At 50.3% G+C, this 72,089-nt stretch overlaps 2 protein-coding genes across 2 annotated transcripts; one reads left to right on the top strand and one right to left on the bottom strand.

Annotated features, from left to right (window-relative positions):
• Positions 1-3,211: 3,211 nt before the first annotated feature.
• On the bottom strand, positions 3,212-28,293 carry LOC133358348 (putative mediator of RNA polymerase II transcription subunit 26). Its single transcript, XM_061576628.1, has 2 exons — positions 26,673-28,293; positions 3,212-5,038 (listed from the first exon to the last, which is right to left on the bottom strand). Exon 2 carries the CDS (start codon positions 4,948-4,950, stop codon positions 3,214-3,216), a length of 1,737 nt encoding a protein of 578 aa, XP_061432612.1. The 5' UTR covers positions 4,951-5,038; positions 26,673-28,293; the 3' UTR covers positions 3,212-3,213.
• Positions 28,294-46,835: 18,542 nt separating this feature from the next.
• LOC133358385 (basic helix-loop-helix transcription factor scleraxis-like) lies at positions 46,836-60,894 on the top strand. Its single transcript, XM_061576700.1, has 2 exons — positions 46,836-47,667; positions 60,845-60,894. Exons 1-2 carry the CDS (start codon positions 46,924-46,926, stop codon positions 60,881-60,883), a joined length of 783 nt encoding a protein of 260 aa, XP_061432684.1. The 5' UTR covers positions 46,836-46,923; the 3' UTR covers positions 60,884-60,894.
• Positions 60,895-72,089: the final 11,195 nt, after the last annotated feature.

Genomic DNA, 72,089 nt, shown 5'->3' on the forward strand with positions numbered 1-72,089 from the left:
ACACTCACTCACTCACCCACTCACCCACCCACTCACTCACCCACTCACTCACTCACTCACCCATTCACTCATTCACTCACCCACTCACTCACACATTCACTCACACATTCACTCACTCACCCACTCACCCACCCACCCACCCACTCACTCACCCACTCACTCACCCACTCACTCACTCACTCACCCACTCACTCACTCACCCACTCACCCACTCACTTATTCACTCTCTCACTCACTCACCCACTCACTCACCCACTCACTCACTCATTCACTCACCCACTCACTCATAAAATCACTCACCCACTCACCCACTCACTCACTCACCCACTCACTTATTCACTCTCTCACTCACCCACTCACTCACCCACTCACTCATTCACTCACCCACTCACCCACTCACTCACTCATCCAATCACTCACCCACTCACCCAGTCACTCACTCATCCACTCACTCACTCACTCACCCACCCACTCACCCACCCACTCACTCACGCACTCACCCACTCACTCACACACTAACCCACCCACTCACACACTAACCCACCCACTCATTCATCCACTCACTTACTCATTCACTCACTCACCAACCCACTCACCCACACACTAACCCACTCACTCACTCACCCACCCACTCACCCACCCACCCACTCACCCATCCACTCACTCACACACTAACCCACCCACTCACACACTAACCCACTCACTCACTCATTCCCTCACTCACTCACCCACTCACTCACCCACCCACCCACCCACTCACCCACTCATTCACCCACTCACTCACTCACACACTAACCCACCCACTCACACACTAACCCACCCACTCATTCACCCACCCACTCACTCATCCACTCACGCACCCACTCACCCACCCACCCACTCACCCACCCACCCACTCACCCACCTACTCACCCACTCACTCTCCTTAACACTCGGTGCGATGTCACGAATCCGAGTCCGTGTAACGTCTTCTCTCTCTCTCGAGTCTACAAGGTGGAGGAGCTCCTCCGCCTCCATTGCTGTTGTTCATCAAACCGCGTGTCCTCTGATCCACGTGCTCTTCGCTCGCAACGTTGAACTTCTTTCGCACCGTGCGTAGCCAACCGCGCTCATCGGCGATGGTTGTTGTTGTTGGTTGTTGTTGTTGTTGTTGCGTGTGGACAGTTTGAACGGTGCCGGCATGAACGCTGCGTGCACGCTCTCTCATCCACGTGTCCCCAACTCCCCGACGCGTCTCTCTCGGTCTCTCTCCACCCACACACACACAGAGACGTGCTGCTCATGGTAGGGACAAAGACAAAGATCCCCCGTATAGCCTTTGACGGTCTGTTAGGGCAAGTGCCGTTAGCGAGCAGCACCTACGAAGGCCGGCACGGCACACGAAGGTATAGGTTGGTCAGCACCACGCCCGGCCGCCTTTGTCTCCCCCAGTGGCGATGTTTACACCACGCCGCAGCAGGTATTCATTTGAGGCTGAGTCGACCTCGGCGAGGCCCAGGACAGGGTGTTGGGGCGTTGGTCGCGAGCGGGAATCGAATTCGGGGTCGAAGCTGAGTTCGTCGCGTGCCGCGCTAACCGCTGCGCCACCGCTCCCCTGATGGGAGGGACGCACAACAACAACAACGACAGCAACAACGACAACAACAGCAACAACGACAACAACAGCAACAACGACGGCGGCACGGAGCCACGCGGCTGCCCATGGGGGTCGACTGCTGCTCAAGGCGCCGCTGCTGCCGCTGCGCCGATTTTGGTTCGCGTTGTCGAGACGTGGTGGAGGGGTGTGTCTGTGTGTGCGGTGTGTGGTGTGTGTGTGTGCGGTGTGTGTCTGCGGTGTGTGGGGTGTGTGTGTGGTGTGTGTGCGGTGTGTGTGGTGTGTGTGGTGTGTTTCTGTGGTGTGTGTGTGTGGTGTGCGGTGTGTGTGTGTCTGTGGTGTGTGTGTGGTGTGTGTGTGTGTGTGGTGTGTGTGGTGTGTGTGGTGTGTGTGTGTCTGTGTGTGCGGTGTGCGGTTTGTGTGTGCAGTGTGTGTGTGTGGTGTGTGTGGTGTGTGTGTGTGGTGTGTGTGTGCGGTGTGTCTGCGGTGTGTGTGTGTCTGTGGTGTGTGTGTGGTGTGTGTGTGGTGTGTGTGTGGTGTTTGTGTGCGGTGTGTGTCTGCGGTGTGCGGTGTGTGTGTGTCTGTGGTGTGTGTGTGGTGTGTGTGTGGTGTGTGTGGTGTGTGTGGTGTGTGTGTGTCTGTGTGTGCGGTGTGTGTGTACGGTGTGTGTGCAGTGTGTGTGGTGTGTGTGTGTCTGTGTGTGTCTGTGTGTGTCTGTGGTGTGCGTCTGTGTGTGAGTGCGGTGTGTGTGTGTGTGTCTGCGGTGTGTGTGCGGTGTTTGTGCGGTGTGTGTGTGGGGTGTGTGTGGGCGGTGTGTGTCTGTGGTGTGCGTCTGCGTGGGAGTGCGGTGTGTGTGTGTGTCTGCGGTGTGTGTGCGGTGTTTGTGCGGTGTGTGTGTGGTGTGTGTGTGGTGTGTGTGTGTGTGTCTGTGTGTGCGGTTAGAATGCCCCCTGCCATAGAGACCGGGGGCTGGGGGGGGGCTACTAAAATGACAACAAGAAGAGACATTTGTTGTTGTTCGAATTGGCTCCAAGTAAAACACCACCCCACCCGCGGCAATGTTGCAAGAGCCCGCGCCATGCACCGCTGCTGCACGTGGTGGTGGTGATGGTGGTGGTGATGGTGGTAGTGGTGGTAGTGATGATGGTGGTGGTAGTGGTGGTGGTAGTGGTGGTGGTGATGGTGGTAGTGGTGGTAGTGATGATGGTGGTGGTGATGGTAGTGGTGGTGGTAGTGGTAGTGATGATGGTGATGGTGGTGGATACGAGACGGTGACGTCTGTGGAGGTTCCTTCACCAGTGAATGAATGAATGACGGTCACGTCGGGACCTTGAAGAGCCACCGCGCATTACCACCACGACCACCACCACCACGACCACGACCACCACCACGACCACCACCACCACGACCACCACCACCACAACCACCACCACGACCACGACCCTGCAGCACGTCATCTCGTCCAAGCGTCCCTCTCCGACTGCCTCTCTCCCCCTTCCCTTTGTGACGCCACCGCGAGACTCACATACCGAGACTGACCTACCCAGCGACCCACCACCACCACCACGTTCCTTCTCTCTCTCTCTCGAGACAATCATCGAGAGAGTCACTCGCAGGCGTTAGCCGGTGGGGTAGTAAGGCGAGTCGCTGTGGTAGTTGTAGTCGGGGCACACCTTCTGCACGAGCCGGTAGTCCGTGCTGAAGAAGGCGACGTAGATGCAGATGACGCTGAACGGCTTCGAGCAGAGCCACGACACGTGGCTCTGCGTCTGCTCCTGGTAGCAGTTCCTCGTCGGGTCGAAGTTGCAGAGCGACGTCCTCTTGGCGCGGTCCACCTTCTCGTACTCCACGCGGCAATTGAACGTCTTGGATGCCTTGGGGTCGACCAGTGTCGCTTGCTGCGTCGCGGCGCCGAAGCCCAGCGCCTTGGCAGGAGGCACCAGGCTGACCGAAACGTTGCCGTGGCCCGTGGAGTTGTGGCGAAAGTAGACGCTGAAGGTGCCGTTGCCGTGGTCGACGATCTTGCCCGTGATGAGCAGGTTCAGCTTGAGCGTCTTGATGTTCGAGTTGAAGTCGCCCCAGCCGAACATCTTCTTGAAGCGGCCCGTCTTCACCATGGGGCGACGCCGCGGACGCGAACGCGCCTGGCCTGGCTGCTGATGATAATGCTGATGATGGTGAGGCTGTAGCTGCTGTAGCTGCTGCTGCTGTTGTAGCTGCTGCTGATGATGATGCTGCTGCTGATGGTGATGCTGTAGCTGTTGTAGCTGCTGCTGCTGCTGCTGATGCTGCTGCTGATGCTGTAGCTGCTGTAGCTGCTGCTGTAACTGCTGTAGCTGATGTGGCTGTAGCTGCAGCTGCTGCTGCGGCTGTAGATGCTGCTGTAGCTGTGGCTGTAGCTGCTGCTGTGGCTGCAGCTGCTCTTGTAGCTGCTGCTGTTGCTGATACTGATTCTGCTGCTGCTGATGATGATCATACTGAGTCAACTGCTGCCGCTGCTGCTGATACTGACTCTGCTGTTGCTGCTGCTGTTGCTGCTGCTGTTGCTGCTGATGATCATACTGAGTCAACTGCTGCCGCTGCTGCTGATACTGATTCTGCTGTTGCTGTTGCTGCTGCTGCTGTTGCTGCTGTTGCTGCTGCTGCTGCTGTTGCTGCTGTTGCTGCTGCTGATGATGATGAGTGGAGGAGGAGAGCCACCCCCAGAGAGGCCCCGTGGTGCGTGCGAGGCCCTGCACGGCGAGACGCCGCGACCCAGACAGAAAGTTCGTCAGCTCGGGGCCTTGCGGACGGCGCAGAAGAAGAAGATGATGATGATGATGCAGGAGATGCTGATCGTGATGCTGCTGCTGCTGCTGACTACCACCACCACCACCACCGTCATAATCATTATACTCATCTTGATCTTGCTGGAGAAGATATCCCTGCTGCGGATAAGAGTGATGCTGCTGCTGCTGCTGATGATGATGATCACGTTCAGTCTGTTCATGCTCATGTTGATCTCCCCGCTCATTCTGATTGAGCTGCTGCTGTAGCTGCTGTAAACGTTGATCGTGACCATCAACATCGCCATCATCATGTTGCTGCTGCTGCTGTTGCTGTAAACGTTGATCGGTGACCATCAACATCGCCATCATCATGTTGCTGCTGCTGCTGTTGCTGTAAACGTTGATCGTGACCATCAACATCGCCATCATCATGTTGCTGCTGCTGTTGCTGTAAACGTTGATCGTGACCATCAACATCGCCATCATCCTCCTGCTGCTGCTGTTGCTGCTGCTGCTGATGATGATTCTGCTGCTGATGGGTATCGAGGAGGAGAGGACCGTAGGGACCGGCGCTGGCGACTTGATCATCCGGCCCGGCACTCGAAGCGGACTCGGCTGGCGAAGCGACGTCACCCCAGGCCGGTGGCGAGCTCAGTCCACCACCACCACCACCCACCTGGCGCAGACACAGCGCACACAACATTAGTGTTTAGATTTAAAGCTTCTTTCGTGACTGCAGGGATTCATCTTCTTGGTTCTTTCGGTAAAGTTACGTAGAAGGGAAATAATAAAATAATAAAACATAGTAAAATAATTTCGATTTAAAGCTTCTTTCGTGACTGCAGGGATTCATCTTCTTGGTTCTTTCGGTAAAGTTACGTAGAAGGGAAATAATAAAATAATAAAAATAAAGCATAATAAAACAATTCTCACAACGTTTCGGCTACAACGCAAGCAGTCCGTCCTCAGGTGAAGACCAGGTCTGCTTGCGTTGTGGCCGAAACGTCGTGAGAATTGTTTTATTATGTTTTATTTTAATTATTTTATAACTTCCTTTCTACGTGACTTTACCGAAAGAACCAAGAAGATGAACATTCGTGTTGTTCACGCAGAATTAGCGTCGTCGTCATCGTGGTGTGATGTGTAGAAACAGCCAGACAATATGGCAAATCGACAACCTTAAACACCCATTCTAGATTTGAAGCTTTCGTGAGTGCAAAGATTCATACTCTTTGTTTTTTTCGGCAAAGTCACGTAGGCAAAAATTAAAATAAAATAAATGAAAACAACTATATTAAAAAAACTGATTGTTTTCATTTATTTTATAAATCACTGATTAAATTTAGTTTTAATTTATTTTATTTTTTACCTAAGTGACTTCAACGCCCAGTCGTTCATAACAGTTGAAGGCGGTATAGTACTATAGTAATAGAGCAAGTGCAGAATCACTGAACTGGAATTGATAGCTTGAAAGCGTTTAGCGCGGGGCCCTTGAAAGTGCGGGACCCGTAGCATTTGTATCTACTTGTGTGTTACTACGATCATCGGGCACTGGGGGGGGGGGGGGGTAATTCACGGCTCCGTCTCCTTCCGTGGAGGTGCTCCCGGACGAGTTTTCAACCCCCACCAAGACCCCCCCCCCCCGACATTACTACAGACCAACTCACACCCTCGTGGTCACCCCGTGGCCCTGATACAGCTCCTACAAAGTCCCATCATCACAAGAGATGAACACAAGCAAATAGACAATCACCACTAGTACACTCACCACTAGCACACTCACCATTAGTACACTCACCACTAGTACACTCACCACTAGTACACTCACCACTACACTCACCACTAGTACACTCACCACTAGTACACTCAACACTAGCACACTCACTACCACTACACTCACCACTACACTCACCACTACTACACTCACTACTAGTACACTCACCACTAGTACACTCACCACTAGTACACTCACCACTAGCACACTCACCACTAGTACACTCACCACGAGCACACTCACCACTACTACACTCACCACTAGTACACTCACCACTAGTACACTCACCACTACACTCACCACTAGTACACTCACCACTAGTACACTCACCATTCGTACACTCACCACTAGTACACTCACCACTACACTCACCACTAGTACACTCACCACTACACTCACCACTAGTACACTCACCACTAGTACACTCACCATTCGTACACTCACCACTAGTACACTCACCACTACACTCACCACTAGTACACTCACCACTACACTCACCACTACACTCACCACTAGTACACTCACCACTAGTACACTCACCACTAGTACACTCACCACTACACTTACCACTAGTACACTCACCATTAGTACACTCACCACTAGTACACTCACCACTACACTCACCACTAGTACACTAGTACACTCACCACTAGTACACTCACCACTAGTACACTCACCACTAGTACACTCACCACTACACTTACCACTAGTACACTCACCATTAGTACACTCACCACTAGTACACTCACCACTACACTCACCACTAGTACACTAGTACACTCACCACTAGTACACTCACCACTAGCACACTCACCACTAGTACACTCACCACTAGTACACTCACCACTACACTCACCACTAGTACACTCACCACTACACTCACCACCACTACACTCACCACTAGCACACTCACCACTAGTACACTCACCACTAGTACACTCACCACCACTACACTCACCACTACTACACTCACCACGAGTACACTCACCACTACACTCACCACTAGCACACTCACCACCACTACACTCACCACTACAGTCACCGCTAGTACACTCACCATTAGTACACTTACCACTAGTACACTAGTACACTCACCACTAGTACACTCACCACCACTACACTCACCACTACACTCACCACTACTACACTCACCACTACACACACTCACCACTACTACACTCACCACTAGCACACTCACCACCACTACACTCACCACTACACTCACCGCTAGTACACTCACCATTAGTACACTTACCACTAGTACACTAGTACACTCACCACTAGTACACTCACCACTAGCACACTCACCACCACTACACTCACCACTACACTCACCGCTAGTACACTCACCATTAGTACACTTACCACTAGTACACTAGTACACTCACCACTAGTACACTCACCACCACTACACTCACCACTACACTCACCACTACTACACTCACCACTACACACACTCACCACTACTACACTCACCACTAGTACACTCATCACTAGTACACTCACCACTACACTCACCACTAGTACACTCACCACTAGTACACTCACCACTAGTACACTCACCACTAGTACACTCACCACTACTACACTCACCACTACACACACTCACCACTACACTCACCACTAGTACACTCACCACTAGTACACTCACCACTACTACACTCACCACTACACACACTGACCACTAGTACACTCACCACTAGTACACTCACCACTAGTACACTCACCACTAGTACACTCACCACTACACTCACCACTAGTACACTAGTACACTCACCACTAGTACACTCACTACTAGTACACTCACCACTACACTCACCACTACACTCACCACTAGTACACTCACCACTACACTCACCACTACACTCACCACTAGTACACTCACCACTACACTCACCACTACACTCACCACTAGTACACTCACCACTAGTACACTCAACACTAGTACACTCACCACTACATAGCTGTTAACCCCTTATCAGTGCCCTACCTTATTACAGACCAATTCAGACCTTAGTGGTCACCCCGTGCCCTTATACATCTCAACGCTCATCCTACAAAGTCCCATCACCACAAGGGGAGAAACACAAAGAAATAGACAAACACATTTGTGTGGCTCGTATTGAAACGGGTGTACGCCGTGTAGACCCCAGAACTTGATTCCCCTATAGAAGAATACGGGGTGAACCGTGTGGGTTGACACGTTTGTCAACGTCGCCCCAGGTTCCTCTTACTATACTTGAACAATTTGATTGTTACTTGTGATTTTAATAATAACAAAATATCCATAAATATAGATGCAAAACACAAATTGGAGTTATATCGCGTAAATAAGAATGTGCCGTACACCCTCCTCCACCCGACGCAGACAAGTGGTAAGGTTTGCCACGATGTGAATAGAATGTGACAAGGTGTGTGTGTGGGACTTCTTTCGCACCGTACGTAGCCAACTGCGCTAAGTGGAGGTGCGGGGGAAGAACAACAAACTATGAGTCTCTGTGTGAGTCTGTGGGTCTCTGTGTGAGTTTATGGGTCTCTGTGTGAGTTTATGGGTCTCTGTGTGAGTCTATGGGTCTCTGTGTGAGTCTATGGGTCTCTGTGTGAGTCTATGGGTCTCTGTGTGAGTCTGTGGGTCTCTGTGTGAGTTTATGGGTCTCTGTGTGAGTCTATGGGTCTCTGTGTGAGTCTGTGGGTCTCTGTGTGAGTCTGTGGGTCTCTGTGTGAGTCTATGGGTCTCTGTGTGAGTCTATGGGTCTCTGTGTGAGTCTGTGGGTCTCTGTGTGAGTTTATGGGTCTCTGTGTGAGTCTATGGGTCTCTGTGTGAGTCTGTGGGTCTCTGTGTGAGTCTGTGGGTCTCTGTGTGAGTTTATGGGTCTCTGTGTGAGTCTATGGGTCTCTGTGTGAGTCTGTGGGTCTCTGTGTGAGTCTGTGGGTCTTTGTGTGAGTCTGTGGGTCTCTGTGTGAGTCTATGGGTCTCTGTGTGAGTCTGTGGGTCTCTGTGTGAGTTTATGGGTCTCTGTGTGAGTCTATGGGTCTCTGTGTGAGTCTGTGGGTCTCTGTGTGAGTCTGTGGGTCTCTGTGTGAGTTTATGGGTCTCTGTGTGAGTCTATGGGTCTCTGTGTGAGTCTATGGGTCTCTGTGTGAGTCTGTGGGTCTCTGTGTGAGTCTGTGGGTCTATGTGTGAGTCTATGAGTCTATGTGTGAGTCTATGAGTCTCTGTGTGAGTCTGTGGGTCTCTGTGTGAGTCTATGTGTCTCTGTGTGAGTCTATGTGTCTCTGTTAGAGTCTATGGGTCTCTGTGTAAGTCTATGTGTCTCTGTGTGAGTCTATGTGTCTCTGTGTGAGTCTGTGGGTCTCTGTGTGAGTTTATGGGTCTCTGTGTGAGTCTATGGGTCTCTGTGTGAGTCTATGAGTCTATGTGTGAGTCTATGAGTCTCTGTGTGAGTCTGTGGGTCTCTGTGTGAGTCTGTGGGTCTCTGTGTGAGTCTATGGGTCTCTGTGTGAGTCTATGGGTCTCTGTGTGAGTCTATGGGTCTCTGTGTGAGTCTGTGGGTCTCTGTGTAAGTCTATGGGTCTCTGTGTGAGTCGATGGGTCTCTGTGTGAGTCTGTGGGTCTCTGTGTGAGTCTATGGGTCTCTGTGTGAGTCTATGGGTTTCTGTGTGAGTCTATGAGTTTCTGTGTGAGTCTATGGGTCTCTGTGTGAGTCTATGGGTCTCTGTGTGAGTCTATGGGTCTCTGTGTGAGTCTATGGGTCTCTGTGTGAGTCTATGGGTCTCTGTGTGAGTCTATGTGTCTCTGTGTGAGTCTGTGGGTCTATGTGTGAGTCTATGGGTCTCTGTGTGAGTTTGTGTGTCTCTGTGTGAGTCTATGAGTCTCTGTGTGAGTCTATGGGTCTCTGTGTGAGTCTATGGGTGTCTGTGTGAATCTATGGGTCTCTGTGTGAGTCTATGGATCTCTGTGTGAGTCGATGGGTCTCTGTGTGAGTCTGTGGGTCTCTGTGTGAGTCTATGGGTCTCTGTGTGAGTCGATGGGTCTCTGTGTGAGTCTGTGGGTCTCTGTGTAAGTCTATGGGTCTCTGTGTGAGTCGATGGGTCTCTGTGTGAGTCTGTGGGTCTCTGTGTGAGTCTATGGGTCTCTGTGTGAGTCTATGGGTTTCTGTGTGAGTCTATGAGTTTCTGTGTGAGTCTATGGGTCTCTGTGTGAGTCTATGGGTCTCTGTGTGAGTCTATGGGTCTCTGTGTGAGTCTATGGGTCTCTGTGTGAGTCTATGAGTCTCTGTGTGAGTCTGTGGGTCTATGTGTGAGTCTATGGGTCTCTGTGTGAGTTTGTGTGTCTCTGTGTGAGTCTATGAGTCTCTGTGTGAGTCTATGGGTCTCTGTGTGAGTCTATGGGTGTCTGTGTGAATCTATGGGTCTCTGTGTGAGTCTATGGGTGTCTGTGTGAGTCTGTGGGTTTTTGTGTGAGTCTATGGGTCTCTGTGTGAGTCTATGGGTCTCTGTGTGAGTCTATGGGTGTCTGTGTGAGTCTGCGGGTCTTTGTGTGAGTCTATGGATCATCCGTGTGAGTCTATGGGTCTATGTGTGAGTCTGTTGGTCTCTGTGTGAGTCTATGAGTCTATGTGTGAGTCTGTGGGTCTCTGTGTGAGTCTGTGGGTCTCTGTGTGAGTATATGGGTCTCTGTGTGAGTCTATGGGTCTCCGTGTGAGTCTATGGGTCTCCGTGATAGTCTATGTGTCTCTGTGTGAGTCTGTGGGTCTCTGTGTGAGTCTATGGGTCTATGTGTGAGTTTATGGGTCTCTGTGTGAGTACATGGGTCTATGTGTGAGTCTATGGGTCTCTGTGCGAGTTTATGGGTCTCTGTGTGAGTCTATGGGTCTCTGTGTGAGTCTATGAGTCTCTGTGTGAGTCTATGGGTCTCTGTGTGAGTTTATGAGTATCTGTGTGAGTCTCTGAGTCTCTGTGTGAGTCTATGGGTCTCTGTATGAGTCTATGGGTCTCTGTGTGAGTCTATGGGTTTCTGTGTGAGTCTATGGGTTTCTGTGTGAGACTATGGGTCTCTGTGTGAGTCTATGGGTCTCTGTGTGAGTCTATGGGTCTCTGTGTGAGTCTATGAGTCTCTGTGTGAGTCTATGGGTCTCTGTGTGAGTCTATGGGTCTCTGTGTGAGTCTATGGGTCTCTGTGTGAGTCTATGGGTCTCTGTGTGAGTCTATGGGTCTCTGTGTGAGTCTATGAGTCTCTGTGTGAGTCTATGGGTCTCTGTGTGAGTCTATGAGTATCTGTGTGAGTCTCTGAGTCTCTGTGTGAGTCTATGGGTCTCTGTGTGAGTTTATGAGTATCTGTGTGAGTCTCTGAGTCTCTGTGTGAGTCTATGGGTCTCTGTATGAGTCTATGGGTCTCTGTGTGAGTCTATGGGTTTCTGTGTGAGTCTATGGGTTTCTGTGTGAGACTATGGGTCTCTGTGTGAGTCTATGGGTCTCTGTGTGAGTCTATGGGTCTCTGTGTGAGTCTATGAGTCTCTGTGTGAGTCTATGGGTCTCTGTGTGAGTCTATGGGTCTCTGTGTGAGTCTATGGGTCTCTGTGTGAGTCTATGGGTCTCTGTGTGAGTCTATGGGTCTCTGTGTGAGTCTATGGGTCTCTGTGTGAGTCTATGAGTATCTGTGTGAGTCTCTGAGTCTTTGTGTGAGTCTATGGGTCTCTGTGTGAGTTTATGAGTATCTGTGTGAGTCTCTGAGTCTCTGTGTGAGTCTATGGGTCTCTGTATGAGTCTATGGGTCTCTGTGTGAGTCTATGGGTTTCTGTGTGAGTCTATGGGTTTCTGTGTGAGACTATGGGTCTCTGTGTGAGTCTATGGGTCTCTGTGTGAGTCTATGAGTCTCTGTGTGAGTCTATGAGTCTCTGTGTGAGTCTATGGGTCTCTGTGTGAGTCTATGGGTCTCTGTGTGAGTCTATGGGTCTCTGTGTGAGTCTATGGGTCTTTGTGTGAGTCTATGGGTCTCTGTGTGAGTCTATGAGTCTCTGTGTGAGTCTATGAGTCTCTGTGTGAGTCTATGAGTCTCTGTGTGAGTCTATGAGTCTCTGTGTGAGTCTATGGGTCTATGTGTGAGTATATGGGTCTCTGTGTAAGTCTATGGGTCTCTGTGTGAGTATATGGGTCTATGTATGAGTCTATGAGTCTCTGTGTGAGTCTATAAGTCTCTGTGTGAGTCTGTGGGTTTCTGTGTGAGTCTGTGGGTCTCTGTGTGAGTATATGGGTCTCTGTGTGAGTTTGTGGGTCTCCGTGTGAGTATGTGGGTCTCTGAGTCTATGGGTTTCTGTGTGAGTCTATGGGTCTCCGTGTGAGTCTATGGGTCTCTGTGATAGTCTATGTGTCTCTGTGTGAGTCTATGGGTCTCTGTGTGAGTCTATGGGTCTCTGTGTGAGGCTATGAGTCACTGTGTGAGTATATGGGTCTCTGTGTGAGTCTATGGGTCTCTGTGTGAGTCTATGTGTCTCTGTGTGAGTCTATGAGTCACTGTGTGAGTATATTGGTCTTTGTGTGAGTCTATGGGTCTCTGTGTGAGTCTATGGGTCTCTGTGTGAGTCTATGGGTCTCTGTGTGAGTCTATGAGTCTCTGTGTGAGTCTATGAGTCTCTGTGTGAGTCTATGGGTCTCTGTGTGAGTCTATGGGTCTCTGTGTGAGTCTATGGGTCTCTGTGTGAGTCTATGGGTCTCTGTGTGAGTCTATGGGTCTCTGTGTGAGTCTATGAGTCTCTGTGTGAGTCTATGAGTCTCTGTGTGAGTCTATGAGTCTCTGTGTGAGTCTATGAGTCTCTGTGTGAGTCTATGGGTCTATGTGTGAGTCTATGGGTCTCTGTGTAAGTCTATGGGTATCTGTGTGAGTATATGGGTCTATGTATGAGTCTATGAGTCTCTGTGTGAGTCTATAAGTCTCTGTGTGAGTCTGTGGGTTTCTGTGTGAGTCTGTGGGTCTCTGTGTGAGTATATGGGTCTCTGTGTGAGTTTGTGGGTCTCCGTGTGAGTCTGTGGGTCTCTGTGATAGTCTATGTGTCTCTGTGTGAGTCTATGGGTCTCTGTGTGAGTCTATGGGTCTCTGTGTGAGGCTATGAGTCACTGTGTGAGTATATGGGTCTCTGTGTGAGTCTATGAGTCTCTGTGTGAGTCTATGTGTCTCTGTGTGAGTCTATGAGTCACTGTGTGAGTATATGGGTCTTTGTGTGAGTCTATGGGTCTCTGTGTGAGTCTATGGGTCTCTGTGTGAGTCTATGGGTCTCTGTGTGAGTCTATGAGTCTCTGTGTGAGTCTATGAGTCTCTGTGTGAGTCTATGGGTCTCTGTGTGAGCTTATGAGTATCTGTGTGAGTCTATGAGTCTCTGTGTGAGTCTATGGGTCTCTGTGTGAGTCTATGTGTCTCTGTGTGAGTCTATGAGTCTCTGTGTGAGTATATGGGTCTTTGTGTGAGTCTATGGGTCTCTGTGTGAGTCTATGGGTCTCTGTGTGAGTCTATGAGTCTATGTATAAGTCTATGAGTCTCTGTGTGAGTCTATAAGTCTCTGTGTGAGTCTGTGGGTTTCTGTGTGAGTCTGTGGGTCTCTGTGTGAGTATATGGGTCTCTGTGTGAGTTTGTGGGTCTCCGTGTGAGTCTGTGGGTCTCTGAGTCTATGGGTTTCTGTGTGAGTCTATGGGTCTCCGTGTGAGTCTATGGGTCTCTGTGTGAGTCTATGAGTCTCTGTGTGAGTCTATGAGTCTCTGTGTGAGTCTATGAGTCACTGTGTGAGTATATGGGTCTTTGTGTGAGTCTATGGGTCTCTGTGTGAGTCTATGAGTCTCTGTGTGAGTCTATGAGTCACTGTGTGAGTATATGGGTCTTTGTGTGAGTCTATGGGTCTCTGTGTGAGTCTATGTGTCTCTGTGTGAGTCTATGAGTCTGTGTGTGAGTCTATGGGTCTCTGTGTGAGTCTATGAGTCTCTGTGTGAGTCTATGGGTCTCTGTGTGAGTCTATGAGTCTCTGTGTGAGTCTATGAGTCTCTGTGTGAGTCTATGGGTCTCTGTGTGAGTCTATGTGTCTCTGTGTGAGTCTATGGGTCTCTGTGTGAGTCTATGTGTCTCTGTGTGAGTCTATGGGTCTCTGTGTGAGTCTATGGGTCTCCGTATGAGTCTATGGGTCTCCGTGATAGTCTATGTGTCTCTGTGTGAGTCTGTGGGTCTCTGTGTGAGTCTATGGGTCTATGCGTGAGTTTATGGGTCTCTGTGTGAGTACATGGGTCTATGTGTGAGTCTATGGGTCTCTGTGCGAGTCTATGGGTCTCTGTGTGAGTCTATGGGTCTCTGTGTGAGTCTATGTGTCTCTGTGTGAGTCTATGAGTCACTGTGTGAGTATATGGGTCTTTGTGTGAGTCTATGGGTCTCTGTGTGAGTCTATGAGTCTCTGTGTGAGTCTATAAGTCTCTGTGTGAGTCTATGGGTCTCTGTGTGAGTCTATGGGTCTCTGTGTGAGTCTATGAGTCTCTGTGTGTGCCTATATATGCGTGTATATTGAACTTCAGCAAACGGAACACTAAAATAAGTTATAAATAAATTAGTTCATAATCTAGATGATTTAAAAGTGCGTAGGTCCCAGTGACTTCCTTACTACGTAAGCACCACCGATTGTATGTGTGTGTCAGTGTGTGTGTGTCAGGTGCTCGCTAACAGCACTTGCCCCTACAGTCTGTTAAGGCTATAGGGGGATCTTTGTCTTTATCTTTGTGTCAGTGTGTGTGTGTCAGGTGCTCGCTAACAGCACTTGCCCCTACAGTCTGTTAAGGCTATACAGGGGATATGTGGCTTTATCTTTGTGTCAGTGCGTGTGTGTCAGTGTGTGTGTGTGTGTCAGTGTGTGTGTGTGTGTCAGTGCGTGTGTGTGTCAGTGTGTCTGTGTGTCAGTGTGTGTGTCTGTGTGTGTGTGTGTCAGTGTGTGTGTGTCAGTGTGTGTGTGTGTCAGTGTGTGTGTCTCTGTGTGTGTGTGTCAGTGTGTGTATGTGTCAGTGTGTGTGTCTGTGTGTAGGGAGCGGTAGTGTAGCGGTCTGCGCGCTGCGCTACGAACCTGGCGACCCGAGTTCGTTTCCCGCTCACTGCCCACATCAGTTACGATTATCTGAAACGGTCCTGGGCCTCCCTAGGTCGACTCAGCCTCAAACGAGTACCTGGTGCGGTGTGTAAACATCGTCACTGGGGAGACAAAGGCGGCCGGGCGTGGTGCTGGCCACCTCTACATCCTTGCGGTGGCGCTGAAGTGGTAACTAATTGGCGTGTTCTGTTCACAGCGTGACGAATCTTACTAAATTATATAAACCACATCTTGATTTGAAGCTTTCGTGACTGCAGGAATCCATACTCTGTGCTCTTTCGGTAAAGTCACGTGGGTAGAAAATCAAACAAATCACGACGTTTCGGGCACAACACCAGCGTCCGTCATCAGGTGGGTAAGTCTTCTTCTTGGTTCTTTCGGTAAAGTCACGTAGAAGGGAAGTAATAAAATAATAAAAATAAAACATAATAAAATCAAATATTTTATTGGTTCTTTCGGTAAAGTCACGTAGAAGGGAAGTAATAAAATAATAAAAATAAAACACAATAAAATCAAATATTTTATTACGTAATAAAATAATAAAAATAAAACATAACAAAATCAAATATTTTATTATGTTTTATTTTTGTTATTTTATTATTTCCCTTCTACGTGACTTTACCGAAAGAACCAAGAAGACGAATCCCTGCAGTCACGAAAGAAGTTTTAAATCGAAATTTAAATCAGGTGGGAACGCTTTCCTGCTGACAGACGCTTGTGTTGCGCCCGAAACGTCGTGATTTATTTTCTACATACGTGACTTTACCGAAAGAAGCAACGAGTATGAACTAGATATATATTTTTATTTTACCAGCTAAGGCTCACTGAGCTACGCAACTCTTTGTCGGAAGCGACCTGCCCACAGATGACACCTCATTCAAGTGGCTCATCATCACGTGGACATTCGTAGCAGACAAATACTCCTCGATGCGTGTTCTTTTCAAATGTGGAGCGAAACACCGAAGGACCCGCAGAAAAATCCACGCGACCACTGTGAGAGAGAGAGAGAAACGCAGACTCCAAATATACAGCAGCAGGCGTCAGGTTCGGGATCGAGCCCACGACCTCTTGCATACCAGGCGAGGTAGTCAACATCTCCTAGCCACCGTGATGATGATGAGAGAGACACGCAGACTCCAAATATACAGCAGGCATCAGGGTCGGGATCGAACCCACGACCTCCTGTAGACCAGGCGAGGTGGTTAACATCTCCTAGTTACCGCGATGATGATGATGATGATGAGAGAGAGACACTCAGACTCCAAATATACATCAGACGTCAGGTTCGGGATCGAACCCACGACCTCCTGTATACCAGGGGAGGTAGTGAACATCTCCTAGCCACCGTGATGATGATGGGAGAGACACGCAGACTCCAAATATACAGCAGGCATCAGGGTCGGGATCGAACCCACGACCTCCTGCATACCAGGCGAGGTAGTTAACATCTCCTAGCTACCTTGATGATGGTAATGATGGTGAGAGAGAGACGCAAACTCCAAATATATAGCAGCAGGCGTCAGGTTCGGGATCGAGCCCACGACCTCTTGCATACCAGGCGAGGTAGTTAACATCTCCTAGCCATTGTGATAATGATGATGAGAGAGAGAGACACGCAGACTCCAAATATACAGCAGCAGGCGTCAGTTTCGGGATCGAGCCCACGACCTCTTTCATACCAGGCGAGGTAGTCAACATCTCCTAGCCACCGTGATGATGATGATGAGAAAGAGAGACACGCAGACTCCAAATACACAGCAGCAGGCGTCAGGGTCGGGATCGAACCCACGACCTCCTGTAAACCAGGCGAGGTGGTTAACATCTCCTAGTTACCGCGATGATGATGATGATGATGAGAGAGAGACACTCAGACTCTAAATATACATCAGGCGTCAGGTTCGGGATCGAACCCACGACCTCCTGCATACCAGGCGAGGTAGTTAACATCTCCTAGCCACCGTGGTGATGAGAGAGAGAGACACGCAGACACCAAATACACAGCAGCAGGCGTCAGGGTCGGGATCGAACCCACGACCTCATGTAGACCAGGCGAGGTAGTTAACATCTCTTAGCTACCGTGATGATGGTAATGATGATGGGAGAGAGAGAGACGCAAACTCCAAATATACAGCAGCAGGCGTCAGGTTCGGGATCGAGCCCACGACCTCCTGCATACCAGGCGAGGTGGTTAACATCTCCTAGCCACCGTGATGATGATGATGAGAGAGAGAGACGCAAACTCCAAATACACAGCAGCAGGCGTCAGGTTCGGGATCGAACCCACGACAACCTGCACACCAGGCGAGGTGGTTAACATCTCCTCGCCAACCGTGGTGCCCCGACACAGCCAACCACTCATTGTCTGTGTTGTGTTGAGGAGGGTTGCACGACATATTTACATTAACGCGATCTAACCCAACCACAGAAACAAAACATTTTTCTCACGAATAATATTGTGAGCGTACGCCAATGTGTTTGGCTGCTATACATCTGCACGCGATAAACCGCTTTGTTGAATTATTGTATTTGGCCGAAATGTCTACACAACTCAGTGGCCCTTACCTGGTAAAATAACAAATTACAATGTATACTTTAGTTTGTATATATACACACGCGCGCGCGTGTTACGTTCGATTCGTGTTAACGTCTCTCCTGCCCAAAGCCTTTTCTCATCCACGTGTTCGCTTATCCTGCGTCGGAGGCATTTCAGGCAGAAAACTTCACCTCCATCCTTCTGCTTGTAGATGGAAGACTACATCTCTGTAGTTTATCTTCTTGGTTCTTTCGGTAAAGTCACGTAGAAGGAAAATAATAAAATAATAAAACTAAAACATAATAACATAATTCTCACGACGTTTCGGCCACAACGCAAGCAGCCGTCTTCAGGTGGAGAAAAGGTCGAGAAAAGGTCGTAAGGTCCTAAGACGAGAAAAGGTCGTAAGGTCGTAAGACCTTTTCTCCACCTGAAGACGGCTGCTTGCGTTGTGGCCGAAACGTCGTGAGAATTATTTTATTAAATTTTGATTTAAAGCTTTCGTGACTGCAGGGATTCATCTTCTTGGTTCTTTCGGTAAAGTCACGTAGAAGGGAAGTAATAAAATACTAAAAATAAAACATAATACAATTATTCTCACAATTTTATTATGTTTTATTTTTATTATTTTATTGCTTCCCTTCTACGTGACTTTACCGAAAGAACCAAGAAGAATTATTTTATTATGTTTTATTTTTTATTATTTTATTACTTCCATTCTACGCGACTTTACCGAAAGAACCAATAAGATGAATCCCTGCAGTCACGAACGCTTTAAATCTCTGTAGTTTATTCATCATTTGTGCGTTCGATCCACACGTCACGGTGGCAGGCACGTAGCACCCCACTGATTGGAACCTCGCAAGTACATACGTCGCTCTTAATAACCAAGTTCAGCTTTTGTATCAAATATAACAACAACATCATTATCATCATCATCATCATGCAGATATGATCGATTGAGTTCCAGCACACGAGGGGGTGGGTGACCAGCATCACGCCCGGGCACCTTTGTCTTCCGCCAGTGGCGATGTTTACACATCGCACCAGCTACTCATTTGAGGCTGAGTCGACTTAGGGGAGAGGCCCAAGACCGGTTCAGATAATCGTCACCGGTGGTGTTGGTGTCCGTGAGCGGGAATCGAACTCGGGTCGCCGGGTTCGTAGCGCTGACCGCTACACTACCGCTACGTCCACGTGTACAAGGCTCAGTCGACCTACACACACGTCCGCACCGTTATTATGTTTTTACAACGAACACGGCGAGAGAGATTGGATGCTATGGGTCTGACACGTGGCCTCAACAAGTTTGTAAATCCCGAGGCACGGCTCCCAAGGCCATGACACCCATCGAGGCTTTTCTCATTACATCATTGATTACGTCACAATCGGTTTTCTGTGACGTCATCGCCATCGTCGTCGTCGTCGTCATCAACCCACACGCGTTGTGTGCAACTGATCGCGTTTGTTGTCGAGGGGATATCATCCTCCATTCGAGGATTCCAGAACCCTCCCTGGCCACGATGATCAGAATCTGTGTTTATACTGGAGACGAATCCGATGAGCTACAACGTTCTTGGTCACAGATGTCCATTCGGACGTAACAACAAGAAATAATATCAAAAATACGATAGGAGAGCAAAGTAGAGAAAAGGTAAACACGTAGCTTAAATATAGATTACAAGTTATTTTTATTTTATACCTACGTGACTTTGCCGACAGAACCAAAGAGTTCTAGATTTGAAGCTTTCGTGACTGCAATGATTCATATTCTTAGGTTTTTTCGGTAAAGTCACGTAGGTAAAACATTAAAAAGTAAAATAAAATAAAAATCACGACGTTTCGGAGGCAACACAAGCTTCCGTCTTCAGGTGGTAGCGTCACAGCACGATTGCTGTATCAAGTAAATGAGAGATTGCAGAAGCTACCACTCCGTTTATATAAACCTGAAGACGGAAGCTTGTGTTGCCTCCGAAACGTCGTGATTGATTATTTTATTTCTATTATTATTTCTATTATTATTTTAATTCTTCTACCTACGTGACTTTACCGAAAAAAACCTAAGAATAAGAACCAAAGAGTATAGATACAAATACATTACTAAACTATTCTAGATTTGAAGCTTTCGTGACTGCAAGGATTCATACTCTTAGGTTTTTTTCGGTAAAGTCACGTAGGTAGAAGAATTAAAATAATAATAGAAATAATAATAGAAATAAAATAATCAATCACGACGTTTCGGAGGCAACACAAGCTTCCTTCATCAGGTGTAAAAAGGCACAGCAAAATAACAAAATAACAACTAAACTATGTTTTATCTTACCAGGTGAAGCCCACTCAGTTGTTAACGTATTTTTCAGAAGCGACCTGACCATCACAAGTGACGGCTCAACGAGTTGCCTTATCGCCTGTCTGGGTGGAAAATGTAAAAAATAAAAATGGGAATGTCCCATAAAAAAAATATATTTCAGAGTTCAAATGAGAAATGAATGGGGACGGCTGTGAATTGTGTCGGTAGATATTATATAGATATAACAATATATAGATAATATATAGATAATATATAGATACTATATAGATAATATATAGATATAACAATATATAGATAATATAGATAGAAGAAGAGTGCGTGGATGCCATGCATTGTGCATTGATGGCTGTAGGTGTGAGTGTGTGTGAGTGTGTGTGAGTGTGTGTGAATGTGTGTGAGTGTGTGTGAGTGTGTGTGAGTGTGTGTGAGTGTGTGTGAGTGTGGGGAGCGGTGGTGCAGTGGTTAGCGCTACGCTGCGCTACGAACCCGGCCACCCGAGTTCGATTCCCGCTCACAGCCACCAACACCACCGGTGACGATTATCTGAAAGAGGTCCTGGGCCCCCCCCCCCTAGGTCGACTCAGCTTCAAATGATTTCCCGGTGAAGTGTAAATCAAACATGGTCACTGGGGAGACAAAGGCGGCCGGGCGTGGTGCTAGCCCTCCACTCCCTCGTGTGCCGTTCCGGCCTCCACAGGCGCTCCTCGTTAACAGCACTTGCCCCAACAGTCTGTTGAGGCTATACGGGGGATCTTTGTTGATGTGATAGTGGACTAAAGGTTGATTTAATTAGTAACAAATCGGTCAAACTCAGCAGCGCGAAACTGGGGGTCACCCGTCACTCACGCACGTGGCCAAGGCCTCATCCTGACGTCCAACAGGCATCAGCATCGTCACCGTCACCACACCCTCGTGTTGGGAGTTTTGATGTCGTCCGTGGCAAACAACAACAACAAACAACAACAAACAACAACAACAAACAACAACAACAAGAAACAACTACCCGTCTAGATGTTGTGCAATTTGGTGGAGAGGCTCCACATTTCAGCTCCACTCAGCTCCACTCAGCAGCTCCACTCAGCTCCACTCAGCTCCACTCAGCAGCTCCACACAGCTCCACTCAGCAGCTCCACTCAGCAGCTCCACTCAGCTCGACTCAGCTCCACTCAGCAGCTCCACTCAGCTCCACTCAGCTCCACTCAGCAGCTCCACTCAGCAGCTCCACTCAGCAGCTCCACTCAGCTCCACTCAGCAGCTCCACTCAGCAGCTCCACTCAGCTCGACTCAGCTCCACACAGCAGCTCCACTCAGCTCCACTCAGCTCCACTCAGCAGCTCCACTCAGCAGCTCCACTCAGCAGCTCCACTCAGCTCCACTCAGCAGCTCCACTCAGCAGCTCCACTCAGCTCCACTCAGCTCCACTCAGCAGCTCCACACAGCTCCACTCAGCAGCTCCACTCAGCTCCACTCAGCTCCACTCAGCAGCTCCACTTAGCTCCACTCAGCAGCTCCACTCAGCTCCACTCAGCTCCACTCAGCAGCTCCACTCACCTCCACTCAGCAGCTCCACTCAGCAGCTCCACTCAGCAGCTTCACTCAGCAGCTTCACTCAACAGCTCCACTCAGCAGCTTCACTCAGCTCCACTCAGCAGCTCCACTCAGCAGCTCCACTCAGCAGCTCTACTCAGCAGCTCCACTCAGCAGCTCCACTCAGCAGCTTCACTCAGCTCCACTCAGCAGCTCCACTCAGCAGCTCCACTCAGCAGCTCCACTCAGCAGCTCCACTCAGCAGCTCCACTCAGCTCCACTCAACAGCTCCACTCAGCAGCTCCACTCACCTCCACTCAGCAGCTCCACTCTGCAGCTCCACTCAGCAGCTTCACTCAGCAGCTTCACTCAACAGCTCCACTCAGCAGCTTCACTCAGCTCCACTCAGCAGCTCCACTCAGCAGCTCCACTCAGCAGCTCCACTCAGCAGCTCCACTCAACAGCTCCACTCAGCAGCTTCACTCAGCTCCACTCAGCAGCTCCACTCAGCTCCACTCAGCACCTCCACTCAGCAGCTCCACTCAGCAGCTCCACTCAGCAGCACCACTCAGCTCCACTCAGCTCCACTCAGCAGCTCCACTCAGCAGCTCCACTCAGCTCCACTCAGCAGCTCCACTCAGCAGCTCCACACAGCTCCACACAGCTCCACACAGCTCCACTCAGCAGCTCCACACAGCTCCACACAGCTTCACACAGCTCCACTCAGCAGCTCCACTCAGCAGCTCCACTCAGCTCCACTCAGCTCCACTCAGCAGCTCCACTTAGCTCCACTCAGCAGCTCCACACAGCTCCACTCAGCTCCACTCAGCAGCTCCACACAGCTCCACTCAGCTCCACTCAGCAGCTCCACTTAGCTCCACTCAGCAGCTCCACACAGCTCCACACAGCTCCACTCAGCAGCTCCACTCAGCAGCTCCACTCAGCTCCACTCAGCTCCACTCAGCAGCTCCACTTAGCTCCACTCAGCAGCTCCACACAGCTCCACTCAGCTCCACTCAGCAGCTCCACTTAGCTCCACTCAGCAGCTCCACACAGCTCCACTCAGCTCCACTCAGCAGCTCCACTCAGCTCCACTCAGCTCCACTCAGCTCCACTCAGCTCCACTCAGCAGCTCCACTTAGCTCCACTCAGCAGCTCCACACAGCTCCACTCAGCTCCACTCAGCAGCTCCACTTAGCTCCACTCAGCAGCTCCACACAGTTCCACTCAGCAGCTCCACTCAGCTCCACTCATCCTGCAGCGCTGTGAATGCTGCGATGCCACAACCACCAGCGACACCACCCCACACACACACACACAAAGACAAAGATCCCACGTGTAGCCTCAACAGACTGTTGGGGCAAGTGCTGTTAGCGAGCAGCACCTATGAAGACCGGCACGGCACACGAGGGGGTGGGTGGCCAGCACCATGTCCGGCCGCCTTTGTCTCCCCAGTGGCGATGTTTACTATATACCACCGCACCAGGTACTCGTGTTGAGGTTGAGTCGACCTAGGGGAGACCCAAGACCGGCTCAGAGAGTTTCGATTTAAAGCTTTCGTGACTGCAGGGATTCATCTTCTTGGTTCTTTCGGTAAAGTCACGTAGAAGGGAAGTAATAAAATAATAAAAATAAAACATAATAAAATAAAATAATTATAAAATAAAATAATTATTTTATTTTATTATGTTTTATTTTTATTATTTTATTACTTCCCTTCTACGTGACTTTACCGAAAGAACCAAGAAGACGGCTCAGAGAGCTCAACTGCCGCTGATGTTAGCCGTGGCCGGCAATGAAACCGAGATGACATTCCACGTTCCCATGGCGGGGAATAGTCTATCCATCGAGGACTTGTGCTGAATTGGTTATAGTTTGAACTTATTACATTTCGATTGCGTGTTCACATGCTTATGGAAGGGGTCAGGTCTGTCCAAAGGAGGGTGACCATCATTCAGTGAGTGAGTTTAGTGAAGGCCTAAGCCAATGAGTTCATATATGATGAGATTATGTAACTATTCATTGAATGAGTTCATGTAGAAATAAGTGAATGAGTGGACGAGTGAGTGAAGGATTTACGTGAATTATCGAGTGAACTATTGCGTGCGTTAGTGAAGGAATTAACGGAAATTATGACTTCATAAATGAATGAGTCGTGCATTAATTATTTCACGAATGACCGGATAAATAAATGAGTGGATAAGTGAATGGTTGTGGGAATGAGTGTGTGAGCGAGTGCGTGCGTGCGTGAGTGAATGAGTACATGAATGTGAGTGTAAATATATGAATGAGTTGTGAATGACGAATATAATGAATGACCAAATAAATGAGTGGATAAGCGAATAGTTATGGGAACGAGTGTGAGAACGAGTAATGTAATGAATGAATGCATGCGCGAATTGATGAGTGCATGCCTGAGCTGATTATGAGTCAGCGAATGATCGTGGGTGAATTCATAAATGACTTAATTAAGTGACGTAGAAGGGAAATAATAAAAAAATAAAAATAAAACAATAAAATTCTCACGACGTTTCGACTGCAACACAAGCAATCATCATCAGGTGTGTTGCAATCGAAAAGTCGTGAGAATTTTATTGTTTCAATTTTTTGTCCCTTCTACGTGACTTTACCGAAAGAACCAAGAATATGAATCCCTGCAGTTACGAAAGCTTAACATCGAAATTGAATTAAGTGAGTTAACACAAAAGTGAATCATCGAAGCAATTAACATATGAATAAGCGAATGAGCGCTTGAATAGTTTAATGAGGAGTGAGTGAATACGTCACAGGATGAGGGTTTGACACGTGTGAGTAAATGGATTAGTCATGGCGTGAATGAACGAGTTTGTAATTAAATAACAACGAGTTAAGTGAATTAGTTCATAAGTGAGTGAGGCAGTGAGTACGTGATTGTGTGAATGAACGAGTAAGCGAATCAGTGAGTAAATGAATGAATATGTGATGACGTAGATGAATGAGCATGTGATGACGTAGATGAATGAGCATTGGATGACGTAAATGAATGAGCTAATGATGACGTAGATGAATGAGCATGTGATGACGTAAATGAATGAGCTAATGATGACGTAAATGGATGAGCATGTGATGACGTAAATGAATGAGCGTGTGATGACGTAAATGAATGAGCTAATGATGACGTAAATGAATGAGTGTGTGATGACGTAAATGAATGAGCATTGGATGACGTAAATGAATGAGCATGTGATGACGTAAATGAATGAGCTAATGATGACGTAAATGAATGAGCTAATGATGACGTAAATGAGAGCGTGCATGATTGAATAAACGAATGATCGAGTAATTGAATGAACACGGGAACAAGGTAATTATTAGGTCAGTTAATCCATGAATGAATGAATGAATGAGAAAGTGAACGAGAGTGTGGATGAATCGTTGAAACGTTACTTAATGAGTGAATGAGTAAGTGAATGAAGGAATAATTGAATGAGCAAGGGATTAATATAATACCAGAATGAGTGATTTAGTGATGGCGTAAACGAACGAGGGATTGGATGAGTGAATGAATAAGAGAATGAGTGAGGGAATGAGTTAATGAACGAGTCAGTTAATGTGTGAACGAATGAGTGAGCCGATGAGCGAATGAATGAAAGAGTGAAATAGCAAGGGAATGAGTAAGATAATTTTCAAATGAGTAAATTAATGAACGAGTGCTTAAATTAGCGTGTGGGTCAATGCATTTGTAGATGAAATAATGAAATGAGTAGGCCAATGAGTAAGTAAATGGGTGAGTGGAATAGTGAGTAATGAGGAAGGGAACGAGTAAGCCAATGAGAGAAACAATGAAGCAAATAGATGAATGAGTGACTGAATAAGTGGATTAATTAGAACGTTAATTACTGAGTCATAGGTGAGTGAACGAGTACGCGAGTGAGCAAGTGAATGTATAAATGAATGAGTTATTTAATAACCGAATGATTGAGTGAATGAATGAGTGACTGAATCAGTGAATATGTGAATTCATGAGTTACGAGTGAGCGAACGAGTCAGCTAATCAGTAAGTGAATGTATATATGAATGAGTGATTATAATAACTGAATGATTGAGTGAATTAATTAGTGACTGAATCAGTGAATATGTGATTTCATGAGTTACGAGTGAGCGAACGAGTCAGCTAATGAGTAAGTGAATGTATATATGCATAATATAGGTTTTTGGGTCAGATCGCGTTATTTATAAATGTGTCGTAACCCTCCACCACCCGACACGGCCAAACAGTAAAAAATGTGTCACGTTTTTCAAAGGACAAAATCATTCACTTCTTAAGCCCACCGGTGTGCTGAAGAGAGAATCAACAGCATTTTGAAATTTGAGTAGTACGACGTTTCGCTGATACAATCAGCTTCATGTATATATGAATGAGTGATTTTAATAACTGAATGATTGAGTGAATGAATGAGTGACTGAATCAATGGATATGTGAATTCTTGACTCACGGGTGAGATAACGAGTCATCTAATGAGTAAGTGAATGTATAAATGAATGAGTTATTTAATAACAGAATGATCGAGTGAATGAATGAGTGACTGAATCAGTGAATATGTGAATTCATGAGTTACGGGTGAGCGAAGGAGTCAGCTAATGAGTAAGTGAATGTATAAATGAATGAGTTATTTAATAACCGAATGATCGAGTGAAGGAATGAGTGACCGAGACGGTGAATGTGTGAATTCGTGAGTCACGGGTGCACGAATGAATCACGTGATGAGTGAGCGAGTGCTTGAGTGAATGCACGGACGAATTAGCGATGTAGTAAGTGCGATCAATTGGTGAACGCGAGAGTGAATGAATGAGTGAATGGACGATTGAGTGAATGAGTCAGTGAATCAGTAAATGTGTGAACGAGTGAGCAAGCTGATGAGTGAACGAGCGCTCGAGTGAGTGAATGCACGGACGAATGAGCGATGTAGCAAGTGCGATCAACGGGTGAACGCGAGAGTGAACGAACGAGTGAGTGAATGAGTGAATGGACGAGTGAGTGAGCGAACGAACGTGGGCGCACACCGTCACCCTTACCATCCCCACTCGTCCCAGCAGCGCCGCCCACCACAGCGCCGCTCGCAGCATCGCGACCCGAGGCGTCTCCTGGGACCTCGCTCCTGGGGGTCCAGGCTGTAACGCCGCGTCGTCTTCCTCGGGCTCAGCGTTCCGCCGTCTCGAGGGGGTCCCCGTGCCAAGGTCTGGGGCCTCGGGGTGCGGAGTTCAGTTTTGGGATCCAGCTCTGGTGGGTCTGTGGTTCGGCTCAGCGAATTCCCGACTAGCCGTCACTCAAAATCCCCGTCTCTGGGCGCTGTCCGTGGTGCTGATTCTGGGTTCCTGGGTTCCTGTGATGATGATGGTGGTGGTGGTGCTGCTTCGCCGGTCTTTCGTGTCTTGGTCCCAGGTCCTAGCGCCCCTGGTTCAAGACCAGTACCCACTCTGCGGACCGCGTTGCTTGCCTGTACCCATGGTTCTGGGTCGGGTTCGGGTTGAGTCCGGTCCAGGTTCTAGTTGGATGCAGTCCCAGTCCGCTTGGGTCCGGTTCAGGTCCGGTTCAGGTCCGGTTCAGGTCCGGTTGGGTCCGGTTCAGGTCCGGTTGGGTCCGGTTGAGTCCGGTTGAGTCCGGTTGGGTCCGGTTGAGTGCGGACCAGGTCCAGTTAGGCCCGGTCCGGGTCTGGTCTGGGTCCGGCTCGGCTGGGTTCGGAGTCGAACCTGGGGCGGGCAGTCTGGGGTCGGATGGACCGATGTTCGCTCGCTGTAACCACGCGCTCGTTGAAGAAGAGATCTTGCGGATGATGATGATGATGATGATGGTAACGTTGATGATGATGGTGGCGCGTGAGTGTGGTGATGATGATGGTAGATGCGAGTGAATCGATACAAGGTAATGGAGAGACGAGGTGATGGGTGCTGGAGAAACGGGGTGGTGGGTGAGTGATGGAGAAACCAGATGATAGAGAGACGAGGTGATGGGTGGGTGATAGAGAGACGAAGTGATGGAGAAACCAGATGATAGAGAGACGAGGTGATGGGTGGGTGATAGAGAGACGAAGTGATGGAGAAACCAGATGATAGAGAGATGAGGTGATGGGTGGGTGATAGAGAGACGAAGTGATGGAGAAACCAGATGATAGAGAGACGAGGTGATGGGTGGGTGATAGAGAGACGAAGTGATGGAGAAACCAGATGATAGAGAGATGAGGTGATGGGTGGGTGATAGAGAGACGAAGTGATGGAGAAACCAGATGATAGAGAGACGAGGTGATGAGTGATGGAGAGACGAGGTGGCGGTGGGTCGGTGGTGCTTGAAGAGCGAGTGAGCGCACGAGCGCACGGGCACACAGAGAGAGGAGAGAGAGGAGAGTGAGGCTCCTCACTCGCGTGCCGTCTCTGCCCTCTCTTCAAATTGTCCAAGGAGGCTCTTCTCTCTTCTCTCGTCGCGAGCCTCCACTAACATCTCTCAAACCTCGCACACCAAAGTTGACTCACACACACACAGACACACACACACACACACAGAGACTCACACACACACACACACAGACGCACACACACACAGAGTCGTGTTTACAAGCGCACAAGACGGCTGTTGTCTGTGGGACCCCCTTCGCTCTTCGTTGACGCGCGGAGTGCGATCGGTGATGGGACGACGCTGAAGAGACTCGGCGCGGGCTGAGTGCCACTCGCGAATGAATCCGCGGAGGAGAGAGGAGGAGGGGGTGGGGGCATGGGGAGAGAAGGGAGGAGGTGGTGGGGGGGGGGGGATGAGAGGGGAGGGGGAGCGGGAGGAAGACCCCCCCACCCCCCCCCCAGCGTTTGTCAAGAAACCAACAGACAAGCAGATGCAAACGCACAAAGACAAAGATTCCTCGTGTGGGCATAACACCATCATCAGCATCATCATCAACACCATCACCACCATCACCAAAAGGATGATCAACCATCACCACCGTCATCAGACGCATCATCATCATCATCACCACCCCCATCACCCCCACCAGAAGGATCATCACTACCAGATATCCCCCGTGTAGCCTTGAACAGACTGTTGGGGCAAGTGCTGTTAGCGAGCACCTATGGAAGGACGCCAGCGCCACGCCCGACCGCCTTTGTCTCCCCATTGGCGATGTTTACTCACTGCACCAGCCTCACTCATTTGAGGCTGAGTCGACCTGTGGGCAGGGCCAGGACAAGTTCGCGTGCTCGTCACCGGTGCTGGCCCTGAGCGGGAGTCGAACTCGGGTCGCCGGGTTCGTGGCGCTGCACGCTAACCGCTGCGCCACCGCTCCCCAAAGACAAAGACATAGACGCCCCGTATAGCCTAGATAGACTGTTGGGGCAAGTGCTGTCAGCGAGCACCTATGAAGGCCAGCACGGGACACGAGAGGGTGGGTGGCCAGCACCACGCCCGGCCGCCTTTGTCTCCCCAGTGCCGATGTTTACTACACACCACACCAGGTACTCATTTGAGGCTGAGTCGACCTAGGGGAGGCCCAAGACCTTGCTCAGGTAATCGTCACCGTATCGCAGCGCGCTCACCACAACACTGCCGCTCCCCGCCCACAGACGCACAGAGACACATAGAGACACGCACAGAGACACAAAGACAAAGGTCTCCCGTGTAGCCTGTAACAGACTGCTGGGGCAAGTGCTGTTAGCGAGTAGCACGGCACACGCGGGGTGGGTGGCCAGCACCTCGCACTGCCGCCGTTGAGAGACATGAACACTGAGACACACAGAGACACGCACGAAGAGACACACGGAGACACGCAGAGACACACAGAGACACACAGAGACACACGGAGACACACAGAGACACACACACAGAGACATAGAGACACACACACAGAGACACACACAGAGACACACACAGAGACACAGAGACACACACAGAGACACACACACAGAGACACACACACAGAGACACACAGAGACACACACACAGAGAAACACAGAGACACACAGAGACACGCACACAGAGTCACACGGAGACACGCAGAAACATACACAGAGACACACCGAGACACACAGAGACACGCACGAAGAGACACACGGAGACACGCAGAGACACACACAGAGACACACAGAGACACACACACAGAGACACACAGAGACACACAGAGACACGCACACAGAGACACACGGAGACACGCAAAAACATACACAGAGACACACAAAGACACACAGAGACACGCACGAAGAGACACACAGGGACACGCAGAGACACACACAGAGACACACAGAGACACGCACACAGAGACACACGGAAACACACAGAGACACACAGAGACACACACACAGAGACACACAGACACACACAGAGACACGCACACAGAGACACACACAGAGACACACGGAGACACACGAAGACACACAAAGACACACAGAGACACGCGCACAGAGACAGATGCTCACACACACAGTTAAACCCGCATTTATGTCAGATGATATTTAAAAAATGTTAATTAATGCAATTAAATAGTTTAATGTAATAGTATGTAACAATGCACATATTATATACTTTAGCAAACACATTGTCATGCATAATGCATAATAAATACGCGCTTTAATATGCTATGTTGCCTGTGGTGTATTTGAAAGATGTGTGTGGGTAATGTGAATTAAAAATGTGCTTAGGACAATACGTTAGCGGTGGGGGGTGGAGGGGGATGGGGGGAGGGGTGAGAGGGGAGGGGTGTAGGGGGATGGGGGAGGGGTGGAGGGGGTTGGGGGGAGGGGTGAGAGGGGAGGGGTGAAGGGGGATGGGAGAGGGGTGGAGGGGGTTGGGGGAGGGGTGAGAGGGGAGGGGTGGAGGGGGATGGGGGAGGGGTGGAGGGGGTTGGGGGAGGGGTGAGAGGGGAGGGGTGGAGGGAGGAGGATGGGGGAGGGGTGGAGGGGGTTGGGGGAGGGGTGAGAGGGGAGGGGTGGAGGGGGATGGGGGAGGGGTGGAGGGGGTTGGGGGAGGGGTGAGAGGGGAGGGGTGGAGGGGGATGGGGGAGGGGTGGAGGGGGTTGGGGGGAGGGATGAGAGGGGAGGGGTGAAGGGGGATGGGAGAGGGGTGGAGGGGGTTGGGGGAGGGGTGAGAGGGGAGGGGTGGAGGGGGATGGGGGAGGGGTGGAGGGGGTTGGGGGAGGGGTGAGAGGGGAGGGGTGGAGGGGGATGGGGGAGGGGTGGAGGGGGTTGGGGGAGGGGTGAGAGGGGAGGGGTGGAGGGGGATGGGGGAGGGATTGAGGGGAGGGGTGGAGGGGTAAGAGGGGAGGGGTGGAGGGGATGGGGGAGGGATTGGGGGGAGGAGTAATGGGGGGGGGGGGGGGTGCCCGTGAGTGTTGCACAGCACGGGACGTGGCTCACAGCGTGACCCACAACTACTCTGGTAGCCGTGGGTCAACAACAACAACAACAACACAGGGAGTGTTGCTGTTGTTGTCACACACAGGGAGTGTTGTTGTTGTCACACACACAGGGAGTGTTGTTGTTGTTGTCACACACACTGGGATTGTTGTTGTTGTTGTTGTTACATACACACAGGGAGTGTTGTTGTTGTTGTTTTCACAGACACACAGGGAGTGTTGTTGTCACACACACAGGGAGTGTTGTTGTTGTTGTTGTTACACACGCAGGGATGGTTGTTGTTGTTGTTGTTGTGTGAATTAGTTTTGCGGTAGCCGGGCCAGGGCGAGCCGAGATTTTTCTGGTCCAGTTCACACAGACAAAGATCCCCCGTGTAGCCTTAACAGACTATAGGGGCAAGTACTGTTAGCGAGTAGCACCTATGAAGGCCGGCACGGCACACGAGGGGGTGGGTGGCCAGCACCACGCCCGGCCGCCTTTGTCTCCCTAGTGCTAGCGATGTTTACACACCGCACCAGGCACTCATTTGAGGCTGAGTCGACCTAGGGGAAGCCCAGGACTGGTTCAGACAATCGTCACCGGTGTTGGCCATGAGCGGGAATCGAACTGGTACACACACACACACACTGGCACACATACTGGCACACACACACACACACTGGCACACACACACTGGCACACACAGACACACGCACTGGCACACACAGGCACACACACTGGCACACACAGACACACACACAGGCACACACAGACACACACACTGACACACACAGCACACACGCACTAGCACACACAGACACACACTGGGGCACACAGACACGTACACTGGCACACACAGACACACACACTGGCACACACATCTGTAAGATGCGCCTGCCATTCTTCCGCTCCGGTGGTGGGTGTACACCCAAGACCCCATTCCAACATAAGGTGGCCTGGTCTCAGTTAGCTGATGAAAGTTGCAAGCGAGAATTTCATCATCGCTTGCGGCTGGGGTTGGCGTCGTCCCCCACTCCTCCTGATGTCGAGGGTAAATGGGCGAGGTTTAGGACCGTGACTCATGCAGCTGCAATGGCCGCTTTGAGTACGCGGTCCAGACCTCCCCAGAGACCCTGGCTCACAGAGGAGGTGTTCAGGATGGTTGAGAAAAAGCGACAGGCCCACTCTCATCGGCTACAGCATCCCACGTCAGAGAATGAGGAGGCTTACCGCAGCCTTCACTCGGAGGTTCGAAGAGCCGTGAGGCGCTGCAAGGATGGATGGTGGTCGCAGGTTGCTGAGGAGATGGAGTCTGGCTCAGTGGCCCACGATCACAAATCCATATTTTACTTCATCAAAAAAGTAACCTGCAGCGCCATACCTATTACCAACATTAGGGGAAAAGACGGTGATCCAATCTCCGACCCCCAGGAACAGGTTTGCAGATTTGCTGAGCATTTTTGTGAGGTCCTGGGGGAGGGGAAATCCCTCAGCCAGGAAAACATCATGGCACAAAGTGGGGTTAACCCTGCTGAGGCTGCGGTGCTGCAAATATTGGAAGAAGAAGTTACCTCCTGTGAGTGGCTGGCTGAGGTGCCAGCTGTTGAGGAAGTACTGAAGGCGATCCGGAGTCTGAGACCAGGAAAGGCACCGGGCAGAGATGATCTCCCAAGCGAAATGCTGAGGAAGGGTGGCGTTTGTGCACAGACTGCCCGACATTACATCATAACAACAGTCTGGGCCACTGGACGGGTTCCGCAGGACTGGAAGGATGCCCTTGTGGTCCCCCTCTTTAAGAAGGGGGACCGCACGGACTGTAACAGTTACAGGGGCATCTCACTCCTCATTGTGCCGGGAAAGGTCCTGGCAAGGATTATTCAACATCGCCTTGCTAGGCACGCTGAGAAGAGGCTTGCGGAGCCCCAATGCGGTTTCAGGAAAGGGCGGTTCTGTACAGATGCCATATTTTCTGTCCGTCTGCTACAGCAGAGGTGTAGGTAATTCCAACAAGACCTACATCTATGCTTTATTGACCCGGTCAAGGCCTATGATACTAACAGTAGGCCTGGGCTCTGGGTTGTTCTTCATGATTTCGGAGTCCCTGACCCTCCGCTCACGATCATTAAGGACCTTCATGATGGTAAGCGGGCCCGGGTAAAACTACGTGGCCGAGAGTCAGAGCTATTCCTTGTAACCTTGGGGTGCGACAGGGATGCCCTCTGGCTCCCACATTATTTAACATCTATTTTTACCGCGTAGTTCATGAAGTTTTCAATAGCTGTACCGGGGGAATTTCCATTTGGTACAGATATAATGGAAAGCTGATCGATGCCCGGGTGCGATCAAGGGATGGCTCCCTATTGGTCAACCACGTTATGTATGCTGATGATTTGGTAATTGCTGCTCATTCAGAGGAGGCATTAGAGACGCTTCTGCTGAAACTGGAGTGTGCCACTAAGAGGTGGGGCCTTACCATCAGCCCCACCAAAACTAAGCACCTGCCTGGGTATTTTGTACCATCGGACACTCCACCCGTACAACTCCCAATCGGTGATGGGGCAGTTGTGGAGAGAGTGGAGAGTTTCCCATACCTGGGCAGTGTGCTCATGACCGGCTCTGGTTTGGCAGCGGAGGTCTCACTCCGAATCAGTCGAGCGGCAATATCTTTTCATCGGTTACGTAACGATGTGTGGAAGCTGCCTGGTCTGTCGATCCGCACGAAGCTTCAGGTCTTCTCGGCCACAGTCATTCCCTCCCTTCTCTACGTTTGCGAAACGTGGACCCCCCGAATGGAGCATCTTCGCCGGTTAGAAACATTTACGCTGGCCTGCCTACGATCCACCCTGGGTTTAACCAGGCTTGACTGTGTGAGGAGCTCACAAATCCTTGAAAGATCTGGGCAAAGTCCCATCGGTGAGCTCCTCCGGCAGGCAAGGCTGGGTCATGTAGCCCGCAGGTCGCATAGAGTGGGCTTAACGGGCACGACATGGGCTGGAGAAGAGATGGAGTGATTTGGTACAGGAGGACGTGGAGCTGAGTGGACTTGCCGATGAGTGGTACCAGCGGTGTCAAGATCGTCCTCTGTGGAGGAGGCTCGTGAAGGACGCTACTGGGCAGTTGGAGGCAGTCGCCCTCCAGCAACAACGGAGGGCGGAGGAGCGACGCTCACAACAACGAGCGGAGCGCCGGGCGATTAAAACACAGCAAGATGGCGCAGTAGGGGGTACAGCTGGTGCATCAGCCAGTCATCTCAGCCAGCCAACCCATGGCACCTGCTGGGTCTGTCCCGAGACCTGCTCCTGTCAGCAACGAGCCTTCGACACTTGCTGCTTATGGCGGTATCCCGGGGTACCAAATAATACAAACTGGCCCAGGCAATTAAATACTTTATATTCTTAGGTTTTTTCGGTAAAGTCACGTAGATAAAACATTAAAATTAATAAAAGTAAAATAAAATACAGGGAGGAATTCCACCTATCTGTTAGAGTTTTTAACAGACAACGAGACAAGAAGTCACAGCTTCTCGAGACGCTGGCCTTCCTCAAGGGATGCCGAGATAACAAGGTAATACCCATCGCTGTCACACTCCCTCCGAAACGTCGTGATTTTTATTTTATTTTACTTTTATTAATTTTAACGTTTTACCTACGTGACTTTACCGAAACAACCTAAGAATATGAATCCTTGCAGTCACGAAAGCTTCAAATCTCGAATTAAATACTTTATTTCTGGGACACAATTTTTTTTCCCAGGGGTGTACTTCACTCCGCGACTGGGGTACCAATCAATCCGACATCGGTGCCACACTCCGCGATGTCGAAACGCAGCGAGGGCGATTACGCCGAGACCCTGAACGCTCGTAGTACGCGCCGTAGTGGCGGTGGTGCATCGTTGTATCCAGCTCGTCCAGATGAGTCGATTTCCGCGTCGTCCACCATCAACAGACTAGGAACGACTGCGTCACGGACATTGTGCGAGAGACGGGGTGCTATGCTACTGTGGTACTGCCATGAGGTTCACGTCACGCGGCCTCAAAGTGCACCTAGCCTGGCACAGGCGCCGTGGTGACGTCACCGTCACTTAGTGGTGAATGGCGGCTGTTGATATTGGTGTGTCTGTGTTGTGTGTCTGTGTGTGTCTTTGTTGTGTGTCTGTGTGTCTGTGTGTGTCTTTTCTGTGTGTCTGTGTGTGTCTGTGTGTGTCTTTGCTGTGTGTCTGTGTTTGTGTGTGTGTCTTTGTTGTGTGTCTGTGTTTGTGTGTGTTTGTGTGTTTCTGTATGTGGCTTTGTTGTGTCTGTGTGTGTCTGCGTGTCTTTGTTGTGTCTGTGTGTTTGTGTGTCCTTGTGTCTTTGTTGTGTTGTTGTGGGTCTTTGTTGTGTGTCTGCGTGTATCTGTGTGTCTTCGTTGTGTGTCTTTGTTGTGTGTCTGTGTGTCTGTGTGTGTGTCTTTGTTGTGTCTGTGTGTCTCTGGTGTGTGTCTCTGGTGTGTGTGTCTGTGTGTCTGCGTGTGTGTTTGTTGTGTCTTTATGTGTTATGAGCGGTGGCGCAGCGGTTAGCGACCCAAGTTCGATTCCCGCTCACGGCCAACAACAATGACAATTATATGAACCGGTCCTGGACCTCCCCTAGGTCGACTCAGCCTCAAATGAGTACCTCGTGGTGGTGTGTAAACATCGCCGCTGGGGAGACAAAGGCGGCCGGGTTTCGTGCTAGTCACCCTTTCTCTCATGCGCCGTGCTGGCCTTCATAGTTGCTGCTTGCTAACAGGAGCACTTGCCCCAAAGCGTGTGCAGACTATACGGGGGACCTTTGTTTGTGTCTGCACGCGACATCTGCTGAAATGCGTGTTCAAAAACAATCATTTACATCACCATCATCATCACCGCCATGATCATCACCATGATCACCATCATCGTCATCACCATCATCACCATCATCACCATCATCGTCATCACCATCATCACCATCATCATCACCATCATCATCAACATCACCAACCCATGACCAACCCATCACACACATATCACAAAGACAAAGATCCCACGTGTAGCCTTAGCAGACTGTTGGGGTAAGTGCTGTTAGCGAGCACCTATGAAGGCCGGCACGGCACACGAAGGGGTGGGTGGCCAGCACCACGCCCGACCGCCTTTGTCTCCCCAGTGGCGATGTTTACACACCATACCAGGTACTCAGTTGAGACTGAGTCGACCTAGGGGAGGCCCAGTACCCGTTCAGATAATCGTCACTGATTTTGGCCAGGTTCGTAGCGCAGCGTAGCGCTAACCGCTACACTACCGCTCCCCACACACACACACATCACCACACACACCCATCACCACACACACACACATCACCACACACACACATCACCACACACACCCATCACCACACACACACACATCACCACACACACACATCACCACACACACCCATCACCACACACACACATCACCACACACACACACATCACCACACACCCCATCACCACACACACATCACCACACACCCCATCACCACACACACATCACCACACACCCCATCACCACACACACACACACATCACTACACATACATCACCACACACACATCAGCACACACACCCATCACCACACACACACATCACCACACACCCCCACCACACACACCCATCACCCCCACCACACACGACCATCATCCCATCACCATACACACACACATCTCCTCCACGACCATCATCACAACATTCCCATCACCCTCAACACTCACACCGCACGCACCATCACCCCCCATTCATGGGCTGCTAGCGCCACCTCGCGGTCACCAAGGCGACGTTTCCCCCGGACAGGCAGTCCTCGATTTACAACAGGGATGCGGTTTACAACGCGCGTCAAACCAAGTGTCGTGAATCGGAATCGCTCCTCGCATTAAATTCATCCCGAGTACAACTCAGGGAACGTGTATCGGACGGTGTCATTCCAACGCTACTCTTAACCTTACACCATTTTAAAAATATATATCCTATATATACCATGAGTCTGGAATCATATGAAAAACGCAGCTCTGTGTCATTGTCTCGCGGTCTGGATGCAGTCTGTAAAGTTCAACAGCGACCTCCCTCTGACTCCGATTTCCTCCTAAGTAGAATTATCTGGACTCGTTCTTCTCCCTTACTACTCAGAGACATCTTGGGCCTGCAGAAACAAAAACACAAAATACCAATTAGTGAGTTTTCTCTCCATGATGCGATATGGGCCACCTGTATATACGGGGGCGCTTTAACAACAACGTGAACACTTCTGAGAAATGTTCAACAACGCCACAAGAAACGAGCCGCCTCCTGGCTCTGTTGTGGATTTGCTCTCCAACACACCGGTTAGTGCTGTGCTAGTTACTAGTAGAGCACACCGGTTAGTGCTGTACTAGTTACTAGTACAACACACCGGTTAGTGCTGTGCTAGTTACTAGTAGAGCACACCGGTTAGTGCTGTACTAGTTACTAGTACAACACACCGGTTAGTGCTGTGCTAGTTACTAGTACAACACACCGGTTAGTGCTGTACTAGTTACTAGTACAACACACCGGTTGGTGCTGTACTAGTTACTAATACAGCACACCGGTTAGTGCTGTGCTAGTTACTAGTACAACACACCGGTTAGTGCTGTGCTAGTTACTAGTACAACACACCAGTTAGTGCTGTACTAGTTACTAGTACAACACACCGGTTGGTGCTGTACTAGTTACTAGTACAACACACCGGTTAGTGCTGTGCTAGTGACTAGTACAGCACACCGGTTAGTGCTGTGCTAGTTACTAGTACAGCACACCGGTTAGTGCTGTACTAGTTACTAGTACAACACACCGGTTAGTGCTGTACTAGTTACTAGTACAACACACCGGTTAGTGCTGTGCTAGTGACTAGTACAGCACACCGGTTAGTGCTGTACTAGTTACTAGTACAACACACCGGTTAGTGCTGTACTAGTTACTAGTACAACACACCGGTTAGTGCTGTGCTAGTGACTAGTACAGCACACCGGTTAGTGCTGTACTAGTTACTAGTACAACACACCGGTTAGTGCTGTACTAGTTACTAGTACAGCACACCGGTTAGTGCTGTGCTAGTTACTAGTACAGCACACCGGTTAGTGCTGTACTAGTTACTAGTACAACACACCGGTTGGTGCTGTGCTAGTTACTAGTACAGCACACCGGTTAGTGCTGTACTAGTTACTAGTACAACACACCGGTTGGTGCTGTACTAGTTACTAGTACAACACACCGGTTAGTGCTGTACTAGTTACTAGTACAACACACCGGTTGGTGCTGTACTAGTTACTAATACAGCACACCGGTTAGTGCTGTACTAGTTACTAGTACAACACACCGGTTGGTGCTGTACTAGTTACTAGTACAACACACCGGTTAGTGCTGTGCTAGTTACTAGTACAGCACACCGGTTAGTGCTGTACTAGTTACTAGTACAACACACCGGTTAGTGCTGTACTAGTTACTAGTACAACACACCGGTTAGTGCTGTACTAGTTACTAGTACAACACACCGGTTGGTGCTGTACTAGTTACTAATACAGCACACCGGTTAGTGCTGTACTAGTTACTAGTACAACACACCGGTTGGTGCTGTACTAGTTACTAGTACAGCACACCGGTTAGTGCTGTGCTAGTTACTAGTACAACACACCGGTTAGTGCTGTGCTAGTTACTAATACAGCACACCGGTTAGTGCTGTGCTAGTTACTAGTACAACACACCGGTTGGTGCTGTACTAGTTACTAGTACAGCACACCGGTTAGTGCTGTACTAGTTACTAGTACAACACACCGGTTAGTGCTGTACTAGTTACTAGTACAACACACTGGTTAGTGCTGTGCTAGTTACTAGTACAGCACACCGGTTAGTGCTGTACTAGTTACTAGTACGGCACACCGGTTAGTGCTGTACTAGTCACTAGTACAACACACCGGTTAGTGCTGTGCTAGTTACTAGTACAGCACACCGGCTAGTGCTGTGCTAGTTACTAGTACAGCACACCGGTTAGTGCTGTACTAGTTACTAGTACAGCACACCGGTTAGTGCTGTACTAGTTACTAGTACAACACACCGGTTAGTGCTGTACTAGTTACTAGTACAGCACACCGGTTAGTGCTGTGCTAGTTACTAGTACAGCACACCGGTTAGTGCTGTGCTAGTTACTAGTACAGCACACCGGTTAGTGCTGTACTAGTTACTAGTACAGCACACCGGTTAGTGCTGTACTAGTTACTAGTTACAGCACACCGGTTAGTGCTGTACTAGTTACTAGTACAGCACACCGGTTAGTGCTGTACTAGTTACTAGTACAACACACCGGTTAGTGCTGTACTAGTTACTAGTACAGCACACCGGTTAGTGTTGTGCTAGTTACTAGTACAGCACACCGGTTAGTGCTGTACTAGTTACTAGTACAACACACCGGTTAGTGCTGTGCTAGTTACTAGTACAACACACCGGTTAGTGCTGTACTAGTTACTAGTACAGCACACCGGTTAGTGCTGTGCTAGTTACTAGTACAACACCCCGGTTAGTGCTGTGCTAGTTACTAGTACAACACCCCGGTTAGTGCTGTACTAGTTACTAGTACAACACACCGGTTAGTGCTGTGCTAGTTACTAGTACAACACCCCGGTTAGTGCTGTGCTAGTTACTAGTACAACACACCGGTTAGTGCTGTGCTAGTTACTAGTACAACACCCCGGTTAGTGCTGTGCTAGTTACTAGTACAACACACCGGTTAGTGCTGTGCTAGTTACTAGTACAACACACCGGTTAGTGCTGTACTAGTTACTAGTACAGCACACCGGTTAGTGCTGTACTAGTTACTAGTACAACACACCGGTTAGTGCTGTACTAGTTACTAGTACAACACACCGGTTAGTGCTGTGCTAGTTACTAGTACAGCACACCGGTTAGTGCTGTACTAGTTACTAGTACAGCACACCGGTTAGTGCTGTGCTAGTTACTAGTACAACACACCGGTTAGTGCTGTACTAGTTACTAGTACAGCACACCGGTTAGTGCTGTGCTAGTTACTAGTACAGCACACCGGTTAGTGCTGTACTAGTTACTAGTACAACACGCCGGTTAGTGCTGTACTAGTTACTAGTACAACACACCGGTTAGTGCTGTACTAGTCACTAGTACAGCACTAACCGGTTAGTGCTGTGCTAGTTACTAGTACAACACACCGATTAGTGCTGTGCTAGTTACTAGTACAGCACACCGATTAGTGCTGTGCTAGTTACTAGTACAACACACCGGCTAGTGCTGTACTAGTCACTAGTACAACACACCGGTTAGTGCTGTGCTAGTTACTAGTACAGCACACCGATTAGTGCTGTGCTAGTTACTAGTACAACACACCGGTTAGTGCTGTGCTAGTTACTAGTACAGCACACCGATTAGTGCTGTGCTAGTTACTAGTACAACATACCGGCTAGTGCTGTACTAGTTACTAGTACAACACACCGGTTAGTGCTGTGCTAGTTACTAGTACAGCACACCGGTTAGTGTTGTGCTAGTTACTAGTACAACACACCGGTTAGTGCTGTGCTAGTTACTAGTACAACACACCGGTTAGTGCTGTACTAGTTACTAGTACAGCACACCGGTTAGTGCTGTGCTAGTTACTAGTACAACACACCGGTTAGTGCTGTGCTAGTTACTAGTACAACCCACCGGTTAGTGCTGTACTAGTTACTAGTAGAGTACACCGGTTAGTGCTGTACTAGTAACTAGTACAACACACCGGTTAGTGCTGTACTAGTGACTAGTACAACACACCGGTTAGTGCTGTACTAGTTACTAGTACAACACACCGGTTAGTGCTGTACTAGTTACTAGTACAACACACCGGTTAGTGCTGTGCTAGTTACTAGTACAGCACACCGGTTAGTGCCGTACTAGTTACTAGTACAACACACCGGTTAGTGCTGTGCTAGTCACTAGTACAACACACCGGTTAGTGCTGTACTAGTTACTAGTACAACACACCAATTAGTGCTGTACTAGTTTCTAGTACAACACACTGGTTAGTGCTGTACTAGTTACTAGTACAGCACACCGGTTAGTGCTGTACTAGTTACTAGTACAACACACCGGTTAGTGCTGTGCTAGTTACTAGTACAGCACACCGGTAAGTGCTGTACTAGTGACGAATTGGCACGTTCTGTTTACGTGACGAACCTCACTAGTTGGCTTGTCGGGTGGTGACGGGTTTAACGACACATTTATATATATTTACGCGATCTACCCCCAAAAACCTGTGTGTATGTACCCCTGTGTGTATGTATCTGTATGTATGTACCCCTGTGTGTACGTATCTATCTGTATGTACCCGTGTGTGTATGTATCTTAATGTACCCCGGTGTATGTATCTATCTGTATGTATCTGTGTGTATGTATGTGTAGTGATGTTACAATGGATTGCTACGGCGCGTAGCACCAAGTGCCGTTGAAACAGGCACAGAGGCTGACACACCGTGCAGTACCACTCAGTGGGCCACTGGGGGCCTGATGAGTCCTACCGACAGAGGAGGGGATTGCCGCCCCCACCACCGCCGCAGGGAGTCACCACAGAGCGGACCACTGGGAGAATGTGGTGGGGGGCGGCTGGTGGTAGGGACAATGTGAGGATGAGTCACCCCGGGACCGGGTTAAGCACGTGATGGGCCGGGGTGAGTAATGTGGGCCAAAGGTGAACGAGGGGGCACGGGGGGGAGTAGCTGAGAACGTCTGGAGCGTTCCCGAAAGAGGCGCGGTTAAGGGCGGAGCCAGAGAGGGAACAGGTGCGGTGTAGCCTGGAACCGTCGGGAATATTCTGGACGTAGGGCGCGGCCGAGGGTGGAGCCAGGCCGCGCCGAGAGAGATAAAAGGGAAGCCCCGATCACAGATCCGGGCTGTCTGCAGGTGAAGTGGAACCCAAGTGCTACATCGACGTCTCCGACATCATGGGTCAGGCAGCCCGTTGGCTGCTCTGATCCGATTCTAGTTGTCCCGTATGCAAGAGAAATCGGGGTGTTGTGGTCCTATGCGTGACAAGAGTGAGAATAGGTGTATTTAGTCCCGTGTGTAACGGTGTGAAGAATAAACGTTGTTGCCTCCGAAATAGTGTCTCTGAATGACTCACTACATTTGGTGTCAGAAGTGTTAACAATTAACTTTACAATAACTAGTTAGGAAAGAATAGTAAAATATGTCAAGGTCGAGATTGTCACTCACCGTGGTGTCGACGTGCGATGACGAGGCCTTAGCGGATTTTTACGCAATTCCCCCATTGGAGAGGACAACGTTGACGATGGCGTGTGCACAGATGGCATCTTTTCTTGACCCGCCGTCCCACGTATGACAGAAGTTTGCTGCACGGAGACGGGAGGAGGCCGAGACGCCCCTCGCGTTCTGTAGCGCACCAACGTCGCCGGGCCAAGCGGCGTACCCTCAAATGGACCAGGCAGGGTTGGACTCTCTGATTCTGGAACAACTGTTGGCATTGGCACCAGACATGGGCGTTTTTTTGCCCGCCACAGGGTAGCGCGCTGTATCCAGGCTTACTGTAATTTGCGGCGGCGAGTCGGATTGGCCACGTGCGCTGGACCGCCGGGAGACATCGAAAAACTAGAGGAAAAGGAGCCCCCTCCAGTTTGTGCATCGCTTGTGGGGAGTCAGCGGGGAGGACCGACGTGGGATGGCGGCAGGTGCAGAGACTGCAGGGGAAGGTGGTCTCTTCCTCGTGGAAGATGCCCACCACCTGCTTCAAGTGTGGCCTGCCCGGCCACATCTCCAAGGGATGCCGTGCCGAGCCGGGACAGCTCGTCATGCCTCCATCGTTCTCCACCCCGCCGACCTCCGCTCCTTCAAGCCCAAAGGCGAGTCGAAGTGCATCACACACCTGGCCTACACAGTCACCTCAGGCATCTCCATCACAGACCATGTCGGGTTCGTGCATCGCTGGTTTTTATCGTGTCGCGGCGCGTGAGATGCGTAATTTTGAGGGTGTTGGATGGCCGCGGCGTCCGGGTCAGTGGATGGCGTTGGCACGTAGGGTCGTAGCGGCGGCAGCGGGATCGTCAGCCATTGTAGGGACGGTGCAGGGTGTAGAGGTCCGGGTGTTGATAGATACTGGTGCATCCACCGCCCTAATTCTGGAACAAATTTACAGGCCATTGCCGCAAACACGTTCCTTCGGAGTGGGCAGGTAGGAACTTGATTGGACAGCGCATTCGTGCGACCCGTGTCACGCGGCGCAAGCTGCGTGGGGCGGCATGTCACGTGGTGCTGAGCCCGCCCGAAGCGCTCTATGAAATACAAATCGAGGGCGTGGCTATGCACGACAGACAGACAAATAATCCCTGGTGGGCAGTGTGGAACTGTTGTTCCTACCTGTAAAATCGATTTGTTTGGAACCTGTAGGAAGTACTTGTGTCGCCGTTAATGGCGGGAGTTTGGGCATTGTGGGTCAGATAATTGCAGCGGTTCGGATCGGAGATATTGAGATGACAGGACCAGTGCTGGTCTCAAAGTCACTGGCTGTACCTGGTCTATTGGGGACCGACTTTTTGAAGAAGATGCCCCGTAGAATACTGGTGGGCCAGGGTTGTGTTGAACTGCCGTCGGGGAGTCGGTTGGCGTTCTTGTCGGCCCCGACTCGATTGAGTGCGGCGCATGAGAAATTATGGCGGGGGGGATTTTCCTGACTCCCTCGAACAGGGCAGATAAGGGTCTCATGCTGGTGGGAGCCCAGGCGATTGTGAGGGGGGGGATCAGGAACTTTCCCTCCAGGTTTTGAATGCTGGATTGCATACCCCGGTTGTGCAGGCGGGTACAGTTTTGGCTCACGCGACGGCTGCGTGTCGTGAAGAGACCAGCGAAGTAGCCGCTCATGTTGAGGTTTCAGTGGAGCGCGGAGCGACAGTGGACGAGTCGTGGATGGATGTGTTGTGCGCCGAGAACCGGGATTTGATGAGTGAGCAGATGGGCTAGTTATGAGCCTTGATCCGGGAGTCCCCTGACGTTTTAGGCAAAGGTAGATTTGATATGTGAAGCACGTCTTTGATGCAGCATCATATTGATAATACCGCTCCCATCCGACAAAATTCGTTTGGGTTTAGCCCAAAACAAAAGGACTTCGTGCGGCAGGCGGTCGACGAGATGTCGGCCGCCGACATTATTTCTCCGTCCACCAGTCCGTGGGGGGCGCCCATCGTCCTGGTTAAGACGATGGGCCGGGGTGAGCAACGTGGGCCACAGGTGAACGAGGAGGCACGGGGGGAGTAGCTGAGAATGTCTGGAGAGTTCCTGAAAGAGCCAAAGAGGGAACAGGTGCGGCGTAGCATGGAACCGTCGGGAATATTCTGGACGCAGGGCGCGGCCGAGGGTGGAGCCAGGCCACGCCGCGAGAGATAAAAGGGAAGCCCCGATCACAGATCCGGGCTGTCTGCAGGTGAAGTGGAACCCAAGTGCTACGTCTTCGTCTCCGACATCGTGGGTCAGGCAGCACGTTGGCTGCTCTGACCCGATTCTAGTTATCCCGTATGCAAGACAAATCGGTGTGTTGTGGTCCTATGCGTAACAAGAGCGAGAATAGGTGTATTTAGTCCCGTGTGTAACGGTGTTGCGTAAAGTGTAGAAATAAACGCTGTTGACTCCTAAATAGTGTCTCTGAATGACTCACTACATTTGTATCTGTATGTACCCCCTGTGTGAGTGTATTTGTATGCACTCGTATGTATGTGTCTATCTGTATATCTGTATGTAGCCCAGTGTGTATGTGTCAGTGTGTATGTGCCTGTATGTACCCCAGTGTGTATGTGTCAGTGTGTATGTGTCTGTATGTACCCAGTGTGTATGTGTCAGTGTGTATGTGTCTGTATGTATGTGTCTGTATGTATGTGTCTGTATGTACCCCAGTGTGTATGTGTCTGTGTGTATGTGTCTGGATGTATGTGTCTGTATGTACCCCAGTGTGTATGTGTCAGTGTGTATGTGTCTGTATGTATGTGTCTGTATGTACCCCAGTGTGTATGTGTCTGTGTGTATGTGTCTGGATGTATGTGTCTGTATGTACACCAGTGTGTATGTGTCTGTGTGTATGTGTCTGTATGTATGTGTCTGTATGTATGTGTCTGTATGTACCCCAGTGTGTATGTGTCTGTGTGTATGTGTCTGTATGTATGTGTCTGTATGTACCACTGTGTGTATGTGTCTGTACGTGTGTAGCTTGCAACAACCCGACACCACACGTTTGGACCACCACAGCAGCCTGCCCAGGCTGAGGCTGGACAGCTGCTGCTGCAGGAATAGCACGCGGCACGCGCAGCCTGCACAAAGACAAAGGTCCCCCGTGTAGCCTCAACAGACTGTTGGGGCAAGTGCCGGTTTAGCGAGCAGCACCTATGAAGGCCGGCATGGCACACGAGGGGGTGGGTGGCCAGCACCACGCCCGGCCGCCTTTGTCTCCCCAGTGGCGATGTTTTTACACACCGCACCAGGTACCCGTTTGAGGTGAAGGAGGCCCGGCATTGCTAAATGCCACTGTTGTTGGCCGTGAGCGGGAGACGAACTCGGCTCACCAGCTTCGCGTGTTCTAGAGGCCAAAGGCGCAGCCCTGCGGCTGCTCGCTCACCTCGCTGCTGGCGGAAAACCTCCTGAAAACCCAAATATTCACGCGGTTGTCGCGCCCGGCCGCCTTTGTATCCCCGATGTTTGAGACTCACCGCACCAAAGGCGCTAGTTTGAGACCGAGTCGACCTAGGCGAGGCCCAGAACTGGTTCAGAATATTCGCCAATGACTTTGGGTCCCGTGAGCCGAAGTAAAAAACTCGCTGGGTGCGCTAACCGCTGCGCCACCGCTCCCGGCCTCACACCCACTCACGAAAATACACACACGCGATCTCACACACACGATCTCACACACACACACGGAGACACACACGGACATACACACACGGACATACACACACGGAGACACACAGCAAGGCGAGACGCGACCTTGCAGACCGCTATTCGTTCACGCGGGACAGGACACATCGGGAGGAAGGCAGTCAGACACAGACAGACACAAAGACACACAGACACACAGACAGACACAGACAAACACACAGACAGACACAGACAGACACACAGACAGACACAGACAGACACACAGACAGACACAGACAAACACAGAGACACACAGGCAGACACAGACAGACACATATAGAGACAGGCACAGACAGACACACAGACAGACACACAGACAGACCTACCCGCAAGAGACGTGCGTAACACACAGCCACCTCAAACGTCGAGTCAAAGACAGACAGACACACGAAGACACACACGGAGAGACACACACGGAGACACACACACACACACAGAGACACACACACACACAGACACACACAGAGACACACACGGAGACACACACAGAGACACACACACACACAGAGACACACACACACACAGAGACACACACACACAGAGACACACACGGAGACACACACACAGAGACACACACACACACAGACACACACAGAGACACACACACACAGACACACACAGAGACACACACGGAGACACACACACAAAGACACACACGGAGACACACACGGAGACACACACGGAGACACACACAGACACACAACCATGCGTCCCTTTGGCTGAGAGTGCGACGGGAGCCAGGTTTGTGCACCACGGCGAGAAGGAAGAGGGGGGACACGGAGAGACGGGGACGTAGGGGAACAACAACAACAACCAAAACAACAACCACAACAACAAAATAAACATGAGAGAGGGTGTCAGATAGGAGGTTCGCAGGTTGGAGAGAGCGGAGATCAAGTGAGTGCGAAGTCACAGAGAGTTTGTAGAGCGAGAACGAGGCTGCCGCTGCTGCTGCTGGTGGTGCTGGTCTCAAGAGGAGCTGTGGAACAGATCGCGTGGTTCGGAACGCGATGCCCAGGTCGGCTCGCTGTTCGGATCAACGGGCACCCAACCCCGCCGACACCGAGAGAGACAAAGGTGGCAGTGAGAGCGACGGCCTCGACCGGTGCAGCGACACCGCCAATATCTCCAACAACGCCGCCGCCACCACCTCCACTACCACCACCACCATCATCGCCACGACAACGCCAAATATGACGGCAGTGAAATCGGCCAAGAAGAGGCCACTGGCGATGTCATCATCATCGTCGTCTCTCTCATCATCATCATCATCTCTCTCATCATCATCATCGTCATCCCCCTCTTCCTCCTCCTCCGCCACGGCTGTGGGGAGGAGGAGGCGCCGGGCTCGAGCCCTGCCTGGGGCGAGCCGCCAGCGGCAGGCGGCCAACGCTCGCGAGAGAGACCGCACGCACAGCGTGAACTCCGCCTTCAGCGCACTGCGGACGCTCATCCCGACCGAGCCCGCCGACAGGAAACTCTCCAAGATCGAGACTCTGCGCCTCGCCTCCAGTTACATCTCGCACCTGGGCAACGTGCTTCTCAAGGGGCAAGGCCATGGCGATGGTGGTGGTGGTGGTGGGGAGGACGAGGATGATGGTGATGATGATGGTGATGATGATGGTGATGATGGCGAGAGTGGAGTTGGCTTTTGCTGTCATGGCAGACGCGGCCACGTGCAGCTGTTGAATGGGCACGGAGACCCTGCGCCCAGAGCGATCTGCACCTTCTGCCTGAGCAGCCAACGCAAGATGGTGAGTGTTCCTGCGAGACTTGGGTTCCACCCCGGACCGTGGCGATGCCTGTCGTTGTGCTCTCTCCGTGTCTCTCCCCGTGGTGGTCCCAGCCTGGAACCCTCTCCAGGTTTCTCCGTCCTCCTCCACACTGATAATCGCCGCGCGGTCACGTTGCTTGGCTTCTGCCGCTGTAAATTCCCACGTGCGGTGACGACGACGATTATGACGATATCAGCCACTGCGAGGCTGAGCTATCATCACCACGTGTGCGGCCAGCTCGCTCCTTCTGAGAAAAGAGAAACACCCATTAGCGACCAGCTAAAGCACGAGCTACCAGGTTAAAACAAAACAATATGTGTACCTAGCCTGGCACCAAAGGTTGTGGATGTTGTGGATTGGCCATTGTGTGCCACCGGAATTAATCAATCGGGATTCTACACAGCAGCAGCAGTTATTAACCTGAGGGCATTGGTCTGGCAGCAGACAAATGCCCTGAGGGCACTTTTGCCAAAGCGACTGGTCGCCTCTTGAGTTGTCCCCTGGTTAAACTCAAGCAGCTTGAACCCACTCACCCATTCATTCACCCACTCAGTCATTCACTCACCCACCCACACATTCACTCACTCGTTCACTCACCCACACACTCATCCACCCACCAACCCACACACTCATTCACTCATCCATCCACACACTCATTCACTCACCAACCCACACACTCATTCACTCATCTACCCACACACTCATTCACTCACTCACTCGTTCACTCGCCCACCCACACACTCATTCACTCACTCACTCACCCACACACTCATTCACTCGTTCACTCACCCACCCACACACTCATTCACTCACTCACCCACACACTCATTCACTCACTCACCCACACACTCATTCACTCATCCATCCACACACTCATTCACTCACCAACCCACACACTCATTCACTCATCTACCCACACACTCATTCACTCACTCACTCGTTCACTCGCCCACCCACACACTCATTCACTCACTCACTCACTCACCCACACACTCATTCACTCGTTCACTCACCCACCCACACACTCGTTCACTCACCCACCCACCCACACACTCATTTACACACCCACTCACTCACCAAGCCACACACTCGTTCACTCACCCACCCACATACTCATTCACTCACTCACTCATTCACTCACTCACTCGTTCACTCACCCACCCACACACTCATTCACAGACCCACTCACTCACCCACACACTCATTTACTCACTCACCCACATACTCATTCACTCACTCACCAACCCACACACTCATTCACTCACTCACCCACCCACACACTCATTCACTCATTCACTCACTAACCAAGCCACACACTCATTCACTCACCAACCCACACACTCATTCACAGGCCCACTCACTTACCTACACACTCATTCATTCACTCACTCACCAACCCACACACTCATTCACTCACTCACTCACCCACACACTCATTCACTCACTCACCAAGCCACACACTCATTCACTTACTCACCAAGGCATACACTCATTCACTCACCCACCCACACGCTCATTCACTCACTCGTTCACTCACCCACCCACACACTCATTCACTTACCCTCCCACACGCTCATGCACTCAGCCACTCACTCACTCTTGTAAATGAAACTCTATCCTGGTCTCTTGAGGTCTCGGCTGGTTAAACTCAAGCCACTTGGTGTGTGTGTGTGTTTAGATGAGTGTTTGTGTTTAGTGGGGAGCGGTAGTCTAGCGGTTAGTGCGCTACACTATGATTCCCGCTCAAGGTAACACCAGTGACGATTATTTGAACCGGTCCTGGGCCTCCCCTAGGTCGACTCAGCCTGAAATAAGTACCTGGTGCCGTGTGTAAACATCGCCACTGGGGAGACAAAGGCGGTCGAGCGTGGTGCTGGCCACCCATCACCTCGTGTATCGTTCTGGCCTTCATAGGTGCTCGATAACAGCACTTGCCCCTACAGTATGTTAAGGCTATACGGGGGATCTCTGCCCGTATCTTTGTGTGTTTAGATGTGTATGGGTTTCGATGTGTGTGTTTAGATATGTGTGTGTGGGTTTAACCAGGCTGGATTGTGTGAGGAGCTTACAAATCCTCGAAAGATCTGGACAAAATCCCATCGGTGAGCTCCTCCGGCAGGCAAGGCTGCGTTGGCTGGGCCATGTAGCCCGCATGCCCAGCCACCGCATGCCTAAACAGCTTTTGTTCGGCCGGATCGAGGGGGCTAAACGGGCGCAGCATGGGCTAGAGAAGAGATGGAGTGACGTGGTACAGGAGGACGTGGAGCTGAGTGGACTTGCCGATGACTGGTACCAGCGGTGTCAAGATCGGCCTCTGTGGAGGAGGCTCGTGAAGGACGCTACTGGGCAGTTGGAGGCAGTCGCCCTCCAACAACAACAGAGGGCGGAGGAGCGACGCTCACAACAACGAGCGGAGCGCCGGGTGACTAAAGCACAGCAAGTTAGCACAGTAGGGGGCACAGGTGGTGCATCAGCCAGTCGTCTCAGTCAGTCGACCCGTGGTACCTGCTGGGTCTGCCCCGTGACCTCCTGCCAGCGGGCGTTCGACACTTCACGTGGCCTCAAGGTGCACCTAGCCTGGCACAAGCGTCGTGGTGACGTCACCCTCTCTTAGTGGTGAATGGCAGTTGTTGTGTGTGTGTTTAGGTGTGTGTGTGTTTAGATGTGTATGTATGTGTTTAGATGTGTGTGTGTTTATATGTGTGTGTATGTTTAGATGTGTGTGTGTTTAGATGTGTGTGTGTAGGTAAAGGTGTTTCTACACAACATGGCTAGTGTGTGTGTCTTTGTCCTAGGTGCTAGCTAACAGGACATGTCCCAAACAGCCCGTGAAGGCTGTACGGGCGATCTTTGTCTTTGTTTGTGTCAGTGTGTTTGGGAAGTTGTGTTGCAGCGGTTAAGTGCGCAGCGAAACGAACCTGGCGACCCGAGTTCGATTCCCGCTCACGGCCAACACCGGTGACGATTATCTGAATCGGTCCTGGGCCTCCCCTGGGTCGACTCAGCCTCAAGTGAGTACCTGGTGCGGTGTGTAAAACATCGCCACTGGGGAGACAAAGGCGGCCGGTGCGTGGTGCTGGCCACCCACCCCTCGTGTGCCGTGCCGGCCTTCATAGGTGCTGCTCGCAGTTTCGCTGCTCCTCCTCCTCCGTTGAAGGAACGCAGACTACAGTGGGTTCTATGTGTCTCTATAGGGCTCAGTGTATCTCTATGAGTCTCTGTGCATCTCTATGAGTCTCTGTGCATCTCACTGGGTCTCTGTGGGTTCACTGTGCGGTCCATATCTTTGGTTGCCTGGACACAGTCGCACCACTGTGACTGTGTCTTTAATGGATCTTAATGGGTCTCAATGTGTCTCTATGGGTCTCTATGTATATCTATGGGTCTCTATGTATCTCTATGAGTCTCTATGTATCTCTATGGGTCTCTATGTATCTCTATGAGTCTCTATGTATCTCTATGGGTTTCTATGTATCTCTATGGGTCTCTATGTATCTCTGTGTATCTCCATGGGTTTACTATAAGGTCCCACAGTTTGCGATGCATGGCCATGGTGCAGCATTGGCCTGGTGACCGTGATGTCCTGACGGTATTGCCGGAGATGGTTCTGATGGTGCAGTTGATGATGGATCTGATGGTGCAGTTGATGATGGATCTGATGGTGCAGTTGATGATGGATCTGATGGTGCAGTTGATAATGGATCTGATGGTGCAGTTGATGATGGTTCTGATGGTGCAGTTGATGATGGATCTGATGGTGAGGTTGATGATGGATCTGATGGTGAGTTTGATGATGGATCTGATGGTGCAGTTGATGATGGATCTGATGGTGCAGTTGATGATGGTGCAGTTGATGATGGATCTGATGGTGAGTTTGATGATGGATCTGAGGGTGCAGTTGATGATGGATCTGATGGTGCAGTTGATGATGGTTCTGATGGTGAGGTTGATGATGGTGCTGATGGTGCAGTTGATGATGGATCTGATGATGAGGTTGATGATGGATCTGATGGTGCAGTTGATGATGGTTCTGATGGTGCAGTTGATGATGGATCTGATGGTGCAGTTGATGATGGATATGTTGGTGCAGTTGATGATGGATCTGATGGTGCAGTTGATGATGGATCTGATGGTGCAGTTGATGATGGATCTGATAATGCAGTTGATGATGGATCTGTTGGTGCGGTTGATGATTGATCTGATGGTGCAGTTGATGATGGATCTGATAGTGCAGTTGATGATGGATCTGATGGTGCAGTTGATGATGGATTTGATGGTGCAGTTGATGATGGATCTGTTGGTGCAGTTGATGATGGATCTGATGGTGCAGTTGATGATGGATCTGATGGTGCAGTTGATGATGGATCTGTTGGTGCAGTTGATGATGGATCTGATGGTGCAGTTGATGATGGATCTGATGGTGCAGTTGATGATGGATCTGATAGTGCAGTTGATGATGGTTCTGATGGTGCAGTTGATGATGGATCTGATGGTGCAGTTGATGATGGTTCTGATGGTGCAGTTGATGATGGATCTGATGGTGCAGTTGATGATGGATTTGATGGTGCAGTTGATGATGGATCTGATGGTGAGGTTGATGATGGATCTGATGGTGAGGTTGATGATGGTGCTGATGGTGCAATTGATGATGGTTCTGATGGTGCAGTTGATGATGGTTTTGATGGTGCAGTTGATGATGGTTCTGATGGTGCAGTTTATGATGGATCTGATGGTGCAGTTGATGATGGATCTGATGGTGCAGTTGATGATGGATCTGATGGTGCAGTTGATGATGGATCTGATGGTGCAGTTGATGATGGATCTGATGTTGCAGTTGATGATGGTTCTGATGGTGCAGTTGATGATGGATCTGATGGTGAGGTTAATGATGGATCTGATGGTGCAGTTGATGATGGATCTGATGGTGAGGTTGATGATGGATCTGATGGTGCAGTTGATGATGGATCTGATGGTGCAGTTGATGATGGATCTGATGGTGAGGTTAATGATGGATCTGATGGTGCAGTTGATAATGAATATGATGGTGCAGTTGATGATGGATCTGATGGTGCAGTTGATGATGGATCTGATGGTGCAGTTGATGATGGATCTGATGGTGAGGTTAATGATGGATCTGATGGTGCAGTTGATAATGAATCTGATGGTGCAGTTGATGATGGATCTGATGGTGCAGTTGATGATGGATCTGATGGTGCAGTTGATGATGGATCTGATGGTGAGGTTGATGATGGTACTGATGGTGTAGTTGATGATGGTTCTGATGGTGCAGTTGATGATGGATCTGATGGTGCAGTTGATGATGGTTCTGATGGTGCAGTTGATGATGGTTCTGATGGTGAGGTTGATGATGGTTCTGATGGGGCAGTTGATGATGGATCTGATGGTGCAGTTGATGATGGATCTGATGGTGAGGTTGATGATGGTTCTGATGGTGCAGTTGATGATGGATCTGATGGTGCAGTTGATGATGGATATGATGGTGCAATTGATGATGGATCTGATGGTGCAATTGATGATGGATCTGATGGTGCAGTTGATGATGGATATGATGGTGCAGTTGATGATGGATATGATGGTGCAGTTGATGATGGATCTGATGGTGCAGTTGATGATGGTTCTGATGGTGCAGTTGATGATGGTTCTGATGGTGCAGTTGATGATGGATCTGATGGTAAGTTTTATGATGGATTTGATAGTGCGGTTGATGATGGATCTGATGGTGCAGTTGATGATGGTTCTGATGGTGCAGTTGATGATGGATCTGATGGTGCAGTTGATGATGGATCTGATGGTGAGGTTGATGATGGATATGATGGTGCGGTTGATGATGGATTTGATGGTGCAGTTGATGATGGATCTGTTGGTGCAGTTGATGATGGTTCTGATGGTGCAGTTGATGATGGATCTGATGGTAAGTTTTATGATGGATTTGATAGTGCGGTTGATGATGGATCTGATGGTGCGGTTGATGATGGATCTGATGGTGCAGTTGATGATGGTTCTGATGGTGCAGTTGATGATGGATCTGATGGTGCAGTTGATGATGGATCTGATGGTGAGGTTGATGATGGATCTGATGGTGCAGTTGATGATGGTTCTGATGGTGCAGTTGATGATGGATCTGATGGTGCAGTTGATGATGGATCTGATGGTGAGGTTGATGATGGTTCTGATGGTGCAGTTGATGATGGATCTGATGGTGCAGTTGATGATGGATCTGATGGTGCAGTTGATGATGGATCTGATGGTGAGGTTGATGATGGATCTGATGGTGCAGTTGATGATGGTTCTGATGGTGCAGTTGATGATGGATCTGATGGTGAGGTTGATGATGGTTTTGATGGTGCAGTTGATGATGGATCTGATGGTGCGGCCGGAGATGGTTCCGCATAGTGCATGGGGATCGACAACCAGAGCAACAACAACAACAATAGCCACTGTTTCTTTCGATTTCGGTAAAAACAAAAAAACCCCAGGAATATTTCAAGAGCCTTCAATGCACTTTGCACGTGGTGCTGGTGGTGTTGGTGGCCGTTCCTTCATGAATTAATGAATAACGGTCACGAAACGGAGTTCCTTGAGGAGCCACCGCAAGCGGCTCTGGATCCCCCTCCGGCTTGCCGAGCCCCGGCATTAAAGGTTTCATCGTTGCCTCCGCGGTGAGTTCAGATGTCTTGTTTCCACCACCACGTACTCTGTCGTGGTTCCATCACGAATTCCAGTGTCTTGGTTGCCGACCCCTGCCCATGGTGAACTGGACTCCCATGGTCAACTGCACTTAGATGGTAAACTGGACTCCCATGGTAAACTGGACTACCATGGTCAACTGCACTTATATGGTAAATTGGACTGCCATGGTAAACGGGACTCCCATGGTAAACTGGACTCCCATGGTAAAACGGACTTGTATGGTGAACTGGACTCCCATGGTAAACTGGACTTTCATGGTAAACTGGACTCCCATGGTAAAAATGGACTTCCATGAATAATAAAGGTTTTTGGGTTAGATCGCGTAGGGTATAAATGTGTCGTAAGCCTCCACAATCCAACACAGCCAATTAGTAAGGGATCTGCCACGTAAACAAAACTCGCCAAATAGTTGACTACTTCAGCTCACCGGTGTGTTGGAGAGTAAATCAACAACGTTTGCCATTTGCGTACCGCGACGTGTCGCTGGCACTTACATTAACCAACATCATCATCATCGTCGGGCGATTTGCCACAACAGTGAAGCCATCCGCCTGCTTCCCGTCTTAATTAGACCCCCAGAACGACGTCATCAATTGGACCCATCACGCGCAAAGATCAGAGGCGGAGGAGGGAGGGTATTGTACTATATAATAGATTAGTAATCAGTTAATTGGTATGTGTTTCCTCTACAATTCATTGTAGTTGTAAGATGTATTACTTAATAATACACTTCTAGGCCGCAATGGCATGTATCTTGCTATATCTTGCACAAAAAATGAATTGCCTAAGTTATCAACAGAAGGTGTGTATCGGATTAATTACGTGTGTGGCAGATGCTATATTGGTCAGACGGGAGGTGACATTAGCGTAAGACTTAAAAACACCAAATAAATATGAAATACTCTCAAACACAACTGTCGGCAGTTTCAGAGCATGCTTGCCAACAAGGACACTCAATTGATGTTGATAATGCTGAAGTGTTGTGTAAAACGAATTAATACTACTGGCCGAGACTAATTCGAGGATCCATTGAAATTGAGAGCAGTGTAAATTATTTTAACTGCTCCGACACAGGCTTAGTGCAGCCTGGAAGCGTATCATTAAGTAACACATCTTACAACTACAATTCCTTATAAAGGAAACACATACCAATTAACTAATTACTAATCTATTATATAATTACAATACCCCCCCCCTCCGCCTCTGATCTCTGCGCGTGTTGGGTCCAATTGATGACGTCGTTCTGGGGGTCTAATTAAGACGGGAAGCAGGCGGATGGCTTCACTGTTGTGGCAAATCGCCCGATGATGATGATGATGCTGATTAATGTAAGGAGGAGGAAAAGGTGGAGGAAGAGATAGTGGAGGAGGTGGAGGAGGCGGAGGAGGTGGTGGAGGAGGTGGTGGAGGAGGTGGAGGAGGTGGTGGAGGAGGTGGAGAAGGTGGAGGAGGAAAAGGTGGAGGAAGAGATAGTGGAGGAGGTGGAGGAGGTGGTGGAGGAGAAGGTGGAGGAGGAAGAGATAGTGGTGGAGGTGGTGGAGGAGGAGGTGGAGGAGGTGGTGGAGGAGGAGGAAAAGGTGGAGAAAGAGATAGTGGAGGTGGTGGAGGAGGTGGAGGAGGTGGTGGAGGAGATGGTTGAGGAGGAAGATATAGTGGTGGAGGTGGTGGAGGAGGAGGTGGAGGAGGTGGTGGAGGAGGAAAAGGTGGAGGAAGAGATAATGGAGGTGGTGGAGGAGGTGGAGGAGGTGGTGGAGGAGAAGGTTGAGGAGGAAGAGATAGTGGTGGAGGTGGTGGAGGAGGAGGTGGAGGAGGTGGTGGAGGAGGAAAAGGTGGAGGAAGAGATAGTGGAGGTGGTGGAGGAGGTGGAGGAGGTGGTGGAGGAGACGGTTGAGGAGGAAGAGATAGTGGTGGAAGTGGTGGAGGAGGAGGTGGAAGAGGTGGTGGAGGAGGTGGTGGAGGAGGAGGAGAAGGTGGAGGAGGAAGAGATAGTGGAGGTGGTGGAGGAGGTGGAGGAGGTGGTGGATGAGAAGGTTGAGGAGGAAAAGGTGGAAGAAGAGATAGTGGAGGAGGTGGAAGAGGTGGAGGAGGTGGTGGAGGAGAAGGTTGAGGAGGAAAAGGTGGAGGAAGAGATAGTGGAGGTGGTGGAGGAGGTGGAGGAGGTGGTGGAGGAGACGGTTGAGGAAGAAGAGATAGTGGTGGAAGAGGAGGTGGAAGAGGTGGTGGAGGAGGTGGTGGAGGAGAAGGTGGAGGAGGAAGAGATAGTGGAGGTGGTGGAGGAGGTGGAGGAGGTGGTGGAGGAGAAGGTGGAGAAGGAAGAGATAGTGGTGGAGGTGGTGGAGGAGGAGGTGGAGGAGGTGGTGGAGGAGGAGGTGGAGGAGGAAGAGGTGGAGGCGCAGGGGGTGAAGGGAATCACAATCATGATCTGTATTCTTCCTAGAAGAATCCGATGAGCAACATCAACAACAACAACAAACAATACAGAAAGACGGATAGGAGTGCAAAGTACAGGAAAGGTAAACACATCACTAAAACATCAACATATAGACGCATCACTCAACTATTTTATTTGACCAGGTAAAGCCCGCCGCTGAGCCATGAGCTTCTTTCACAGAAGTCACCTGGCCATCAACAATGATAGCTCAACGAATTGGCTGATACCATCACCGCCAACATCACCGCCACCATCACCGCCACCATCACCGCCACCATCACCGCCATCATCGCCATCATCGCCACCATCATCACCAGCATCATCGCACCATCATCATCACCACCATCATCACCACTACCATCATGATCATCACCACCACCACCACCATCATCATCACCACCACCATCATCATGATCACCACCATCATCATTATTATCGCCATCATCGCCACCATCATCACCACCACCATCATCATCATCACCACCATCATCGCCACCATCGTCACCACCATCATCATCACCACCACCATCATCATCACCATCACCACCATCATCATCACCACCACCGCCACCACCACCATCATCATCACCACCATCATCATCATCACCACCATCATCATCGCCACCATCGTCACCACCATCATCATCACCACCACCACCATCATCATCACCACCACCATCATCGTCACCACCACCATCATCACCACCACCATCATCATCATCATCATCACCACCATCATCGCCACCATCGTCACCACCATCATCACCACCACCATCATCATCACCACCATCATCATCACCACCACCATCATCATCATCACCACCATCATCATCATCACCACCACCATCATCATCATCACCACCACCATCATCATCATCACCACCACCATCATCACTACCACCAGCATCACCACCACCATCATCATCATCACCACCACCATCGTCACCACCATCATCATCACCACCACCACCATCATCACCACCACCACCACCACCATCATCACCACCACCACCATCATCATCACCACCACCATCATCACCACCATCACCATCATCATCACCACCACCACCATCATCACCACCACTATCATCATCATCATCACCACCATCACCACCACCATCGTCACCACCATCATCATCACCACCACCATCATCATCACCATCATCATCATCATCATCACCACCACCATCATCATCACCACCACCATCATCATCACCACCACCACCATCATCATCACCACCACCACCACCACCATCATCATCACCACCACCATCATCACCACCATCACCATCATCATCACCACCACCATCATCATCACCACCACCACCATCATCATCACCACCACCACCACCATCATCACCACCACCACCACCATCATCATCACCACCACCATCATCACCACCATCACCATCATCATCACCACCACCACCATCGTCACCACCATCATCATCACCACCACCACCACCATCATCGCCATCACCGCGTCGACTGGTGGAGCTGCGGTCTCTCAAGAGGTGAAGTTTTGTGAAGCAACTCCCTCGACCCCCTCCTTGGGGGGGGGGGGGGTTTCGAGGGGAGGGGCTATGTTTGTGAGGGGGGTCGAGGGGAGGGGCTATGTTTGTGAGGGGGGTCGAGGGGAGGGGCTATGTTTGTGAGGGGGGTCGAGGGGAGGGCTATGTTTGTGGGGGGGGGTCGAGGGGAGGGGCTATGTTTGTGGGGGTCGAGGGGAGGGCTATGTTTGTGGGGGGGGGGTCGAGGGGAGGGGCTATGTTTGTGGGGGGGGGGGGGTCGAGGGGAGGGGCTATGTTTGTGGGGGGGTCGAGGGGAGGGGCTATGTTTGTGGGAGTTTCGAGGGGAGGGGCTATGTTTGTGGGGGGGGTCGAGGGGGAGAAGCTATGTTTGTGGGGGTCGAGGGGAGGGGCTATGTTTGTGGGGGGGGGTCGAGGGGAGGGGCTATGTTTGTGGGGGGGGGGGGCTGGCACCTGTTCGCGTGCACTGCGCGCGCGCCCCTAATAATACTCGGCACCTGCTGGGGCTGGGACAGATCTCGCGAGGCGACAGGAGGAGGCGGCTCGATATAGACACGGGGCATGCGCCACCACCATCACCGGCACCATCACCATCATCACCATCGGCACCATCACCAGCACCGGCACCATCACCGGCACCATCACCAACATGACTATTACCACCATCGATACCATCACCACCATCCGCAACCACCACCACCTCCATCGGCACCACTAACACCATCACCATTACCGACACCATCACCGGCACCATCATCACTATCACCACCATCCGTACAATCACCACCACCATCGGTACCACCACCAACGGCACCACCACCACCATCGGCACCACCACCACCATCGGAAACCACCACCATCATCATCAGCACCACTATCGCCACCACCATCACCACATCCACTACCATCATCATCATCATCATCCTCTCCACCGTCAGCATCACCACCGTTACCCACCACGCCTCCTCTCGACACCCATAGGCGCTGCTCGCAGGCACGCCTCGCGAGAAGGCGGAGTGAATGACCAAGTCATTGAATGAATTGCTCACGGAATGACACGCCAGGAATGAATTACGGAATGACGCGCTGGCCGGGAGAGCGGTGGCGCAGCGATTAGCGCCCAGCGCCAGCGGGCTGGGGGACTTTGGCCGTCAGTGCGAGTGATGTCTTAGCCCGAGACTGGCGCCTGACCACCTCGCCAACCCCGCATAGACCGGCGCGGTGAAGTATGGTCAAATATCCCCCGTGACATATGCCTTGAATAAGCCTTCGTCTAGAAGTTCATTGATGAAGGTCTGTTAATGAAATGATCGGTGCGTCGGACTAAGGAACGAGTGACTTGGCTGTATGCACGTTGAACTTCTTTTGCACCGTACGTAGCCAACCGTGCTAATTGGAGGTGCGGGGGAAGGACCACAAACTAAACACCACAACAACAACAACAAGTAGTAGTTCATTCAACAAGGCATCTGGTAGTGGTAGTGGTGGTGGTGATGGTTGTGGTGATGGTGATGGTGGTGATGGTGGTGGTGATGGTGGTGGTGGTTGTGGTGATGGTGGTGGTTGTGGTGGTGGTGGTGGTGATGGTGGTGGTGGTGATGGTGATGGTGGTGGTTGTGGTGGTGGTGATGCGTTCGCGGTGGCGCACACGCGCAGTCAACTCTGTCTCTTTGCTGGCCTCTCTGTGGACTCTAGAGGACGGCCGTTGCCCGAAACGTCGCCTATTATAGATGTTTCCTTCCATTCAATAGTGAGCGATTGAATGAGTGAACGGTCGACTCATGCCTGAATGAGTGAATACCTAATCCAAAGATCGAATTGGGTGGTACGGAATGTATCCAACGATCGTATACCCGATCCATGACCGACTTAGTCATTGTCTGAGTGAATGACTCACTGACCGATTTCGTAATTTGCCGAATGATTTTTCATGATTTACTAATTGACCGCGTGGACTACGAAAGCGGTAATTAACCGAATGAATTAATGTCGTACTAATTGACCGACTGTGTGCATGACTGATTGGCGAACAGTGTGACGGATTGAATGACTGAATAATTAATTCTAGATTTGAAGCTTTCGTGACTGCAATGATTCATACTCTCAGGTTTTTCGGTAAAGTCACGTAGGTAAAAAATAATAAAATTAGAAGTTAATAAAAGTAATAATGGAAATAAAATTAATTAATAAAATAATAAATCACGACGTTTCGGACCGTCACAGCTAAATATTACTGCAGTAATTTTAGCTGTGACGGTCCCACCTGATGACGGAGACTTGTGTTGCCTCCGAAACGTCGTGATTTTTATTTTATTAACTTCTAATTGTATTTTTTACCTACGTGACTTCACCGAAAAAACCCGAGAGACTGAACAATTCACTAAGATCGTCGCATTATTGAATCATTCACTTCTCGAACGAAACCTCGGTTCAATTCAATCACTGACCCCTCCGCCCCCCCCGCCCGCCCCCACCTCCTCCTACAGGGTCGCGACATGGAACGACGCAAGGGGTCATGCAGTTGATGGAGTTGACGAGGTGGGGGGTGGGTGGGGTGGACGAGAGGGGGGGGGGTGTGCTGATGAAGGTCGTGGCGGAGCGAGGAGGCGACGGCCGTGGAAGGATCTGCAAGTCGGAGCGAAGTTCGAACCGTGGTGGAAACCCGCGGGTGGAAGACCGCCACTGGGGGAGCCATCACAGAAAGTGCGGTGGAACGAGACATCGGAACTCATCACATGACCCATGATGGCACCTGGAATGGGGCCGTGACTCTGAATCCCAGGATGGAACAAGACATTTTGGGAACTCGGTACATGTTTGAACCATGACAGCACCTGCATTGGAATAGTTGTACCGGAAGTCAACGCCATATGGAACCATCACGGAACCGATGCTGGAACACAAGCCATTAATGCTGCGAGTAGACACGTGACGAGAAGGATTACTGGACGTGGTGGTGCCGGGCGTGTGGGTGATCTTTTATGAGTGGCGGAGAGATCCGGATCGAATGGAAACCTCCTGGATTTGGCCCCTAATAACGCCACTCTGTGTGTGTGCGTGTGTGGACATTACTTTGTGGGGAGCGGTGGTGTAGCGGTGGGCGCACTGCGCTACGAACCCGGCGACCCGGGTCCGATCACCGCTCACGGCCAACACCAGTGAAGATTATCTGAACCGGCTCCTGAGACTCCCCTAGGTCGACTCAGCCTGAAATGAGTACCTGGTGTGGTGTGTAGTTACATCGACACTAGAGAGACAAAGGCGGCCGGGCGTGGTGCTCGCCACCCGCCACCTCGCGCGCCGTGCCGGCCTTCATAGGTGCACTTGCCCCAACAGTGTGTTAAAGGCTGTACCGGGGGAACTTTGTCTTTGTGATACATCACATGGAAAGATAACGATCCATCGGATATCGCCTGGCTCAAGTGCAAGCGCTGTTAGCGAGCACCTATTAAGGCCGGCCGGCAGGGCGCACGAGAGGACGGAGGTGCTGGCGAGTGTTACGTCCTGGCCGCCTTTGTCTCCCCCCTCCCCCTGATCGTTACACGCAGCACCAAGTCACCTGCCTACTTAAGGCCGAGTTGATCTAGGGGTGGCCCAGAGCCGGGTCAGAATTCACTTCTAACCGGGAATAAATTACCGTGCTGTATGATCATACAAAGGCACGTATCCCCCATGTAGCCTTCAGATGCCGCTGGGGGCAAGTGCTGTTAGCGTCACGGCACGCGAAGGAGCGGGTGGTGGTGGTGGTGGTAGCACAGCACCACGCCCGCCCGCCTTTGTCTCCCTCGTACGGGCGATGTCTACCGCACCCCGCAGCCAGGTGCTTTGCTCATTTGAGGCCGAGTCGACCTAGGGGGAGGCCCGGGACCGCTCCTGATGAATCGACGCGGGTGTTGGTGGCCGTGCGCTCGCGAGCGCGGACAGACGCGTGTGCACGCGCGCGCGTGTTTACGGGTCTCTATTTTAGATGCGCAGCGCCTGAGTTACGGGGTGGAGCAGTCTCTATTTTGGGGGAGGGATGGCTATGGCGATGATGATGATTTCGATTTAAAGCTTTCGTGACTGCAGGGATTCATCTTCTTGGTTCCTTCGGTAAAGTCACGTAGAAGGGAAGTAATAAAATAATAAAAATAAAACATAATAAAATAATATAATAATATGATAAAATAATATAATAATATATAATATAATAATATATTATTTTATTATGTTTTATTTGTATTATTTTATTACTTCCCTTCTACGTGACTTTACCGAAAGAACCAAGAAGATGATGATGATGTTGATGCTGCTGATGATGTTGATGATGTTGTTGATGTTGCTGATGCTCCTGGTGATGTTGATGATGTTGATGATGATGATGATTTTGTTGTTGATGCTGCTGCTGATGCTGCTGATGATGATGGCTATAGTATTGGTGGTGATGTTGATGATGCTGCTGATGATGATGGCTATGGCGTTGGTGGTGATGTTGTTGACGGCGATGATGATGATGATGTTATGGTCCCACGTTTGGCGGATCACATGGAGATGTTTTTGTTTTCTTGTTTGCGAATTCGCTCCCAGTCGACACAACGCACTGGGAGCGCTGTGCAGTACAGCAACTGGGTGGCTTCGTTCGTCCCACCCGCGATTGTATTGCCGCTGTATGCATGTGCGTTAAACTTCTTTCGCACCGTACGTAGCCAACCGTGCTATATCGGAGATGCGGGGGGGATGGAAAACAAACTAAAGAACACACAAAGCAGCAAATGGATTTATACTCTTTGGTTGTTTCGGTAAAGTTACGTAGGTGAAAATGAAATAAAACAACTAAATTAAATCAGTTGTTTTATTTTTATTTTGTTTTGTTTTCACCTACGTGACTTTACCGAAACAACCAAAGAGTATGGATGCTTGCAGTCACGAAAACTTCAAATCTGGTGTGGATTTATTCTCCAACGCACCGGTGGGCTGTAGTAGCAACTAATCGATGCGCTGTTTTCGTGACAAGCCTCGCTGGCCGTGTCGGGTGGTGGAGGCTTACGACACATTCATACTTAAGCGATCTAACCCAACAAAACTGTATTAATGATCAATGTCCCTACATGTCAGAATCTAGTATTTACTTTGCACGAGGCATCCGATGAGTTACAAACCTAATTTTTCACAGATGTCCCAGTCGGGCGCACGGGATCAGAAGCTGACAACATCAGCAACCAGTACAGAACAAAAAAAAACACGATATGAGTGCAAAGTGTTTATGAAGGCAAACACTGCACTGAAAAAATAAATACGTCAAATAGGTAAAGGCATACACTGTGAGTTCTAATTACATAGGCACACCAACTCTTAAGATCGGGCAAAGTATCGTGACAACGGCAAGAACAGACCCAGCCCACAGCGACCCCGCCCTCCAATACAACATTGCACAACGTAGCACAGCACCCTCTTGAAGATGGGTCTTGAGACTCGCCGAGGCTTTCCTGGGTAAACCAAGGGCGTTGCTCAATTCTTATGATAAAGTTCTCAATCAGATTGAATGAATCGTCACGATTTACCACTCGCAGCTGCAGTGGTTGACTGCTAATAATGCTACAGGCCAGTACTACAACACCGCACTGTAATAATGCAGCACGGCACTGTGATGCAGTATAATAAAGTACTGCAGGATAATAAAGTACAGTACTATAATAATTGACTCATCTATCCCAGAAGACCACGCTGAGTCGCAGAACTGTTTATCAGGAGGGTCATGCCGCTGCGTTGTTTTTTTATTTTAAGTGGAAGGAAAGCGGAGCTCCCAGAGAAAACCCACGCCTTACGCGAAGGGTGCTGCCGCACAGATGGAAACAGATGGCGATTCGTCAACTTGCTGCACTGCTTAACTCCTGGCGAGCCAGGGGTACGGCTTCTCCTCGATGCTCACGGGTAGCGAGGTAGAGTTTCACGCCCCATCTGTGCGGTGACCCACCAACCCTCACGGCTGCCTCGACACTGCTGGATTCAAGGCAGCCACGTGCAACGTGACCACCACGTGCAGCGTGACCACCACGTGCAGCTTCACCACGTGCAGCGTGGCCACCACGTGCAGCGTGGTCACCACGTGCAGCGTGACCACCACGTGCAGCGTGACCACCACGTGCAGAGTGACCACCACGTGCAGCGTGGCCACCACGTGCAGCGTGACCACCACGTGCGGCGTGACCATCACGTGCAGCGTGGCCACCACGTGCAGAGTGACCACCACGTGCAGCGTGGCCACCACGTGCAACGTGGTGGCCACGTGCAGCGTGACCACCACGTGCAGCGTGGCCACCACGTGCAGCGTGACCACCACGTGCAGCGTGACCACCACGTGCAGCGTGACCACCACGTGCAGCGTGACCACCACGTGCAGCGTGACCACCACGTGCAGAGTGACCACCACGTGCAGTGTGACCACCACGTGCAGCGTGACCACCACGTGCAGAGTGACCACCACGTGCAGCGTGGCCACCACGTGCAGAGTGACCACCATGTGCAGCGTGACCACCACGTGCAGAGTGACCACCACGTGCAGCGTGACCACCACGTGCAGCGTGACCACCACGTGCAGTGTGACCACCACGTGCAGCGTGACCACCACGTGCAACGTGACCACCACGTGCAGAGTGACCACCACGTGCAGAGTGACCACCACGTGCAGCGTGGCCACCACGTGCAGCGTGACCACCACGTGCAGAGTGACCACCATGTGCAGCGTGACCACCACGTGCAGAGTGACCACCACGTGCAGCGTGACCACCACGTGCAGCGTGGCCACCACGTGCAGAGTGACCACCATGTGCAGCGTGACCACCACGTGCAGAGTGACCACCACGTGCAGCGTGACCACCACGTGCAGAGTGACCACCACGTGCAGCGTGACCACCACGTGCAGAGTGACCACCACGTGCAGCGTGACCACCACGTGCAGAGTGACCACCACGTGCAGAGTGACCACCATGTGCAGAGTGGCCACCACGTGCAGCGTGACCACCACGTGCAGCGTGACCACCACGTGCAGCGTGGCCACCACGTGCAGAGTGACCACCACGTGCAGTGTGACCACCATGTGCAGAGTGACCACCATGTGCAGAGTGACCACCACGTGCAGAGTGACCACCACGTGCAGTGTGACCACCATGTGCAGAGTGACCACCACGTGCAGCGTGACCACCACGTGCAGCGTGGCCACCACGTGCAACGTGGTGGCCACGTGCAGCGTGACCACCACGTGCAGAGTGACCACCACGTGCAGCGTGACCACCACGTGCAGTGACCACCACGTGCAGCGTGGCCACCACGTGCAACGTGGTGGCCACGTGCAGAGTGACCACCACGTGCAGCGTGACCACCACGTGCAGAGTGACCACTACGTGCAGAGTGACCACCACGTGCAGCGAGACCACCACGTGCAGAGTGACCACCACGTGCAGCGTTGCCACCACGTGCAGCGTGACCACCACGTGCAGAGTGACCACCACGTGCAGCGAGACCACCACGTGCAGAGTGACCACCACGTGCAGCGTGGCCACCACGTGCAGCGTGACCACCACGTGCAGCGTGGCCACCACGTGCAGAGTGACCACCACGTGCAGCGTGACCACCACGTGCAGAGTGACCACCACGTGCAGAGTGACCACCACGTGCAGAGTGACCACCACGTGCAGCGTGACCACCACGTGCAGCGTGACCACCACGTGCAGAGTGACCACCACGTGCAAAGTGACCACCACGTGCAGAGTGACCACCACGTGCAGCGTGGCCACCACGTGCAGAGTGACCACCACGTGCAGCGTGACCACCACGTGCAGCGTGGCCACCACGTGCAGAGTGACCACCACGTGCAGAGTGACCACCACCTGCAGCGTGACCACCACGTGCAGCGTGGCCACCACGTGCAGAGTGACCACCACGTGCAGAGTGACCACCACCTGCAGCGTGACCACCACGTGCAGAGTGACCACCACGTGCAGCGTGACCACCACGTGCAGCGTGACCACCACGTGCAGCGTGGCCACCACGTGCAGAGTGACCACCACGTGCAGAGTGACCACCACCTGCAGCGTGACCACCACGTGCAGAGTGACCACCACGTGCAGCGTGACCACCACGTGCAGCGTGGCCACCACGTGCAGAGTGACCACCACGTGCAGCGTGGCCCCCACGTGCAGTGACCGAGGTCAAGCCATTTCAGACATTTCATTCGTAGACCCCACCAATGCGCCACCGTGTATGGAAAGCCACAAAATAAACAGAACTAGCTGGGTAAATGGCAATTGTAAGAGTTGGGGTTTCAAGACCTAACTTAAACATACTCTTAGTTTTTTCGGTAAAGTCACGTAGGTAAAAAATGAAATTAAAATTAATAAAATAAAATAAATATATCGAACGACTCATGAATGTATGATTTCGATTTAAAGCTTTCGTGACTGCAGGGATTCATCTTCTTGGTTCTTTCAGTAAAGTCACGTAGAAGGGAAGTAATACAAATAAAACATAATAAAATAATATAATAAGTAATATAATAATTACGTTTTATTTTTATTATTATATTACTTCTACGTGATTTTACCGAAAGAACCAAGAAGATGATTGTATAATTATTAGAAAAACGTTCCAAAGCGTGCGATCTGCACACTGGCAAAAATCCCGACCAGCCCCGCAGGAACTGAGCCTTGACCTCGGAGTCCTTAGCAGAAGGCGAACCGAATATCGCAGGGACCTCGCCGGAGAGTCACCACGGATTCCGTTGCTGTAGGAGGTGTCGCAGGGCGAACCCTGAGGAGGGTGCCTTGTAGGAGTGGGTAGAGCTCTCAGGCATGAACTGCCGCGTGTCACGAGGTGAGAACCAAATGCGGATTTTTCCCCCCCCCCCTGGGGTTTGATCTCCCAGGAAGCTGCTCACGCTCCAACATAAATCTCATCATCCACTGCACAAACCGTAGCAGCAGCAGCAGCAGATACCTGATGATGCACACATGGAACGTGAGAAACTTAGCAGTGGTAGCGTGCGGCTGTGGGTCTAAGTTCAACGTGTAAAGACGCGATGCCCCGTTCCACGAATACTAAGTCCGGCCTGTTGTCACATGGCGCTGATCACAGTGGTCTACAATGTTTTAGACGTCGTCTGCTTCAGGGATGAAATGCGCTGCTCGTTATGGATTTTGATGTGCTGAATTCAAATATGACAATTAAAACAAGTGATTGTTTTTAATTTATTTAAAGCTTTCGTGACTGCAGGGATTCATATTCTTGGTTCTTTCGGTAGAAGGGAAATTATGTTTTTATTATTTTATTATTTCCCTTCTACGTGACTTTACCGAAAGAACCAAGAATAAGATTGTTTTTTGTTTGCAGACATGATTCCTTGCAAAAAGGTTTCAGTTTTGTTGCCATAAAAAAGGGGAAAAGCCCTATTATTATATTTTGGCACTGGCAAAGGCGGTCTAATGATGATTGGACACTGTTCCCAATATATTGAAGTTTTTACATAGTACGTCTATGTATATTGTGTAGATATCAGAGTTTTACTCATACATTGTAAACCTAGGCCTTTACATGTGTTTATGGGTGCTTTACATAATAACATGGCACCTATCCTGTTCACGTAACACTTTACAAATAAGCAAAAGGGTTATATAAATAAAATGTATTATGAAACATAAGTACATAGTCGAGTCCTTGTTCAGTGTCTACTCGTAGCTTCTTGCTTGTCTCTTGTATTCATTATATGGATAATCTCTTGGCACTGTCCAGCCATAGTCTGCAAGCATTGATTGACTTCATTTGCCCTGAGAGCGTTTCTCCACTGTCGCAATGTCCTCGTGACATCGCTCGCCATGCTCATCGCTCGCTGCTCCGCAGTTCAGAGGGAAAACATCTCGATGAGAGGGCAAACAATGTATTGTTAGTGACATGTTGCAACCAACGCTTTTGAATGCCTTGAGGAGGTTTTCCACCAACTCCCTGTAGTTGTATCCGAGAAAATGTGTTGACAATAACTGGAAGGCTTTCCATGCCGTCTTTTCCTTGCCACGCAGTTCACTGTCAAATGCACCATCTCAGAGGAGTTCACAAATCTGATGACCAACAAAGGCACCTTCCTTTATCTTAGCTTCACTTAACTTTGGAAATTTTCCACGGAGGTACTTGAAAGCTGCTTGTGTTTTGTCCATGGCTTTGACACAGTTCTTCATCAGACCCAGCTGGATGTGGAAGGGTGGTAACACAATCTTACTTGATTCAACAAGTGGTGGATGCTGAACACTTTTCCTCCCAGGCTCCAATGACTGTCGGAGTGGCCAATCTATCTTGATGTAGTGGGAATCTCTCGCACCACTATCCCATTGGCAGAGAAAGCAGCGGTACTTTGTGTATCCAGTCTGCAGACCAAGCAAGAGAGCAACAGCCTTCAAATCGCCAAAAAGCTGCCACTGATGTTGGTCATAGTTTATGCACCTCAAAAGTCGTGTCATGTTGTCATAGGTTTCCTTCATATGAACTGCATGACCAACTGGAATTGATGGCAAAACATTTCCATGATGCAGCAAAACAGCTTTAAGACTCATCTTCGATGAATCAATGAACAGTCTCCACTCATCTGGATCATGAACGATGTTGAGGGCTGCCATCACACCATCGGTGTTTTTGCAGGCGACAAGATCACCTTCCATGAAGAAGAATGGGACAAGATCCTTTTGACGGTCACGGAACATAGAAACCCTAACATCACCTGCCAGGAGATTCCATTGCTGCAGCCTGGAGCCCAACAGCTTTGCCTTACTCTTGGGTAGTTCCAGATCCCTGACAAGGTCCTTCAGTTGACCTTGTGTTATGAAGAGTTGTTCAGAGGAGGAGGATGGGAGAAAATCTGGATCATGTGACCTTGATGGTTCAGGACCAGAAGTTTCATCCTTTTCCTCGTATGACTCAAGTGAGAATGATTCTGGTGCATCAGGAACCATCAGTCCTTCTCCGTAGGGTACTGGGAGTATGGCCGATAGAATGTTTGGATAATGCACAGTCCACTTTTTCTTCTTTGACACACATTTCACAACTCGAGGCGCCGTGCAGAAGTAACAATCGTTGATATGATCTATTGGCTCTCTCCAAATCATTGGCACTGCAAAAGGCATAGATTTCCTTTTTCCTGTTCAACCACTGGCGAAGATTTGTTGCACAAGTGTTTCAGCATGTGTGTAGTGCCCGCATCTTGTCCTGATCTCCAATTTTGCAGTCAAAATGAAGGTGATAGGCTTGCTTAACCATAGTGGTTATGCTGCGCTTTTGTGATGCAAAAGTCACTTCACCACAAACTTAGCAGACGTTATCTGCTTTGTTCACACAAGTACGAGGCATCTCTGCTCACTTTAGCGAAACAGAAATGTGTCCCTTTGCAAAATCAAACACTGACAAATAAGAGAGCACGACACTGCATGATTTCTAGAGCTGATTTCGGGCAATTTGTTCAGCAGAGGGATGTTAGCCGAGTTATGATTGCATCATCCATGACTTCTAGGAATAATCCATAATGCATAATGCAATACCAGGTTCAGATTGCATCATTCATTGTTTTGCTCAAAAAGCAAGTACTGTCCAAACCCAGTTATACATTTATTCATTGAGATCCAGTCAAAGATGTATTTTTGTCATTTCTGGTTTAAATTGAGATCTCTTCCCTTTATAACTCACTTATCCTCCGCCATTCCAAAGTCAAGGGTCGTATACACTGATCCAGTAGCATAGCTTGAAAACGAGAGACAATCAACAATATTAAGCATCATTTTCATTCTCAATGACCCAGAATTCGTACAGTTCGACTGTAGGCCAGTGTAAGTGGCAAGGCAGAATACAATGGAGGGTGGGGTCCACCTGTAATGGGGAAAGCCGGTGATTGAAAATTAGAAAGGACTGCAGAAAACAAAGTGTCAATCCCCCCCCCCCCCCAAAGGATAACGGCTGCCCCCGAGGGCTGCCCCCGAGGGCTGCCCCCGACGTCGGCTGTCTTGTGAGTGTAGCCCAACCAGTGGGTGGTGAACGCCAGCTGAGGCTAAACACGTGCCTTGTGTGTGTGTGGTGTTTGGGAATGCGTAGGCTCAGGTGTGAGGTGTGGGGACAAAGAGGTCGTCCTGGGGTGCAGTGTGAGCCCACCGTGTTGTACAGATGTCCGCCGTGGTGTGAACGCGGGCAGGGGAAGCTTGTCTACAAATTAAAGTCAAACCAAGCCTCCGAACTACGCATATTTGTACCGTGTTATTTGACACGTACTAGTCTATTTTACCGAGTTGTTGACATCCCCGGCGTTTAGCAGCGCTGCTGTTTGGTTTGGCAGCCAACATCGGCCGTGACTCCTGTGGACGTTCTTCATTTGGAACTTCCCTTCTAGCCCCGCCCCCTTCCCTTCTAGCCCCGCCCCCCTCCCAGTCCCTGACTGCCACATTTAGATAAGCTCCTCCCCCCTCCCCTTAACCAATATTTAAGATCTTGTCTCTTGGATTTCTCTTCACTTGATACAGTAAATCTAGCTGTGACGGTCCCACCTGAAGACGGAGACTTGTGTTGCCTCCGAAACGTCGTGATTTCAATCAAGTAATTTTCATTTATTATTAGTTTATTTTATTATTATTATTTTTACCTACGTAACTTTACCGAAAAAAAACCAAAGAGTACCAAGCCTCCGTGTTGGTATCCCTTAACTCCCTCGCCAGACTCGTCCCGCACTATACACAGGCGTGACTTGGCTGACCAATAAGTATAACCCGTAAAAACAAAGCTTTTCACTGTAAATCCTTTATATGCGTGGCAGCGAACTTAATATAAAGGATTAAAAAATATATTCGCCTGTGGAGGACGCGGGGATCGATCCCGCGACCTTTGGCATGGGAAGCGAGGGCGCTTCCAACTGCGCTACTCCGCCACGGCCTGTGGACGGGTTACGCTCTGGGCTCTTATACTGTGACGTTCAGCCAAAGCGATGAATGAGTTCTATTTGAATATATGTAAAATCATTTTTTTTTTGCCTACAAAGTGTAAAATTTTGGGAATTTTTTTTCACGAACATTAATTGTCTGGCACCACGAGTCTGTGTGGAAAATGTCAGCTCGATTGGATCACGGGAAGTGGGTTAAAAAACGACCGAAAGATTTGCACGGTCGTAAGCAAGCAAGCACGCAAGCAAGCAAGCATGCGAACTTAATATAAAGGATTTAAAAATGTGATGGTGGTGGCAATAAAGGTGAGCCTTGAAGTAGGCCGGATCCCGAAAGCACCATAACCTGTCAACCCCTTATCAGTGCCCTACCAACCTACAGACCAATTCAGACCTTATCGGTCACCCCGTGTCCTTTATAAATCTCCACGTTCATCCTACAACGTCCCATCACCACAAGGGAGAAACACAAACAAATAGACAAACACATTTGTGTTGACCGTATTGAAACGTCTGTGCGCCGTGTGGACCTGAGAACGCGATTTCTCTGCTGCACAAGACTACGGAGTAAACAGCGTTGGGTTGACCGCTATGTGAAGTAGACCTCGCAGCGATGATACCACCTGGGTTGTGATATTGGAGTCGTAATTACAACTGGCTTCATCAGGCGACAGCCAGATTTGTGGAGAAGTCCTCCCGTTTCGTTCCGTAAATAGAGGGAGCTAGTGGTGGTTACTGCTGCTGCTGCTCTGAGCTAGTGGTGGTTACTGCTGCTGCTGCACTGAGCTAGTGGTGGT

This window comes from Lethenteron reissneri, chromosome 61, assembly GCF_015708825.2.
Source record: "Lethenteron reissneri isolate LAM-NWPU_2019-01 chromosome 61, ASM1570882v1, whole genome shotgun sequence".
Taxonomy (NCBI): domain Eukaryota; kingdom Metazoa; phylum Chordata; class Hyperoartia; order Petromyzontiformes; family Petromyzontidae; genus Lethenteron; species Lethenteron reissneri.

Excerpts from the sequence above, each read along its gene's own strand:
- LOC133358385 (XM_061576700.1), top strand. The coding sequence starts at position 46,924 with ATGCCCAGGTCGGCTCGCTGTTCGGATCAACGGGCACCCAACCCCGCC. Across the intron at positions 47,668-60,844 it reads TGAGCAGCCAACGCAAGATG|GGTCGCGACATGGAACGACG; the intron begins GTGAGTGTTCCT and ends CTCCTCCTACAG.
- LOC133358348 (XM_061576628.1), bottom strand. The coding sequence starts at position 4,950 with ATGATCAAGTCGCCAGCGCCGGTCCCTACGGTCCTCTCCTCCTCGATA.